The sequence below is a fragment of the Malus domestica genome, chromosome 04 (assembly GCF_042453785.1).
Source record: "Malus domestica chromosome 04, GDT2T_hap1".
Classification (NCBI taxonomy): Eukaryota; Viridiplantae; Streptophyta; class Magnoliopsida; order Rosales; family Rosaceae; genus Malus; species Malus domestica.
This window is the reverse complement of record NC_091664.1, coordinates 10,297,147-10,362,882: the sequence shown is the minus strand read 5'-3', so window position 1 is coordinate 10,362,882 and position 65,736 is coordinate 10,297,147. Positions and strand designations below refer to the sequence as shown.

The 65,736-nt window shown below is 36.3% G+C and overlaps 1 protein-coding gene across 1 annotated transcript; it reads right to left on the bottom strand.

Moving 5' to 3' along the window:
• Positions 1-21,316: 21,316 nt before the first annotated feature.
• On the bottom strand, positions 21,317-24,416 carry LOC103437194 (ACT domain-containing protein ACR8). Its single transcript, XM_008375653.4, has 7 exons — positions 24,100-24,416; positions 23,600-23,645; positions 23,354-23,468; positions 23,201-23,268; positions 22,534-23,100; positions 22,325-22,429; positions 21,317-22,212 (listed from the first exon to the last, which is right to left on the bottom strand). Exons 1-7 carry the CDS (start codon positions 24,159-24,161, stop codon positions 21,835-21,837), a joined length of 1,341 nt encoding a protein of 446 aa, XP_008373875.2. The 5' UTR covers positions 24,162-24,416; the 3' UTR covers positions 21,317-21,834.
• Positions 24,417-65,736: the final 41,320 nt, after the last annotated feature.

Here is a 65,736-nt window from a genome sequence, read left to right as displayed (position 1 = left end):
CTAGTGTAAATATTTTAAATTGAAGATCGAATTCAATCATTGTATTCATATAAGGTCAAGGAGTGTAGCTGCAAAAAATCATCAAAATCAGAGTTAAAATGACCGTTAAATCGTGATTTTTCTTTTTATAACCGTCGAAAAGTTTTGTTCCGTTAATTGATCTCTGAATGTTTGTTTTTTGTAATTTTTCACGTATGCGATCTCGAAGTATATACAAACATGTTTGACGGTTGGATTTTTGAAACTAGTTTCGTAGAATGAGTATCCCATCAAAACAATAGATTCACTAATACTTAATAGTTTATTCATACTTTTATTAAGTATAACATAAGATTTTGTGGTATCCACTAGTGTACATATTTTAAATTGAAGATCGAATTCATTACTTGTATTCATATAGGGTCAAGGAGTGTAGTTGTAAAAAATCATCAAAATCGGAGTTAAAATAACCGTTAAATCGTGATTTTTTGTTTCTAACCGTCGAAAACTTTTGTCCCATTACTTAATCTCTGAATGTTTATTTTTTGCAATTTTTGGCGTATGCGATCTCGAAGTATATACGAACATGTTTGACGGTTGGATCATTGAAACTAGTTTTGTAGAATGAGTATCCCATCAAAACAATAGATTCACTAATACTTAAGAGTTTATTCATACTTTTATTAAGTATAACATAAGATTTTGTGGTATCCACTAGTGTAAATATTTTAAATTGAAGATCGAATTCAACCATTGTATTCATATAGGGTCAAGGAGTGTGGTTGTAAAAAATCATCAAAATCGGAGTTAAAATGACCGTTAAATCGTGATTTTTCGTTTATAACCGTCGAAAAGTTTTGTCCCGTTACTTGCTATCTGAATGTTTTTGTTTTTCAATTTTTGGCGTATGCGATCTCGAAGTATATAGAAACATGTTTGACGGTTGGATCGTTGAAATTAGTTTCGTATAATTCGTATCCCATGAAGTTCAATAGTGTGTGTGTGTGTGTATATATATTTATTTATTAAGTAGATTTAAATCTATTTATTTTGTTTGTATAATTATTATAGTTTTTAGGGGTATAAAATTTAATATATATATATATATAATTATTATAGTTAAAATTTTGGGTATAATTATTATAGTATATATAATTATTATAATTATTATAGTTAATTTAATATATATATATATATATATATATAAAATTATTATAGTTTTTAGGGGTATAAAATTGTTAAATTAATATATATATAATTATTATAGTATTTTTTCAGGGTTATAAATTATTAAATTAATATTCTGCTTATCGTGTATCGTGTTACCCACGTGTATACCCGAACAAACCCGTTATCTTAACAGGTGCTTATCGGGTTACCCGATAACGACCCGTTTCGTTATCGTGTCGACCCGAACACCTGTTAATTTCGTGTCGTGTCGTGTCGGGTTATCGGGTCGTGTCAGGAATTGCCAGGCCTAGTTGGCGGCAATGCCTGGGTCTCTTTCTCTTCCCCTCTTTGCTTTTACCATCTTCTAACTATCTTCATCTACTTGTTGTGTTCACTTTTTCGCTCCATCGAAAAAAGTTTTTGTGGTTGTGACCGAGCTTCAATGAAAGGCTTATGCATGTGTGTGTTTTAATGGTTTGTGCATTTGGCTAGTGAGCATGAGGAGAAAGCTCGAATTTTGTTGGAGGTAACTCATAGCAAGGCTTCTTTGCTCACGATTAAAAAAGTATCAAAGTGCACATGATTTTTTCCTTGTGATGCTTTTATGGTAGTTCTCTAACTTGCAAGGTTCAATCGTTGTAAGTGTTATACTTCATGTTGGTTGGATGTGGATGCTCCATGATTGAGAAATTGTATTGTGTTTCTAATGAGTTTGTATTTGTGAAATTGTGGTATTTCTTTTGGCATGTATGACCTCTTGTTTTGTCTTCAAAGATTTGTATTGCGGTTTTCCTAAGTAAGATTTTCTCTTAAGGACCATGTTTAACATGTTTGTCATATATGAGCTCTTGATCATTGTTAGTGAAATTTCATTTTATCTCAAAACAGTACATTTTTGGGCTACATAAATTATGAATATCCTACTAAAGAAAAGGAGTGATGGGTTGAAATAGATGCATGCTCATTAGAAATTGACTATGTTAATGGGACTAAATTGACAAGTAAAATTTCTATTTTGTTTAAGATGTAAAGAACCAAGGAAAATACAGTTTACCGCAGTTGTGACAAGTCATATTTATGCACTCTAGTGCGGATTTGATCTCCGTCATCTCTCTCACCCCTTATAAGTAACAATTTAACTCACTAACGTTAAAAAAAAAAAAAAGTAAAAAACCAAAAGAGAAACAGTTGAAGGGTATGGTGAGTGCGGATTTGATCTCCGTCATCTCTCTCACCCCTTATAAGTAACAATTTAACTCACTAACGTTAAAAAAAAAAAAAAGTAAAAAACCAAAAGAGAAACAGTTGAAGGGTATGGTGTGTCCTTAAATAAATGGACAAGATGTTGGTGGTTGCTTGCACATGTTAGAGCCTTATCTCGTATTTTTAGTGTCTTATCGTAATCAGATAAATGGTTATTTTTAGATCACTAGTGGAATCTCAACACTTGGCATTGGAGCAAGTTTTTAACGACCATATCAATTTTGACGCCCTACAAAATCACCGTGGGACTTTTTTAAAAACTTCAAGTTTGACACGAGATAAACCCTGCTATTGGCCACTTAAAAGGTCACTTTTACATATCCCAACACTTGCATTGCCAATAAGTACACATAGTATAAAGAGGGTATCTTATCTCACATGCTTTGCATAATATTGGTCCGTCAAAAAGATTTTTCGTTTTTCATTTGTTTAAAGTTAAGAAATGTAGAATATAAAAAATAAGTCAAGAAGGAGGCAAATGAGAAATGTTAAAGAATACATATAGTTTTTACCACCTGCAAAAATATGATTAAATTGCATAAAAATATTTGCAAGTGAATAAGATAATTATAGTATAAAAAGCTCAAGTACGGTTGTTCTTCATAAAAATTGACATAAATAATTTGTATTTAAAGCCAATTTTTAGCTAACTATTTAACACAAGATTTGGAAAAGATTGGAAATTGTGGATTTAAATCAAGAAAACAGAAAATAAAATAATTAATAATTATTTTAATGAAAAATGACAGCAAGACATAAATAAAACAGTGTCACAGCCCGTCCCGGGATTTTTATATCGGGAGCGTGAAATGAAGATACTACCCTTGACGTTGCTAAGGTTTGTGTGTGTAACGTTATTTGGTTTAAATTATTATAAGTTTTGGGGATAAAAAAAAATTTGGTTTTGGAATTATGTGGTTAGGGAATTGGATGGATGGTGTGGATTAGAGTGGACCACACCTCACACTCCCTGCTCTCTCTCCCTTCCCGTAGCTCTCTCTCTCTCTCCTCCCTCACGATCCCCTGCTCTCTCTCTCACCATATACATACGGACGAAGAACAAACCACCCAAAACACAGTGGATCGAAGCAACCAAGGTAAGATTCTTCATCCTCTTGATGTTCTGAGTTGATTGGTACTAGTTTTAGGAAGGGAAACCTTCGAAATAACGTGAACCCGAACCCCCCATTTTTTGTCACTGTTCATGCACACGTGAAATGTTGTGTTTCAGGAAATTCTAAGCTTATAGTGAGCTTAGTGAGGTCCCAAGGAAGCTCGGAGTGCTTCGTTTGAAGGATTTGGACGTCGGGATCACGAGGGTTGAGTTTGGCCGGTTTTGCTTGGATTTTTCCAGATTTAGTTGTTTTTGGAGCTTAAAAATAGTGTATCGTGATTCTACATGTTTGGGGCTTCATTTTGGTATAAAATACGAAGAAAACGGTTGAGAAACGAAGGAGAACAAGAAGTTTTAAAACTCGCCGGAATCCGGCCACCGGAAAAACCAGTCCGGCGACTGGCTGGGGAAGATGACGCGCGTGGGGGCGCGTGTGTCCGTGCGTTCCCTGGCGCGTGGGGGCGCGTGCGACACCAAAAAATTAATCTAAAAATTTCTCGACTTCCGTGACGTCGAGAAGGTCGATGTGGTATATTCATATACCCAATTTGAGCATCGTATGAGAAGTTATTTCGAATTGTTGGTTATGTGTTTAAATTAAAGTTTTTATAGTTGTTTCGCATATAGGTGACACTTATCCCGAGGACGAGCGCATCCAGGGACGTCATGGGGGTTACGACCCATCAACTTATCAGTGAGTGGGCAGTTTTGTTTTCGTATTACCTATATACAACTGTTTTTCCCAGAAAATGCGTTTATATGAAAATTATGATTTAAATTGCCATGCATGCAAATGTTGAGATATTTAGTTTGATAATCGATGCATATATATGTTAATTGACGCGGTGGACGCACATGTGAGTTTTTATATTATTCAGATGAGTTATTTTATGACAATTGCATTGAAAGCTCATAACCTGCACCCTAGGTGTTAGTGCTTATATTATTATTCACCACACCGCACGCTCGTCTTGGATCCAAGTAGGTGGATGTCGTACAGACCATGTGAGGGTTCCGACATGCTAGTCGTATAGATCACTAGATGTGATTCCGACTAGTGGGTGACCTTAGTTATGCGCGCTGATGATTGATGAGAGAAGCACTAGAGCGTATTTATACACCTTTCATCGTACAGACTACTATACGTAGTTCCGAGTGATGTGCAGTGTAGTGCCGTACATGTCACAGTTGGTGACTCCGGCAGGGCCGTATAGGTCACTGTGGTGACTCTGGCTGAGTGGGATGTTGAGCTTTAGAATCAGCCGTACAAGACCACTGTAGGGTCTCCGGTTGATTTATTATTTCACCTGATTGATATTGATGCATTTCTGACTATATTTGGCATGGTGTGGCATATTATTTCTGAGATGTTATGTTGATGGATATGAGCCGAGTTTTGATGATATGTCTATATATATGTTTATATACTATTTTTCTGGGAAAGTATACAGGTTTTACGGTGAAGGGTTAGAAATGTTTTAAATGAAATGTTTCGGAAAATCTTTGATTTTACTGACCCACTCATCTTTGTTTTGCGCCCCTCCAGGTTCTAGTTAGCGGTTGGTGGCTCTCGAGGTCTTTTTCGGCATTCTGACAGACGTTCTGCATGTAGGACTCACCTGCGGGTGATGTATTTTATTTTGGTCCTACTTGACTGCACTTAAACCTATGCTCTGAATTTATGTGTTTACCTTATAACTCATCCTTTTGTTCTAGTAAGTGGTTCTACTAGAGATTGGTTTGAATTCCTTCATTTTCTGTTATATCTTGCTTCCGTGTCGCATTTTTGGTTACGTCACGCTCACGTGACGGCCAGCACGCCTTGATCCTCTGGGTCGGGGTGTGTCAAACAGGTTTGAAAAAAATAAAATGTAAAAGGCGCTAGGATTTAGCTGTCGCCATTAACAATCTTATGCAGTTCTACTAATTACTTATTAATTAACATACATGCTTTGAATATTAGGTTTTCGTAATGCATATTCTCCTTGTGATATTCAAGCAAGAACGTTTATCTAACATGCAATCGTCTGTGATATTTAGATCAAATATAAACATGCAAGACTCATTAAGCCTTGTGAAAACCTTTTGAAAAACCATGCAACTCTTAAGAGCGTGATATTCGTCTTAAGTGATATTACAATTTATGAATCACAAGAAGCCTTAATTAATTCTAAGGTGATATTCCAATAAAATTGCATCTAATTACTCGTCTAAACATTCTAATGGTAACTAAGCATTAAGACATATAGATAGTTTAAATGCATTGATTAATAATACTAAGTATTATTACCACTTAGTACCGGTCTAGTTATATTCCTCTTCATTTGTAAGTGATATGTTTTAGATTTGATTCTAACCAAAGTTGAATTTGAATCACATTATTGCTAGCCTATTGTGATGCTTAGTCCACTCCTTCATACCTTTAGTGTAGGTAATATCATTTGTTAAAAATATATAATATTATTATTATTTCTCTTGAGCACTCAAATTCATTTATATATTTTTTTTACAAAATTTATCATCTATACTTACTATTATTAAGAGAACCCTCCTTGTCAACTTTTTGTTCCATTTTTTCCTATTTTGCCCTCACTTTTAATACACAATACTTACATAATGAGGGCAAAATAGTAATTTTGTATCTTTTGAGAAAATGACAATCATATCCCTATTTTTCCTATTTTACCCTCACTTTTGATACATAATATTTACATAACGAGGACAAAACAGTAGTTATGCACTTATTAAGAGAAATTGTCTCACCATTATTTTTTCATACTCTTTTTAAAATTTTAAAAACTAATTACACTCTTTAATAAATAAAAAATGAAATTGTTTGCACACATTTTGTGTGTGCTCATCGGCGCTAGCGTGTATAATGTTCAGAAGACTGAAACGCATCCATTTTAGACTAAGAATGCGTTGGAAAAAGTAAATAAAAAACAAAACTGATTGACCGAAAAAAAAAACAAGAAAGAGAAACTGAAAAACAAACGTTATGGTGTGGAAAGACGACTCACTCACCATTTGACCACAGTTCAATTATTTTTGTAAGGATTGGCGACTTTAGTTGACCATTATGCATTTACTTTTATCACGCTTCCTGTTTACAATCTTTATTTCTCTCTCTTATTTTTACTTTATTTATTTTAATTCAACAATATTTGACATCTCTCACTTATAATTAAAAATAATAATATTCGTAGTATCTTTCTTGGGGGCCTTGGTTCAAAGTCTTGTGCACTACCATTATAGCTCTTCAAAGTGATTAGAGTATGTCAATCAATTATTTTCTACCTTTTGTCATGAATGGAATTGAACAGCCCTACTCATGCTCTTATACTTCGTAACAAAAATAATTTTATTGATCTCGACATTGTACGATTTTCTAATTAAGGTAAGTTAATTATAATAAAACCATAGTTTTGGATATGTTGTGACAACCAGTTGGACTTATGTAATATTAGACATATAAGATGTTTTATTCATGATAAAGCACAAAGGACAAAACCCTAACACTCAAATAATGGAGGAAGAGTTGGTTACAAACTCTCAAGTCTCAAGACTCAAGAACGTGGAACTACTGCTACCATAATAGGTGGAGCAGTTGTGATCTTGTGTTATTAAACTGCTGCATGGTCTCTTTTCTCGGACACCAGTTCATCACCTACAATTCCAATCAATTGTTGAACACGCACGAGTCCTAGAGAAGAGAAGAACACAGCCATAACTCACGTACTTTTGTGCAGAAATCCCACTGCTGCAAACCCTAATATTGTTAGGGTTTTCGATTACATCTTGTTGGTGCAATATGGCAAACTCTGCAAGTAAGTAATACACGTTAAACACTAATTAAATCAATATCATTATGTTATGATTTGTTGCAAGTATGTAGTCCAATTATTTGGTCGATTAAAATCATTTCCACATTAAGTTTGTTTATAGGCATTACTCCGCACTACGGCCTCCCACGTAACTTATGGTGCGTTTGATACGTGGGACGAGACGGGACGGAATAGGACGAGACGTTCCGTTCCACGTTTAGCATGCCTAAAATGGGTGGAACAAGCTATTCCGCGAGACAAATTTGGGGTCATTTTTTGTTCCACCTCCACCCCTTGGAACAAGTTGTTCCACGGATGTGGAACAGAAATTTTTAACATTTTAAGACAAAATTACCCCCCGTCTTTTTCAATATTTACACCATCTATATCCTAAAAACAAACCCTACCTTTCTCAACCACTGCTCTCTCTTCCCGTAAGACCTCCATTTTTTGCCGCTGCTCTCTCTTCCTCCTCATCTTCTTCCGCAGCCGTCGACTGCACCCAGCCAGCACGCAGCAGCTACTGTCGCAGTGCAGATCTTCTCCCGTAGCCGTCGACTGCACCCAGCCAGCACGCAGCAGCTACTATCGCACTGCAGATCGACCCAGGTTGCGATTGATAACTTGTTGAATCTCATTTTTTTACTTTAACTGATGAATCTTTTCTGATTCAATTTTTTTGTGTGGTCGTTTTGTTTCATTCTTTTGCGTTTGGTTTGAAAATTTTCTGGGTTTAATTAATTCGGGTTTGCGTTTTTATCTTTTGTTGCTGATTTGGGTTGTGTTAATTACTGGGTTTTGTTAATTATCAGATTTGTTAGCATTCTAATAGCTCACAATTTACTTAATATAGAGAAACAACAGATATTATTACAAATTGTAACAGAGAGTTCAGTGTCTTGACTCTAATCTGTGCTTTATAAAATGTTTAGTTTTTTCATGCAACAATATCGCAGAATCCAGTGCCAAATGAAATTGATACTATAATTAACCTGATGGGAGATAATTCCTCAGGGAAATGAGATAAATCCAGGGTTATCCTTTTGATGACTGGGCAGCGAACTCCATTAATAAAGCAGAAAATAGCAGTAGAATTACAACAAATCAGTCCATGGTTTAAGACATCACACACAGATACTATCAAAGAATAGATGGAACATGGGTATTTTAGTCATTTTAATCTTTTGGTTCTGTTCCGTCCATCCGATACCAAACGCAGAACGGTATAAAAGTCATGTTCCGTCCTGCGCTTACCAAACATAACACAGAACGTCCGTTCCGACCCGTCTCGTCCCGTCCGGTCCCGTCCAGTCTGCGTACCAAACGGTACCATGGTTTGCAGCTCCTCACCGCCATACACCTCATAAATAATTCCTGCTGAGCATAATTGCATAAGATTAGCATTGACCAATTGGGATGAGGATCCTTTCTGGATTCTCTTTGTGAGAATTCTAGAGAACAACACATTTTAGTTGTTCATCATATATCGTATGGTCAGTTTTCGTTAGCTACTGTTTATATTCAATTTCAAACAAAAAATTTAAAATGATTTTTTTGCCTCATAATGACTAATGAACGGACATGATAAACTGATTCCTAAGATCATTACAAAAAGAATCCGAATAGAATCATATTCTTACCAATTGTACCCTCTCAAGTATCCTTCTCATCTTTAATAACAGAATAAAGTTCTTTTTAGTTCTGATCAACACGCATATCATGATTTCTTCTTCCCCAATTTTACGTTTGCTTGTTCCTCTCACCCCTTCTTTTACTTTTACTTTTGTGTCCTCTAGTCTTGCTTACCCTTTTTTCCTAGATAGACCATTTCATTTCCCCGCCAATCTGTTTAAACGTTTTTTGGCCAGTACAAGACTATTTTCAAATGCTAAAGGAGGAGGTGTAATAGGATTTAAGGATATCATTGATTTTTCAATATGTCGGAAATATGACTCAGCACACTAAGAGTAAAAATACAATTGGTTAGAAATTTGAAGACAAAATTTCTAACCAATTATGTTATGACACTTTGTATACCGAACCGTATTCTCGACACATTGAAAATTTTCTCTAAGGATAAGAGTTCAGTTTCACTCACCGCAAACAGTCAGATAGCATAAAACACAACTATAACTGAACGATTTCATGCCAAATTTGGTACATTTGGTAATGTTGGCATGGTTGAACCAAACTGCCACATCTACTTTGGCGTCATCTCGTCAGCAAAACTGTCCATATTTAGTGAATGTTATTGATATGACATCGATATTTTGTTAATGTGATATCCGTGTTTGGCATCAATATATCAATATAATATTGTTAATATGAGATTGATATTCCACCAGTGTATTGTAGCGAATCATTTTCGATCGGCTTGTATCGTACCCATCATTTAAAGTTACATACATTTGATATAATCGGACAACAACTAACGAATCCCCGCACTGTACAAGCTCCCAGAGTCCTAACTGATTGGATGTCAATCGGTTCATCCCATTAAGAAAAAAATCTCTCTACCTTTCTCGTAGGGTAAAATATAAGCTAACCTCAGCAAGCAAAATTCTCAAAGGCGCTTAGCACTAGTCAGATGGTAAGTGGAGGCTTAAAGATTATTTTTTTATATTTTAATCAAATTTATTATATAACATATATAAATAAATGTCTATTTATAAATGATAAGTACTATAACGCATTTAAAACATGGGGATCAAATATGTAATGAGTGTTCATCCAAGTATTTAACATGTCTCTTATATTTTATTGAAAAAATAAAATGATAACTAAATAAATGAGAGTTGAGACTTAAGCACCTCCCTAGGATGATCTAGACAGACTAGGCGGGCACCTAGGCAGGTCTAAGCTGCATTTCTTATTTTTTAAACGCTTTAAAATTAATTATGATAATGATCAACCGCCTACACTTAAATAGAACCTAGAAGAAAATTTTTAGAACACTGTTGATTTCTTCAAAGATCCCAACAGGACTGCATGAAGAACAATAAGCACGTGGAGATGTGGTATACATAATACATATTATCGTACGTGACATAAGGTGACAGATATTCCGACTGGCCACTGGTTACTATTGAGCAGTTCATAATAAAGTTTGCAGCAGCAATTCAACGCACATCAAAAACTAGAATTCCACTTTTCAAATAGAACCCATTAACTTCTATTTCTTATCTTCTGTCCGTTGGAGGGCAACTTCTGATTCTTATTGACACCATAAAATTTCATCATCTCACTCTTTTTCAGTCGTTTTTTTTTTTTTTTAGTGAAACATTTGGTGGCAAGTCATGATAATCCAACGGTCTTATCTAAACACACAAATTTGACCATTATTGATACTCTCATTAAATTAGTTCTATTTTACGTCTCATATGTATTAGGGAATGTGTTAGAAATGTACTCAATTTTATATCTTTAAATAACATTACTATAAGATTTTTTTTCCCAATTTTCAAGTAATTGTATCACTTTTTTTTAGTAAAACTAATGAAAATGATTTGAAAACTTTGAATTTTAATGATAAGGACAAAATAAAGGGTAAAATGAATAGTACCAAAATTGACTTTTTAGTGTAAAAATATGGTTTTTCGTTAAAGTGAACAGTACCGGATGCTTTTCGTTAAAGATCCCTTTTTATTTTACTACAAATACAAGGATGTCAAATGAGTGCATTACTCCATAACCAATATATTGATCTAAAGGGAATTTACACAAACAATCGATTAATTAAAAATCCTACACGGCTACCACAAACAAGATGCACCAATACAAATTTGTGACAAGAATGATAGATGCAACAAACCAATGCTAGTGCACCCACTGATCCTTGCTGATGAGCGATGCCACACAAAGTCATCGTAGGAGAGAGAGACCACTAAAGCCACCGCTGAAAGATGAGACCACAAAATCAACGTTCGAAGGCGAGATCACATCAAGCAGACGCTCATAGGCAAGACCACATATTCCGCCAAACGCGGCACAAACAGAATCTACACTAATTCGAGAATAGAATCTACTGGTCCCCTAATCTCTGCGCAGGACAATGACACACAATTGAAGATCACCTGCAACTTTACCACACAAGTGAGATTTGTAGCCTCCACAAGGCAAGCAAGCAAAGCAGCCACAAATCTAGGCGCCTAAGGCAACGCGGCCACACGAGAGTGTCACCACCATGAAATCAAGCAAATGGAGGTGGATTCGACCCACCAACAACCACGAATCCAACCCTAAAACACAAACCAAGCCTCCATTCAAGGAGAAGACATCGGGAGGAGGCGAGGGACCGAATCTGGGTGGGAGGCACCAAAGCCATGCCCATGGTTGCCACAAAATGGCGGGGGGAGTACCTGTGAAAGGAAGAGAGAAAGAAGAGTGGGGAGGAGAAACAAAATCGTGGAGGGGAGGGGGGAGAGGGGAAGAGAAATGGGCTGCCCCAGGCCCCAAGCCATAGCAAGGGACCGGCGGCTATGGTGGTTGCAGGTTTAGGGTTTTGGGCAACAAGTTAAAATATTGGGCCTCTCTATTTCTTGCTTAGCCGAAGAAGTCTTTGCTTTTCTATGTCAATATAAGCCCAAATCAAGAAGAATAAGGTAATGTTCACTCCAGTCCATTTGAACTAAACTTGGTTTTATTGGGCTATGAATTTTATTCTGTTGTAAGCCTGATTTTTTTTATTAATTTTTTTTTAATTTTTTATGCAATGATATTTTCTAAGTTATACAAAGGGTTAATCATAGCTAAGTATCAAATTAAACACAAATATTATACTTCCTCACCATCTATATAAGTCGAACCTGAAACCTTTCGTATACTAGTGAAACTATCATTAAACAGTCCTAGTTAATTGTTGTTAGCCCTCCTGCCCAAAGTAAATTCACATGGAAACCTTCAATTATGATAAGGAACTGGTTTGCACACATTTTTCTTCTTCTTCTACTCGTCTATTCAGACCTTTAAATGAAATAAATCAAACGATAATAAAAAGATAGGACAAAAAAGAACAAAAGAGCGTACGAAAATTATTTCGATTTCGATAAACCTAGTAACAGACCCTAAACCGCATTGACAAATGTAGGTGAATCTACCACCGTATATAAATGCAAAGTTCATACGCTCATTTCCTAATCACTACCGGTTTACCCACTTCGGTGTGTGATAAATGGGCATGAAATTTAGCCCAATCTCAGATCTGCAATCTGCAACCTCTAATTAATCAAACCTACGACTTAATTGGGTCGGCAACTTCACATGCTCGTTGGAGCCTTGGCTATGAATGATCAGAGCCAATAATGAACTCCAAGAGATAATATAACTCTTTTTAGTGACAAAACAATATTCTGTTCTAAGCGACATTAAAGAGAGGGGGAAGTGGTTGAACTCGGGGCTCGGTTGTATAGCAAAAACTTACCATCTTTAGTTTTGACAAAATTGCACCTACAAAATAATTAAACATCTTTGGCCTTTAGGGGGAGGGGTAGGCCAATGCATCTCCGATGCATAAATCAGTTTCTATGAAAAGAGATAGAGTTTAGGGTTTAATTCCGTACCAAAAGCTTATCTGGAAATTGGTGTAGAATGGTGTATTTATAAGAGCTAGGGCCGGCCTTGGGGTGAGGGATCGCATGCCATGTGTTGACATCCAGTTGACCAAAGTGTGTCATCTGTTAGATGGAGTAGGAAATAATCTCAAAAATATTATTAATTTAATGAATAACATCTTAGAATTATCTTGTAGAATTCTTGATTGGGTTTGATGAGGACAGCTTAAAGATAGGAATTAGTTATTAATTCTACCTTTAATTTACTTGTCTTATCTCTTTGCCATGAGCAAAGGAGCTTCGAGAAAGTATAATGGTCTTCTTGGTAGTTGAACTGCGTGTAGAACAAATGTAGGACTCGCCAATTTAACGAAGGGTATTCTAGTTAATTGGGGATAAAAATTCCACATGTCTAAGTACAAGATTTTTAGAATTATTTTTTTCACCACAACAGTAATTCAAGATGAAGGTCATATCTGTTAGGGCAAAACCACCACTCACATAATTTCTTTTTAGAATAATGCAAAGTTGTCTACAAACAATGGCTAAGAATCTTGTCTCCTATATTTGTGTCAACCAGACATAATATTTAACGGTTGATGAAATTACAAGAAGAAAAAGCCAATTGCTGGCATGGATTAGATTCTGCTTAACTAGCTACAAACGGAAAAGGTCCTCTTTTAGCATCAAGATTCCAGTTAGATCAACATCAAGTCTCCTTCTTGTACTCCTTGGTAAAACTTCAGCCGACTCTGTTCTAATTAAACTTAATTAAGAAATTTGATTAATAATTACAACAAAGCCAGTTTCTGGGACTACCAATGTATTATAACTGGATTATACAGCAGAAAGATGGCCGCCCATCCAATTAGTGAGTTCCAATAAGAGAGGAGGATGACCAAGAAAATCAATCAGAAAACAACAATGTTTCCAAGAACTGTGACATTGTGTTTCTCTCCCCCTAAATATGTTGTTCCATTGGCCTATATCTTTGTTGCTTTCTGGGTATCTCAAGGGTCAAACTGTACTTTGATTTTGCCATAACAACTTCCTTGCTAAGTGGACTATATAGTCCTTGTTTAACAAAGTCTCAAGTTAATAAAAAATGCATAATTAATTCGTATTGAACTAGAAAATTAAAATCTAATTTGGGTTTTAATTGGACTTCTGATCCAATCAAATAAAACCTTGGTTCACAATGTTATTCCTTGTTCTTCACGGAGAAGATGATATAATAACTATACAAAAGAATATTATCCATGAAGTTTACTTGAATTTTCTTTACACCCAAATTATCTGGGAATCCTTCTTTACACGATGTAAATACCAGCTAAAAAGAATAATTAAAATTTTCTGAGTTCAATAGATACCTTCTTGTTTGTGTTTGAAAATATATATGTGAACAAATGAAAAAGGGAAAGTTAACTTCCAAAGTTGTATGTGCGGGGTGCTCTTTTTCTCTTCGACCGGGTTGAAATTCCCCGCAAGGTTTTTATCGAGGTCTACATATGCATCATATTCTCCTTTTATACGTTTTCCTCTCAATCAATGAATATCGTACTTGCTTTTAAAAAAAAAAATGAAACAGGGAAACGCAAAGCAAAATCTGGCCAAGGATAACAAATTATAAAGATTGCGGCTCATCACAGTAAACAAACAATTCTGATTTTGGAATAATACTGGCTTTCCCAAGATTCTCCACCTAATCTATATAATTAGCACGATGATTATTAAGGGAATTAAAACCAATGTGATCGATATTCTGAATATTTGGTTGTCTTTGGTATATTTTGTAAGCAATGCTAACCCTAATTAATAGTATATATATATATCAGGAATAATTTGTTTGAAGACAAGCTTTACTTTGTCGGTTAAGTCACCTTCATCAGTTTATTTGTTTATACGACTTTGATCTTTGAAAGCACAGTTGCATGCAAGCTCTTTTTGAAATTCATGGAACAAATTTGCTGGAAATTAAAGAGGGTTTCAGCATTGTTCCCCATTTACTATACTATATGGTGGATACAACCTAATAACTGCATCATCTACCCCATTTACTCACAAAAGAACGGCATGGGAGGCCCATACAATTATGCAAACCATATAAATATAGTAGTACGTGGTTTTTTAATTAATTACCTACTGTTTTTGTTAACAAGTTGAACTCGAGACCTGTTCATATGAAATGAAGGCTGCGTTGGCACCAAAAGAACAGAAGTGATTTCCACACACTTACTTCCTCTTCATGCACATCCTTACATAAATATATATGGTCATTGAATTGAATAAATTAAGAGATAAGAATCAAGTGTATACGGATATTTTTTCTCAAAATGAGTTATTAGCAAGACTTGCAGCAGTTCACATCAACAAAAATAATCATTCAGCAATGTCTTTGGAATTTCCAATAAAATAAGGAATCATGCATGGCCATGGGTCGATCTTATCAGAATCCGACTCATTAATCGAATTTCAACTTTCTTTGTGCCCCATTGGGCAACTATGTTTTTCATGAAAAATTCTTGCTGCAATTTGACAAGAAAGTATTATTATAAATTCATATACCATTTAATTGGCTTGATCAGTACTACCAAGCCATAATTTTTATTTTTATTTTTTGCTAAAGAATCTTATCTAAACATGACATGGTCTATTAAAATTTACTTTTTAATTATACACTATATGGCAACTATAGAAGTCAACTTATGCATTATTAGTATCAATCCAGATTTTACGACAAAAGTTGCTGTTAAATTTTGGTTTTAGTCACAAAACATTGCCTAATTAGCATCTTATTTAGACGTTTTCATCATCAGCATATGCTCTTCTAGTTGCAGCTCGCATCAGCTGGAAACGTCATTGATATATGTCTAGCTAGCTACAACCAGAAAAGGCCAAGTAAGAATTTGATAGATTCCAGCTACAAACACAAAAGGAGTTAAAACAAGCAGCCAAGGTTTCCTGTTAAACCAAGTGATCTCTTTTGTTGGATTCTCCGATCAAACTGTTTGATACGTAAAAACCACCAAAAGAATTGGATATGTAGCTGGCTGGTTTATACGATATTTGAAAATTTAGAATGAAATTACAAGCGAACAGACTGTGATATAGTTTTAAACTAATGTCTTTAATTTTGTCCTTCATTATATATGCATGCTAATAATTTCTTGGCTTATTTTCTGTTATTTCTTGGTGACTAATTTTAAAATGGTAAGTGAATGTGTTATGAGGAAAATGCCAAGACAGAGAGTTGGATGGTTTGGATGGATCTTTGTCCATGTAACAAGCAGTTGTCTGGCAAAAAACCAAAAAGGAGTCCAATTTTAATGGCGCCACCCACTTTAATTAGCGGGCCTTCTTGTAGACTAGTTGGTTAATTGGGCGACAAGGTTCATATTATTGTACTTTCGCCGAGCATCAATAAATTACAATTGACGAGACAAGATGATACTCCAAAAAATAAGGGTGATGTGTTCGATGATCAGCTAAACACATGATTAATTTCCTTAACCATTCTGCGTGCAAGCCGAATCTGATCAAGGAAACTAGGGGCAATTTGGACCCAATCTTGCATGCACTCAACCTATATACTCTAAACTTTTGGATGAGAGAAATATAAAGGATCATGATTAGTTTTCAGATAAAATAGAATTAATCGCATAATCAATCTAGATTCAGAGTCATAGTCAAAGACAACGAGGTTTGGCAATGATAGAGTTTTGGCCGAAAATAATTCCGAGTATATTCAGAGAATACGCTGAGCAAAATAACTCGACAGATTTGACCATCACAAAATTCACCCCTACAAATATGAGGTTTTGTAGCATAGAGGGCATCTTCAAATCAACACACAAACTCAAATGCTCTATGCGAAACCTTCTCATACCCTGAGAAAATATATACTAACTATCCCAACTCTTTCGTCAACACACATTCAATTTGGATTAATAGCACTATGTTGACAACCAGGGACACATTTAGTTTGAATTAACACCACTGGAGCTGTAGAACTAGGCGATCGAGGAGCATCTTCAGTTTGGATTAACAATATTGCTTATGTTTGTTTGGTTATCTATTCAAGTCTCAATCGGCGAAGAGTTTACAATTCTTTTGCAGAACGAGGTCACTTCATTAGCTTAATTTCTAGCAAAGTGAGGTGTTCTATGATTGGTTATTCCCAAGTGCACTTCAGAATTTGACATTAAGACGGTTGAAAAACATTCATCATAAAGACCCTCGTCTCCTTTGAGTGTCTTTGCCAATACAGTCTGATACTGATTCAGAGCACCTATATTTTCACAAATGTAGTCAAGATTGCTAAACCTTGGTGCAGAAGATCCTGAACTTAGTAGTGAATTGAATAAGTTTGTCTTTAGGTTCTAAATACCTATGCCGAGAGAGTTCTTTCCTTAGCCATAGTCGCTCAATGCAGAAGTCAGCAGCACGTACGACACCATACCATCACCTCTATTTTACTTGCCCAACCAAGCTTAGTCACAAGTTGGCATGCCAGTCTTCACAAGAAGAATGTAGTTAACTCAGTAGTTGCTCAACTTGCACGCCACGTAGGTGTTGTAATTTTTAGAGTCTACAACAACATACAAGACATGGAGTTCTAAAATCTAAAAGACAAAAAATTGGGTCATTCTTCATGATCATATTTATTCCCCTTCCAACTAATCGTTTTACATAGTTGAGGCGTATTTTTGTATGTCAACTATTATAATCAAATGTTAATCGAGATACCCTACTAATGTAGTAACTTAAAAATGTGACTTTTTGATCCTCTATCTAGCCTTTTTTTGTTTGTCAAGATGTTAGTGTTTAATGTGTTGATACTGCACACGCTTTTTTGGTATACGAGCAAGATGATATTACAGAACGACACTATTTTTAAAATCTTGCCCCTCGTCATTAGTCATTACATGTGCATGTTTTTCGAACTTAATTAAGGAGGCGTTGTCATTGACATTGTAGAATAACTACCTAACGATGAATATGACTGTCAATGGAAAATGCTTTGTCGATTGTAGATTCAAAAGGAGAATGACATGCAAAATATATTGAAAAGGAAGGCATGAGAATTGCCTTTTCCAAGTAATAAACAGCCTTTTTGTAATGTATAGCTCCAAGCAGCATGCGAAACAAGAGGAGGGTTGCCTTTCTTGCTTCTTGAAAAATGTTGGAAATTTCCAAAGTTGGCTCTCCAATATTTGCATGCCAACCCTTATGACATAACTAGGCACATAGCTAGGTAGCTCTAGTGGCCTTCCTAGCTAGGTCAAACAAGGAAAACTTATATTGTTTTATCAACTTTCATCCTTACGTGCAAATCTTAATTTGGCACGTACAAATAACTTATTAAAAATAGTTTACGCACGCATATATATCAAATTGTGAGGTGTCAGGAATACCAAATAGCATGAACTCAAATAGAATGTATGATATTTTCAAAACCTAATAAATTGAGAATGACTTATATGAGATGAAATAGATTCACCGTCACTTGGTGTCTCTGTTTCAATAGTGCAAAATTAAGTTTTTCAACATATGACATTACATAATTGAATCGAGACATCACATAGTGATTGATCATGTTTCATATAAGTTGTTTCCTAAAACCATAGTGTCAAGTTGTCATTTGCTAATAGTATGAACATGATGCCAGAAGAGCACGCAGAGAAAAGGGCAAGAAATTAAACAAGTCTACACGTGTAAAGCAGAGCCTCCCAAGAAAGAAAAGGAGTGAACAAATTAACTTTGGGGCATGTGATTTGAGAATTCTCAGGCTGCAGATTTACTCAGTCAAAAGCTAAACAAAAAATAAAGATAAAAAACAAGTGTAATTTTAGTCTGTCACTGCATAGTGCATGCATACAAGGGTATGCCAGCTCAGAATGTGCATTCTGCAGCTACGCGTTTCAACCGGCGCAGTCAAAGGCAGCAGGCTCTTCTGCTTTACTTACTGTTAACCACCACAACCTTCCAAACCGAATTCAGTATATGGAGGTTGGACCACTCACTACACCCCAAAATTATTTATTCATTAATTTCCATTTTTTTATGTGTTAAATTTGAAATATTTACAATAGGTGAACTAGAGTCCTTGCACATTGGCCATTGGAGGTGGCGTGGGTAGAAAATGGATAAGAACTCAATGAAAGTTGGTTGCCACTATTATGATTTCACCTTCTTTGTATGGTTGGTATGAAATGGGTGGTCTAATTATGAGAATATAATATAGAGAATGAATTTAAGCTTGTAGGGCAACATGATTTTTACAAATGATACTGAGGAACAGAAAATGATTTCGAATGTAAAGGTAAATTGTCTTCATCAACTGAGTTACATGTTGCCTAATTTGACTAACGCTACAAGGAGCATGTAGCTCATTTGATGAGAAATACCAGTTTATGTTTTGGAATGGCTAAAACATAGCCAATGATTACGTTAAGTCTTTCATGACAGAAAATGACCTTAAATTACTTCTTTAAACATAATCCAAAATCTTAATTATATTTTTTTGAAACTAGACTTGCTAAGTCTATAACCTTCTCTTGTGATTTAATATTTTGAAGATTACTTTAGGACTAAATTTTTTTCATCTCTAACCATGCAGAGTTATATTTTATTACTTTTTGAGATCAAATTTAATCTACCGTGGGGTTACATGTTGTCTACCTTATGGCCAAACTTAGCCTGATTCCCTTTAGCGTTTTAATTGGAAATTAATTTTGTCAATTTTAAAGCTAAATATGGTTTATAATCTTTGGCTGGAGATAGCCTAATTAGAACATCCATTAAGAGAGGCAAGATGGAGACAAAGCTTATAATTAGAGATTGTTCGACTAATTGTTGGGAGTCGTTTTGTTTGCCTTGGGCACATAAACCACATTAGCAAAGGCTAAAGACAACAAAGCCGTTCTTTCTCTTACACAACACCCACTTAATTAATTAATTAATTAATTAATTAATCCTTTTAATTTCTTCCCTTTTTCTTTCTTTTGACTACTTTCATATCCAATTTGTCACGACTAGTTCATAAATAATAATAATTAGTTTTTTTTTGTTCAATCCCTATTGGTCCATTGGTCCCAAAGCTCCTTGAATTTAATATATTTAATTTTAATTATCAAACAAAACGACTAATCACGTTCTTAGATTTTTGTGCTTGAAGGCTAAAGTATTAACAATTTGAAGACTTTATGTCCATCTTATCGGTTGGACAATTAGGTATCGGTTCTTCATAAAATATTTGCTATGCAACTATTTACATATGGACCAATTTTTTTTAACCATTTTGATGAATTCATAAAATACCAAATGGAAGAAGAATTTTTTTGACATGATATATACTATAAATTACTCCAATTATTATAATTGAGTTTAAATTTGAATGGAAGGGGAGGACAAACTGCCTCGACAGACTAGTTTAATCTGCGATCAACCATATTGAAGAATATTAATAAGGGAACTTTAACGAAAAACTCCCGATACTGTTCACTTTAACGAAAAATCACATTTTTACACTAAAAAGTCAATCATGGTACTATTCACTTTACCCTTTATTTTATCCTTATCGTTAAAATTCTAAGTTTTCAAACATTTTTCCTTAGTTTTCCTTATTAATAAAGGAAACAATACGGCTAGAAGATATTTATTTACAAAACCATGAGACATGGTGGTAGGCACATGTAGTTTCCCTTGGAGTAAAATTCATCACTTTATTTAGTTGTACAGATCCATTATATATATAGTGGTTTATGTGCATAAAATGTGAGAGTTTTGAAATAACTTATATCATCAATCAAAATAAATTGGCTTAAAAATTCGTCATTTATGAGAATCGAACTTATAATGATAGTTTTTGTTATCTGTTTTTGTTTCAATCATCAACTAACTTGAACTTGATGACATGGTTTCATTTCTTTTATCAATTATTTTTTTCTTTACAAAATAATATGCTAAACTACTCTAATATACAAGAACTAAGATTGAAACTTAAATACAAGAGAGAGGACGCACGGCCTGACGCACATCTGCTATTAAAAATTAGGTTAAACTTAAAATAGATAATTAAAAATACCCGGATTCTCTTAGTCATGGTAGAATGTGATTACATGTGAGACATTTCTAGAGAACATGGTTTTCCTCATAGGTTTACACACGTATTCAAAATTTCAAGCAGTCTGTCAAACCATTTACCAACTCATCATTTAATCCTGATTTTCTAACCCTACAAAATCTTTTTGATTTTTCTTGTTTGACAAGAATTCAAGAAAATGGAGCTAATTTCGTTATATTAATCAAAAAGGAGGGAGGGGGGGGGGGGGGGGGGGGTGTTAGATTCTTCTCCCTTTCCACACATTGTGAAACCAAAAAATATAAATACCCTACTAGGTTTGCCAAAAAGAGAATAAAAATAAAATAATATTGCATTAAAAAAATCCAGTCAACTATTACACATGTGTGCTGCTTTGCTGTATAAAACCCCAAATCCTAATTTTCTTTTTACCTAATATTCCCCTCTTTCTCTTCTTCCTGCGCCTTGCCGGCAACAAACCAATATCTCTAGTCTCTAATGCTGAACAACTTAAATGACACGAATGCCCGACTAGTCCAATTATCCATGTCCCACCACCACTTTTTTTTTCACATTACCATCTGTTTTTACCTCTCCAAAATTCAAACAAATGGATTTAAGAATGGTTGTCCTCACCCCTCCCCCCCCCCCCTCTCCATCTGTGCCTTTCAATTCAGCCAACTAAAAAAACCAAACCCACCTACAATATCTAACCACTATCACCAAATTCCACCTTCCTTTTCTCTCTCTCTCTCTCTCTCTCTCTCTCTCTCTCTTTATGTACAATGCCCAAACCTTAAGCATAGAATATTATCATTAAAACTTCTAACAACCAAATTGGAAACTTCCTCCTCAAGAATGAGATCTGATGAGCCCCAAATTGTAGAGATTCCTTCTGACTAGGCTCCCAAGTGAAAACAACACTGCCCCACCAACACCACCAACTCCACCAACTCCTTGCTGCTCCTCCCTTTCCTCCTTTGGATGGTATATCAATGGCAGTTCCTTCACTTTCAAGTTACTCAACCCGATTTTCTGCCTCACTGATTCGATGGTTTTCGGATCTGCCGGGTTTCCGACTGCATCCGTCACGTAGAATACGTTTAGAGCTTTGTCCATCGTTGTGGAAATCTCGGCCCTTGTCACATTAAGACCGTTCTCGCGGAATGTTCTTGTAACGTATGCTAGAAGACCTTGCCTATCCTCGGTGCATAGTTCTAGCCTCACACCCTGCAATACGATAAAACCCAATTTAACAATTAGCATTTGCAACATCACGGAACAATAACAAAATGAAATGATAAACAATTTGATTGCGGAAAAACTGAAAAATGAGCAATACCTCGGATGCTCTTCTTTGAACCGCGGCTTGTAAGCATTGGATTACACGCTGTCGTTCAGGTTCAGAGCTAATCGGGGTTCCATCAGTGTGCCTGATGTAAAATTCCTGAAACATAATTCAACCACAAAACACAAGTCAATCTCATGTTTCAATATAATAATAACAGAAGATATACAATAAACCACATTATTAGGAAACTAAGCACATACCATGTATCCTCTGTCCCCTGATGTTTTAATTGTGGCATGAAAAACCACATAGTCCATGTCCGTCAACGTGCAAACAACATCGAACAAAAGCTTTGCCCTATCCTTGCACTGAATATTCACTATGGAGTAACCCCTTTCTGCCCAATTCTGCACCGTTATGACCGGAAAATCGGTGCCAAGCTGCAAAACGGGCTTTCGATCATAATCACGATCTGCAAACATCATTTGATGCAGTCTTCTTTCGGTGTGTGTAACCGCCATGGAAACAGAGGTTTTTGCACTCCTAATATCATTGTCGCCCTTGAGAACATTCCTTAACCGCGCTTCAATTCTATCAATTTTCTGCGAGTCCTCAATAGGGCACCCGGAATCACAGTCCTTCACGTATATCAGTGAAGCAATGCGGCCGTTGTGCGTCCACACCTTGGACTCAACCACATTGCATTGCAGGTCAGCTAGCACTGCAAACACCTCGGAAAGAAGGCCTACTCGATCTGTCCCGGTAAGCTCAAGGGCCGTAAGACCCTTAATACAGTTGGATGATCCAAAATGAATTGTTCCAAGTGACTGCCAAACACAAGAAATTAAACAATTTCAGTTTCAATTTACAATAAATTTCACCAGTAAAAACTGGAATAAATTAGAATTAAATGAATGATTAGTTTACCTGCTCAATATAGTTAATAACGCTCTCGTCCGTCAATTTATTCCCGTTTTGATCAGTAACATGAAAAACTGCAGTAAAAACAAAAACCCAAATTAAGAAACAAAATTCAAGAAATAAATACCAAAAAAAGGGGGAAAATTTGAATGTCCTTACCATCCATGAACCAGCGACCATCAGAAGAAATGTAAGCTTTTTTAATGGAGAGATTAAGATCCGTGAGGACCTGCACAGCCTCCAGAAGAATTCCATGCCTTCTAGCGCTGTCAACCTGCAGCCCAGAAAGAAGAAAAAAACACAGAAACCCCGTTAGTCAACTTTGTGGAAGAATTCAAACCTTCTTTTGGGTGGTTTTTGGAAGCAATTGGAAATTGGAAAACTAGGGATTTCGTGGAAGCAAACCTTGACTAAAGTCGCAGTGGAGCAGACGGCATTGTCGATCACGACCCTGCAACGCGAAATCATGAGAACGGTCAAGTCAGAGAAGCAACAAACCACCTTTTCCATTTTATTTTATTTTTCCAAGTTTTCAAATTTCTAAGTGTGAAAAGTCTGAGAAGAAGCACGTACGGAAAATTGCAAGAAAACCCAGAAAATTCAAAAAATCAAATTTAGGTGAGAAAATAAATGTGGAGTGAAAAATGGGTAGGAAGGGAAAAATCGAGAAGAGATCTGGATCGATGAAAATTTTCTCGAGAAAGTTCACAGGAGCGGTGGAAAATTTCGAAAGCCAGAAAATCCATAAAACCAAAACGCAAACGACTAAAAAATAAAAACCCACAAACCAAAAAACCCAAATGTTGAAGGAGTGGTGAAAATTTTCTCGAGAAAGTTGCAGATCACAGCGGCGGTGGACCAAAAAACCCAGAAAAACCCAATGTTTGAAGAAATGATGGAAGTACCTGGGAGTGTTCATCCGGAAGACGAGTTTTTCATATTCGTCGAGGTAAGCAGTACACTCCATCGCTCTGATTTCGTCGACACAGAGAAAAGCAGAGGAAGCAACTCTTGTTTTACAGATTTTGTGCGCGTTTTAACGACGAAAGTATCGAAGAAACAGTAAGCGAAGAACCACAAACTTCTCCGCCGTATCAAACAAATTCAAATGCCAGATGCCTTCACACTCTCGCTCCCTCAAGCCTTTGTCCAAATCGCCATGAATTTCCTCTCTCTCTCTCTCTTTCTCTCTCTCTCTCTCGCTTACACAAACTGCTTCCACGGGGTCTCTCTATATTATATATATTTATTTACAAATTAGTCCAACACTTTTGATTTATTTATTTTTATGTCCAAAAAAACTATTTTCTATTTTTTATTATTTTATTAGTTTCCAAGTCACACCCTTACGCAAAGAGCGAAGGGAGGTGCGAGTTACTGCTCGTCACATGGCATGAGTAACGCCTGCCCGAAGTCCCTGCCCGTGCTGACCGGACTCGCTTCTCCTCGTTCCCTCCCACTCACGTGACTCGCCTTAAAACGGTCAACTAATTACGCCACCCGGCATCTGAACCCTTCTCCTTCCAATTCTTATGCGTCCAGCTCGGATGCCACGTGTGCTTCTCAAACCACCTGGGTTCGACTCAATCAAATCGCCTGGAAGGGTCATGTCCACGTCGGATAAAGTAGGTCCCAGGTTGATTGCTGAGTAAGCTAGGATGTGCCGACCGGAATTATTATGATATCGTGGGCACACCGGCTCGTACCGGCTTTTCGGCTTTTCCACTGTCATTGTTTTCGGCCGGTTTTTCTTGTGCCTCAGGTCGCTCTCGATGGCAGTTTGGTAATTTTAAGTTCGATATTTTTTTTTTTTTAATAAAAGAAAAGTGGATAGTCTTAATCTCATAATAAATTAGTAATAATGTAATTTAAAAATCAAATTTAAAACCTCTCACTTACAATAAATTTAACAAAAATCAAATTCAAAACCTCTTACTTACACGTAAAGAAGAATACCTGACACTAAATTGTTCGTTTTAAAATAAGGAAAACTAATGAAAAATGCTTAAAAATTTTTAATTTTAACGATAAGAATAAAATAAAAGATAAAATAAATAATACTAAAATTGACTTTTTAGTATAAAATTATAATTTTTCGTTAAAATAAACAAGACCAGAGCTGATAGTTAAAGTTACCTTTAAAATACCCTCCGAAGAATATTCGGATCAAAACGTACGATGGCGTCATCAGGTTGAGTTAATTAACAGAAGAATCTGTGTTAATGGTTGATCAGTTATGTTAAGTAACACCTTAAACCGGATCCGAAGAGGTTAATCTCGTAAATTTCGGAATGACGTGGCTTATTTTAAGAGGGTGGGAGGGTCGCTCGTTTGGCGCGCATGACTTTAGACGTAGTCGTGGAGGCACGCGTTGAGACTTATTATGTCTCGGCCCACTATTAGCGGGATTACTCGACACGTGTCGAGCATTGAAGTGAGTTTTAAATCCTTAAAAATCGTTTTGGGGACACGTGGGACCCAGGGGTAAGTCCTCTCTGTCTGACAATCACGTGCGAGCTCCACCACAAAACACGTTCGCTGCTTGGCAGCTGTCTCTGGGCACAGCCGTCCCACCTAACGGTGACGATCCTCGCTGGCTTGCTTCGCAGACCTCTACCAAACCTTTGATATGCTTCGCATGTAACGGAAGTATGAACGTCGTTAATTTCGAAATCGTGGAGGCAAAGCATCGGTTGTGAAGTGACAGGTGTGGCGGTTGACACTCGAAATCCCGCCGCTTTTATTCAAGTTAATTGGCGGGAATACTACCGTGTTTCCCTCCAAATCGGAGAGTCGGTGGTGGGTGCGGGGTCCACATACTAAATCACCGGTAACATACATATGGGTCCCACCTTTTCCCTTCCCCAAATGCAGATGCATACGGTGGGTGGTTTACAGCGACATCGTTCCATCACCCCAATTTGAGGAAATATCTTTTTTTGTCTTTTTTTTTTTATTTAAATTTTTTATTATGTGAATTCCCGCTCATTTTTCTTCGGTCTAAACCACGAGAAATTTTTCACTAAGTTCGGAATAGGGTGCGGTATCAATATATTGTGATCCAAGTGGAAGAAAGTTTAAATTTTAAAGTGTCTCTTCACTTATAAAATGACGTACATCACTTTATGTTTTGGACACATTAAAATCTTTTTTTAGACTGCTACATTCGCGAAATTACATCTAGTCGGGGATAATGGTGAGAGGGAGGGATACTATACAGTAACGCAACAAAATTCTCCGTAAGGCACTCCAAGCATGTCTCAAGTTCAACGTGGTTAAATAAAAAAAAAAATTTTAATTTTTTTTATAAAAAAACCTAAATCTTCTAAATAAAAATAAATAAAAAATCAAAAGCTGAAACCTTATCCCCCCTCTTCCTCCTCTCTTCTTCCCGCAACCCCCAAACCCAGAAACCTTATTCCCCCTCCTCCTCTTCTCTTCTCCCCCATCTTCATCTTCTTCCCTTTGCAACCTAGAAATAAAAAAAAAATAAAAAAAAGCCCTTCAGTTCGTCTTCCCCACCCCACCTCTTCCTCATCCTCCTGTCTTCTCCCCCATCTTCATCTTCTTCCCCTTGCAACCCAAAAAAAAAAAAAAAACCCTTCAGTTCGTTTACCCCCTCCTTTTCCCCTCTCTTCTCCCCCATTCTCATCTTCTTCCCCCGACCCCCTACCTGCAACTTAGGAAAGAAAAAAAAAACCAAATCCCGTGTACAGTGTCATCACCGGGTTCGTGAGGTGGGAGGAACGGATGTGGATTTAAGGAGTAAGGGGTGTGTAGAGGAGAGTGGGGGGTGTGTAGAGGAGAGAAAATGGTGGGTGGGTGCGGAGGGATGGATGTGGGTTTCTGGGTGAGGTGGGTCATGGGGGAGGGAGGGTCCCCCGGGGGGGTTTCTTTATGGGTTTCTAGTTCTTGGGGGGGGGGGGTTTCCTTTTTGGGTTTCTAGTTTGTTTCGCGGGGGTGGGTTTTCTCTTTTGTTTTTTTTTTTGGTTAGAAGATTTAGGTTTTTTCTAAAAAAGAAAATTATTATTTTGCCACGTGACACATATTTGGCAGTCACGTCAGCGCTTAACGGATCAATGGATGGAAAATGTAACGGAGGTATTATTTTGAAATAAAATAGTACGTGAGGTATGAATGTGAAATGTTTTAAAGATGTTGTATGGGGTTGTAATAGACCTTAAACATGAGGGGCTATTATGTAATTTACCCTGGATTTTATTAGATACGTAAGTCAATGTTGTTCATTCGTGATTGATATAGGAATAATTGTTGGAGAACAATTTAGAAATAGAAATAACAAAACTTGAAATATTTATACTTTATAACTCAAAAATACTTGCAATACAAAATGATACATAATAAATACATAAAATTAAAATGATACTAACTTGAATGAATCAAAGGTAGAGGCTAGCGCAAAAGCTATGTCCTTCAAACAATATTTCCGTCCCACTTTTGTGCTTGTGGTTCTACAACGTCTGCTCGACCAGGATACAACTACCTAATTCTACAACCCGCACTGGATTATAGAATTCTAACAAATTGCTTTGTGTGTTTACTCTCTCTGGAAAGTTTGTACGGAAGAAAAGGAAGGCTAAAAGATGATGTTTGATGGAACTGAGGACTCCAGTTATATAGGCTATTTCATACCTTTTCAAATACTTTTTGAATGTATCTGAAGCTATACAGTGTCTAATAATCAAAACGTTTTTAATTAATTTTAATTAAAAACTTAATTCAAAATTAAAACTAATTGATCAGATTAATTTTAATTCTTAGGCCTCAAGTGCCCCAAGGCCCTAAGGCCCTTGTCTTGATTATTAATATTAATGTATATTAATATTATGGTACAACATCAAGCTTAATCCACACAATTAGTGGCCCAAGCCTCAATCATCATTCCAAATAGTCCAACACCTAACTAATATTGTAGAAGACAAAACATATATAAAGGTCATTGGGAATCTTGTTTTTCCTGATGTGGGACAAAAGTCTCAAAACTTCCAACAATACCCCACATTTTTAGACGACTATTTGGTCCTAGAGAAACTAAGATACGAGAGTAAACAATAGATGTGACATACATCAGGAGAGGTGTCTTTCGGACTTGAACCTACCTTAGTATATACTTATTTGATTTACTAGATGATGCAATGATTATAAAATCTTGAACTGTTCATCTCTGCAGTAAACCAAGACAATAAGCAAAACTTATGTCACACCAACACATTGCAAATTCATACGTTTGTGTTCATTTTGGTCCTGAATAAATCCTGGATTTATGAGAGCTTTAGAGAATGTAGCCATGTAATTTTCATAAATGCGACCCCACATTTACTCTCATATAAGTGATATTGATTAAGAATAGGCTGCTACTATTCCACTTGATTTACAAGTACCAATATCATTAAACTAATGTATCATGCACCCATCAGCAGTCGCACACTTCTTCCATCATATGAATGGTATGTAAGTGTGTTTCTTCTTTGAAACTAACCAAACCAGTTTGCCTATTGAACCTAGACCATGGGATCTCCAATTAGCTAGGTTAGGTTTCCGTATGGCAGTTTCATTTTACTCTTTTGGCTTTAAACTCATTCCCATCGATGTATGCTTAACTTGCTCTCTAGATAAACCTTTAGTAAGCGGATCCGCAATATTATCCATTAACTTAACATAGTCAATAGAAATTACACCACCAGAGAGCCATTACTTTATTGTATTATGCCTTCGTCTAATTTGTCTAGACTTCCCATTGTATACACTATTTTTAGCTCGATATTGTGCAGCTAAACTATCGCAGTGTATACATATTGCCGTTACAGGTTTAGGCCATATGGGAACATCTTCCAAAAAATCTCTTAACCACTCAGCTTCTTCTCTAGCTTTATCGAGAGCTATAAATTCTGATTCCATTGTTGATCGGGCTATGCATGTTTGTTTGGAAGATTTCCAAGATATTGCTGCTCCTCCCAAAGTAAATACATATCCACTCGTGGATTTCGCATCAATACTATCGGATATCCAATTCGCATCAGTAAATCCTTAAAGCACATGAGGATACCTTGTATAATGCAACCCATAATTCATTGTACGCTTTAAGTATCTCAATACTCGAATTAAAGCTTCCCAATGATCATGCCTAGGATTGCATGTATATCTACTCAGTCTACTCACTGAGTATGCTATATCAAGCCTTGTACAGTTCATAATGTACATAAGGCTTCCAATAAATTGTGAATATTCATGTTGAGATATAGCATCACCATTATTTTTCTTTAGTTTGCTATTGGCATCAAAATGAGTAATTGCATCTTTACTTTCCAAATGACCATACTTTCTAAGTGTTGCTTCTATATAATGGGATGATGTAAGAATATAACCTTCTTGGTTTCTTTTGATTTTTATACCAAGAATCACATCATCTAGACCAAGATCTTTCATTCGAAACTTGATTTCAATATCTTCTTGGTCCAATTTATTATCTATTTGTTAGTTCCCATTATAAGCATATCATCTACATATAAACACAACATAACACAAGCATTATTTTGAGTTTTTGTGTAGACACACTTATCACACACATTTATCTTAAAACCATGTGTGATCATAATATGATCAAAATTTTCATGCCATTGCTTTGGAGCTTGTTTAAGCCCATATAGCGATTTCACAAGTTTACAAACTTTGTGTTTTTGACCTTTAACCACAAACCCCTAGGGTTGTTCCATAAATATTTCCTCATCTAAGTCTCCATTTAAGAACGCAGTCTTTACATCCATTTGATGTATTTCCATGTTATGGAGTGCAGCTATAGTAATTAACAGTCTTATTGACGTAATTCTCGTTACAAGTGAGTATGTATCAAAGAAATCCAAACCATGTTTTTGACGGTATCCTTTAGCTACCAAACGAGCCTTATATTTGTCAATTGTACCATCAGGTTTTAATTTCTTCTTAAAGATCCATTTGTACCCAATTGGCTTTTTGCCATGGGGCAAATCGACTAATTCCCATGTATGATTTTGCATGATGGAATATATTTCACTGTTAACTGCATCCTTCCAAAATGAAGCTTCAGGAGTGGACATGGCCTCCTTAAATGATTGAGGTTCTGTCTCAGTTAATAAGGTCACAAAATTAGGCCCAAAGTCCTTTCAAATTTTTGTCCTTTTACTCCTTCTAGGTTCAAGTTCTTGTTCTTCTTGAACTCTAGACGAGGATGAACCATCATCATCTTCTCTAGGCTTGTCATTAACCTCAGATACATCATCACGTAATCTCTTTTTCAATAAATTAGACTTGCCTATTTTGTATGGAAATATATCCTAAAAAAATATTGCATTTATAGATTCTATAATAGTATTGACATGTATATCACTTACTTCAGAATGAAAAACTAAGAATCCATAAGCTGAACTATTAGATGCAAAACCAATAAAAACACAATCTATAGTTTTTGGCCCTAATTTTGTTCTCTTTGGCAAAGGAACTTGTACTTTTGCAAGGCAACCCCACACTTTAAGCAATTTAAACGTTGGGGTTCTTCTTTTCCATAATTCATATGGTGACTCCCTTCTCGTTTTAGGTGGAATTCGTGTTGGAAATATCCCTGAAAGTCAATCTTTGGAAGAAACCTTTCAGGACAATGAATGGATGTATAGATGATTCTTGTACATCAAGTGGCAAAGATACTAATTAGGACTATCTCAACACACGATATATGTCCTAAATAGTGAATCCATGGACAATGGATTGATGGAAGAAGTAATCTAATGATGTTAGATTACAGAGACCTTCTTCACATAACCATAATGTCCAAAAGGTTCTTGGTCATAGGATTGTCGGAGGGATACTGACAATGCATAGACCGGTACATACTATGTCCGCTTCAATTGGAAGGATGGAAAGTCTCGTCCCATTCGTGTAGTGACACTAAGACAGGTATGTAGGTGCTCATTAAGGGAATGAGTTCATTGAACACAATCGAACGAGAGTACTTGCATGGAGGTCTACTCACATGTCAAGCAAGTAACTCTAATTGTTGGAATAATGTAAGTAGTCCTTTGACCTGAGGCATCATAGTTGTCTTGTGGTTAGGTACTTGATCTTTGATTATGTCAAAATCACTCCATCCGCGGGTGTCCACGACATAGTTGAGGTTAAGCCACTTTGTCATGGAGGCAAGTGAATGCGCAACAAGGAATCTCTAATCCTCGTTAAGAGAGGATGAATACTCTAAGATATGATTCGGGAATCTTCGGCCGAAGTATCGAGCGTAATAAAGGAAAGCGTTCCTATACGACTCAAATGAATCATATAAGAAGGAATAATCACATTAGGGGTTTGACATAATATATTCATACCCTAGTGATGTGATTGAGAGTATTGTTTTAGAGAAGGATCGAATTACATTGTAATTCCAACTGAATAGGTTCTCCGAACAAATTCTACATTAACTTGGGTAGCCATGATATATGGTTAGATGTCACTCATAACTTGTGAGTTCTTCTAGATGATTAAATGTAGTCGTCAAAGAAGAAGGTGAATTAAAAATAAGTTTTAATTCACTAAGTGATTGGATTAAAAATAATCAATTGGATTGGTGCCAATCACCTCACTGCCTTGCTAATTAGAACCCAAAATGATTGTTCACCAATACACTCTTGTAGTGAGTAACTAATGGATGATGGAAATAATTAATTGCATTAATTAAGTGTTGTGATTAATTAGAATGTCTAAAGAAATCATAAAAACGATAAAAGATCGTTTTGGGCTTAAAGAAAAGTTCGGGTCTAATTGGGCCCATTGGGCCTAAACCCATTGGGCTTTTATTCAAGCATAGGATGACTTGAAATAATAAAAGCCTAAAGCCCAAACAACACTAAAGGGGCCGGCCAAAGGAGGGAGAGAAAGAGTCAAATGTTGACTTGTTTCTTTTTGGTTATAAAAGGAACTTTATAGCACAAAGTTTCATTAGGGTTTTTGAAGTGTTAAAACAACAAAAGAGAAAAAGAAAATATCTCTCTCAACACTCAAAGGGCCGGCCACCAAAGGGGGGTTTAGCTAATCATCTTCTCACCCTTTTGGTTATTCCTTCATCTTTCTCACTACTCTAGTGGGTGAGGATCTTTAGAGGTCTTCAACTTTGGAGACTTAAGGAGAACCAAGGAGCACTCATTCTAACAAAGTGGAGTAGGCAAGGAGGGAGGCTAGGCTCAAGGAGTTCCAACAACAAAGGGCTTGAAGGTGGTCCATCCTTGGTCTAAAGTCTAGATCAAGAGGTATAAAACTACTCCTACACTTTGTTCTTCAATAAATTGTTTTTGATGCATCTTACATAAACCTATGCATCTTGAAGGGGATTTGCATGACTATAGCTTTAATAATATTTGATAACATGCTTCCGTTGCTTTCGTATATAAATTTTGAATTGTATATGCATGCTAGTCACTAGAAATCCCACATGAAATCTCACAATTTCCCTTCAAGTGGTATCAGAGCCAAAGGTTTATGTTTGATGTGTCCTTTTGGATTTTATGCATATGGGTTTTAATTTTATGTATGACATGTTATTGCTTCATTCAAAGTATGTTTATCTTTTGTTTTTCAAATGTTGAAAAATATGAATCAATAGTTGAAAAGATATGTATGCAAAAGTGTTTTGGATGCATGAATGAAGATTGAGTTTAGAACAAAATTGTGGGGTTTTGTTCCAAAAAGGGGGCACGGCAAAGGGGGTTTTTTGGCTAAGTGTTTGTGTTTTATTTTGAATCACACACACACACTTGGAAGCTAGAAAGAATAGATCTTGTCACTTTTGTTTTTGGGTTTGAAAAAATCACCAAGAAAGTACAAATCTTGAAATTGTTTTCATGGTTTTGTTCTTGGTGTTCATGGTTTGGTTTTTGGTGAAAATGGTTTCATTTGTTTTTTATACATTGTTTTGTGGTTTTGGATGGTAAACTTACCATCCATAGCTTTCCCAAAATTTAATTCAATCCTAGACTTGTCTAGATGAATTTCCATCACCTTTTACTAAAGTCCTTAAAGCAAAACCAAGTGACAAGTAAAATTTAATTTTTCTACTTTATGTTGAATTATTACATGATGGGTGGGACTTCCCATCCCCTCTTAATGTGGCCGGCCACCCTAGTGGATTTCCCACTTGTTGGGGCTATTTTGTAATTTGAAAAAGTTGTTTTACTTTTGAGTATTTACGGTTTGACCCCTAACTTTTTCATATTTGCATTTATGCCCCTACTATTTGAAAAGTTAAAATATTTGATTTTAATTTTATTGGTTGTTTAAACTCATAATATTATTATTATGCCCATATGCACTAAATCTAATTGTTTATGTTGCATTCCAATTGATTATTTAATGTGATTAAGTAGTTAAAAAAATGGTTGACTATGGACTTATGCCTTAAACGATAATTGAGCTATGAGAAAGGGCGCTAAACTCAAATTGTTTGAACCTTGGGAATGTGTTTTAATTACTGTTTCAATTGGACCTTGTCATGATGGACTTTAATCATTCTCTTCCTCTTAGTATGTGTAATTTGTACAAATCGGTTTGTAATTCTTATTACTTCTTAATCTCTTTTAATTGGTTGATTCCCTCTAGTACTAGACTAGAGTTTCTTTAACTATTGGTAAGGAGACATAATTAAAAGAGGGTTTTGACATGAGATTAAAGATTAAATGGGTCCAACGCCCTAATTAGCAATGAATGATTGTCTTTCATTTCTAATTGCTCAATGAAAAATTGTTTTAATTGGATTGAAAAGCACGTAATTAAAATGACACAACCTCCCCGAGTTCTTATTCAACAATGTTGGCTCGTTGTTGCAATAACCCAATAAGTCCATGGTCATCCAAGAGCCTAAGATAACTATAAAGTCCAATTTCAAAGGAATGCAAAAACCGTAGTAGTAGTAGTTACTTCCAATATTTGAAAAATTCGTTTTTGATATTGATTTGTTTTTCTCAAAACAAACAGTGGGAGTATCATACGCTACTAAACTATAATGAATATAATTAGTAGTTATATATGTCTCCAATATTTTGAAAAATGTTTTGATATTGATTTGTTTTATGAAAACAAATAGTGGGGATATCATATGCTACTAATTTCATTAACTTTGGACTAGTAGTTATAATAGGACACAATTTATTTGAATGTGATTAAATAAATAAAAATGATGAGACCTTAAAATCCCTCAACTAACAAACAATTTTAAGTTGAAAGCGGAGAGGTGCTATTGAACACTTCTTCGTGGCCTTCCACCATGGTAGGCTCCAATTGTTTATGACTTGTACACCGCCTTCACCCTATCATGGGGAAGTGCAAAGTGCATGCTTATACTCAGGAGGAGTCTATATAAACATTTGATGAGGTGAAGGTAGGCAACGAGTGTGGCCAACATCGTATCATCGTGAGGTCATACTTGAACCCCTATCTAAACCGGCATGGTGGGTCGAAACTTAACTAAGAGAAATGGTGCCAACATCGTATCATCGTGAGGCATTGTTCTCTAGAGGCCAAATAGATGGGTAATCACAAGAGGTTGTTGTGAATGGGTAAGTGTACCCTCTCATTATTATTTTTGCTAGCCGACATCGTATCATCGTGAGGTGGGCTTGGTAATAATGAGCCTCCCGTAACCCGCTAGGAGCTTTCTTTGAAATCTCCTGGATTCCATCTTGAGGGATATGAAATTTGCCAAAAATGGTGAGTGGTGTCATTCGGTTTAAAGACCCGAATCGTTTGACTTAATTGACAATCAAACTAATTTATTTTATTGTTTATGTATTTAGATATGGTTGGAAGCACACTCGCGAAAATACTCGACAAACATTGCCTAGAGGGGCACAATTTCCCATCATGGTATCGTAATGTCAAGATTCTCTTAACATTGGAGAAGATTGTTTACGTGCTAGACAAGGTTCCACCTCACATACCTCTCGGCCCTGAGGCCACTGAGGATGAACATGCTAAGTATGACAAGCACGTTGAGGATGACACACAAGCCAAGTGCTATCTGTTGGCTTCCATGAATGAGGAGCTACAGAGACAGCACGATGTCATGGACAGTGCAGCTTCCATCATACTCCATCTTACGGAGTTATATGGTGAAGGGACGCGCAATCGTCGCTTTAGCACTGTTAGTGAACTTATGAAGACCAAAATGGTCAAGGGGGCTCCAGTGCATCAACATGTGCTGAAGATGATATGACTCATTGAACAATTGGAGAACCTAGGTACTCCACTTGACAGGGAATTGGCCCAGGACTTCATTTTGGCTTCTCTTTCTGATTCATTCTCGCAGTTCGTTATGAACTAAAATATGAATAAGATGGATAGTATTCTCTCTGAGAGTTACTAAACATGTTAGTAACTGCCGAGAAGACTATGAAGAAAGAGAACGTTGTAAGGACTTCTGCAGTAGCCTACAACAAGCCATCCTCTTCCAAGGCTAAGCCGCAAGGCAAAGGTAAAGGGAAGGAGAAGAAGTCTCCCACTCCTAAGTCGCAAGGAGGAGTGAGGAAAAAGAAGGCAAAGGAGCCCAAGGGGACTTGCCACCACTGTGGAAAGGAGGGGCATTGGAAGAGGAATTGCAGGTTATACCTTACAACTCTTAAGGACAAGCCACAAGGTATGGTTTATGTTCTTATCTTCAATTCTAATTGTTAGATCTTCTAAAAATTTATATTTGATATAAAGGGCTAATCACTTGTATAATTGTATATAGGTGGAGGAGCCAAGTAGAAGAGGAACAAGCAAAGAAAAGTGTGGAGAAGGGTTCGGCCACCATGTTTTTTGCTTACTACTTAGGAAGTTTGTTAGGCATTTAAAGATAGTCTTTAAACTTTTTTATTTTGTTAAGAACTTATTAAGTGGCTTCATATAATGGAAGACCACTATTAGTGCCTAAATGTATGAAGGTATTTAATTAGTCTCTAAATGTATAGAGCTAATTCTTTTTGTATTAAACATTATGAATGTTTGAATTATCATATTAATGTAATGTGATGAATGCCTTCTAATATATTATTTCCTTAAAGTAGTGTTATGAATTGAATATTGTCTTGTTGTATCCTAGTAGAGATACAAGAATTATATCAATTATTGTTATGTGATAACCAAACTTTAGACTTATCAATTATGGATAGATCTCATGTGTTGGACATAGAAGGATACAATGAATCTTTAGATTTGGTTCCAATTGTCTACCTATGAGTTCTATATGAATTGACAAAGGTCTAGAAATTCCTTTCTTGAAGAAAAGGAACATCACATTATAATGATATAAGTAATAAGAAAAACGTTTCTTATATGGTTATCACTTAAAACACAATAATCAAGATCACTCTTGATTCAATTAGTAGTTTTGAACAACTAATTAGGCATTCTTAAAATTGGTTTTAAAATGTCAATTGTGTTAGTGATTAAACCAAGAAAGAAGTGTCTAAATCTATAAAATGTTTAAAGACTTTAGTCACTTAATAACGAGACATTAACTTAGTGAAGATTGAAACAAACGAGCTTGAAAGGTTTTAAAGCTACTACACAATGTCCTCTACCCGTATACTCCACGTTTATACATTTTGAATGTATGAAGTGATTTCTCATTAAAGTCATGAGAAATAGTGGGAGGTGTGAAAAAGGATATAAACTTGAATATGATTGGTTTATAGTTGTCTAAAGAATAATAGTACTTGACTATTATTAAGAGTTTGTAATTTTAATTGTTAAAGGACTCAAGCTCTTCAAAAGTTAAAATTCTATGTTGTGTAACATTCTAAAGAATAGTCTTTGAATGTTGGTTTCGTCAACCTAACATAAAATGGTTATATGTTGGGAGTTGTCCATCATTCTCTTTTATGAGAACAAGCTAATAACAAAGCGTATGGACAAATTTGATGAAACAAAAGGGAATAGTTTTAAAATGAGTCACAACATATGGTTTAACAACAAGACAATCCAAATTCAACATCTCATGTAACTATAACGCTCTATGTAGTTTTGATAAAGAATTATATCAACCACCTAGAAGGAATGGTTGAGTTTCTATATCCTTAGTAGGAGCCATGCTTCCACTAAAGACTTGGATAATTCTTATATGACTACATTAAAGGTCTTAGTATGACTAAAACTTGGAGTATGGTGTATGACACCATATGATTTAAATGAATAGACTTGATAAAGCAAGTCACACATTTCAAATGGAATTACTTGAGAAGGAATTCTTTTGTGTATGTTCATTTAAATAACTTGTGTTAGCTAGCGTTGTTGATAGTTTTAAAATTGTTAAGACATCATCAATAAGCTAATGGATCTCAATGATTGTCAATAGATCCAAGACAAGTTAGTGGAAGCAATATGCATTCAAATCAAGAAAATATAAGTGTTAAGTTTTTTAATGAATGCTAAGTTACAACAAGGCCAGTGGGAGTGATGTCATAATTTGAGCAACAAGATATGAATAAAGTCTATTTGATAGACTTGATAAAACATAGATGTTACTCGAAAAAATGACAAAACGTGACATGGTCAATTTTAAAGTATAGACTTGAAATTGGACTTATTGATATAGCAAGGCTATCTCAAGGATGTTATTTGGGGAAATTAAATCTCAAATGTTGAAGATTTGAGAAGGTGTTTTCCTATATGATAGAAAATCACTTTCATAACCCTTATAATGAATGTGTCATAAAATCACAAAAGGGACACATGTATGAACTTGTGAGATGATATCCAAAGGTGAAAAGCCACAGGGGTTGTCACTTTAAGATATTACTATAGCCCAGGATCAGAACCATAGCAACTGATAGAGTATTATTGCCTTTAAGAAAGGAACATCAGAGTGGGACTCTGGAAGCGTGCATTCACTTAGGTTATTAACCAAAGTGAAAAATAACCCATTTTAACAAATGGAACTTCATAATGGATGAAGTACTAATCATATGAATGTATTGTTAGTATTGTACTACAATGGTCTCAAGGTTGGAGCAAAGTATGTATAAAGTATACAAACGAAATATATGGCGATATATTGTTTTAGAAACTGCTTCAAAAGGTGTTTTGAATAGAAGGGGTTCTTATAGAACCAATGATTGAATCCAAACCATAAGGTCGTTAGTTGGACACTACGACGTAATGGGGCGATAGCTCAAGCCATGGAATCAAGGTCTCGTCAAAGTATTTGAACACAAGAAAGAGACATCATCAAATGTTTTAGAAACATTTGATAAGTAAATCCCTTTTATAAATTAAAAGGATTAATACATAACCAAGTTAACCTACGAGCATAAGCTCACTCAACTAGTATCTATAAGATACACAAGTGATTGACTTTAGTGCTAGTGGGAGATTGTTGGAAATATGTCCTGAAAGTCAATCTTTGGAAGAAACCTTTTAGGACAATGAATGGATGTATAGATGATTCTTGTACATCAAATGGCAAAGATACTAATTAGGACTATCTCAACACACGATATATGTCCTAAATAGTGAATCCATGGACAATGGATTGATGGAAGAAGTAATCTAATGATGTTAGACTACAGAGACCTTCTTCACATAACCATCATGTCCAAAAGGTTCCTGGTCATAGGATTGTCGGAGGGATACTGACAATGCATAGACCGGTACATACTATGTCCGCTTTAATTCGAATGATGAAAAGTCTTGTCCCATTCGTGTAGTGACACTAAGACAGGTATGTAGGTGCTCATTAAGGGAATGAGTTCACTGAACACAATCGAACGAGAGTACTTGCATGGAGGTCTACTCACATGTTAAGCAAGTAACTCTAATGGTTGGAATAATGTAAGTAGTCTTTTGACTTGAGGCATCATAGTTGTCTTGTGGTTAGGTACTTGATCTTTGATTATGTCTAAGTCACTCAATCCGCGGGTGTCCACGGCATAGTTGGGGTTAAGCCACTTAGTCATGGAGGCAAGTGAATGCGCAACAAGGAATCTTTAATCCTCGTTAAGAGATGATGAATACTCTAAGATATGATTCGGGAATCTTCGGCCGAAGTATCGAGCGTAATAAAGGAAAGCGTTCCTATACGACTCAAATGAATCATATAAGAAGGAATAATCACATTAGGGGTTTGACATAATATATCCATACCCTAGTAATGTGATTGAGAGTATTGTTTTAGAGAAGGATCGAATTACATTGTAATTCCAACTGAATAGGTTCTCCGAACAAATTCTACATTAACTTGGGTAGCCATGATATATGGTTAGATGTCACTCATGACTTGTGAGTTCTTCTAGATGATTAAATGTAGTCGTCAAAGAAGAAGGTGAATTAAAAGTAAGTTTTAATTCACTAAGTGATTGGATTAAAAATAATCAATTGGATTGGTGCCAATCACCTCACTGCCTTGCTAATTAGAACCTAAAATGATTGTTCACCAATACACTCTTGTAGTGAGTAACTAATGGATGATGGAAATAATTAATTGCATTAATTAAGTGTTGTGATTAATTAGAATGTCTAAAGAAATTATAAAAGCGATAAAAGATCGTTTTGGGCTTAAAGAAAAGTTCGGGTCTAATTGGGCCCATTGAGCCTAAACCCATTGGGCTTTTATTCAAGCATAGGATGACTTGAAATAATAAAAGCCTAAAGTCCAAACAACACTAAAGGGGCCGGCCAAAGGAGGGAGAGAGAGAGTCAAATGTTGACTTGTTTCTTTTTGGTTATAAAAGGAACTTTATAGCACAAAGTTTCATTAGGGTTTTTGAAGTGTTAAAACAACAAAAGAGAAAAAGAAAATATCTCTCTCAACACTCAAAGGGCCGGCCACCAAAGGGGGGTTTAGCTAATCATCTTCTCACCCTTTTGGTTATTCCTTCATCCTTCTCACTACTCTAGTGGGTGAGGATCTTTAGAGGTCTTCAACTTTGGAGACTTAAGGAGAACCAAGGAGCACTCATTCTAACAAAGTGGAGGAGGCAAGGCTCAAGGAGTTCCAACAACAAAGGGCTTGGAGGTGATCCATCCTTGGTCTAAAGTCTAGATCAAGAGGTCTAAAACTACTCCTACACTTTGTTCTTCAATAAATTGTTTTTGATGCATCTTACATAAACCTATGCATCTTGAAGGGGATTTGCATGACTATAGCTTTAATAATATTTGATAACATGCTTCCGTTGCTTTCATATATAAATTTTGAATTGTATATGCATGCTAGTCACTAGAAATCCCACATGAAATCTCACAATTTCCCTTCAATTCGATTCAAAATTTTATTTGTAGTAAGTAAAGCTTCGCCCCACATATTGTGTGGAAGCCCAAAGCTATTCAACATGGAATTGATCATGTCTTTAAAAATCCTATTTTTCCATTCGGCAACACCATTTTGTTGTGGTGTATAAGGGGCTGTTGTTTGATGCATTATGCTATGTGTGGCACAAAATTTGGCAAATGCATGAGACTCATATTCTCCTCCCCTATGGGATCTTAAGACTTTAATTTCTTGTTAAGTTGATTTTTAACTTCTGTCTGATATGTCTTAAACATATCCAAAGTCTCATCTTTACTATGAAGTAAATAAATATAACAATACTTACTGAAATCATCTATAAATGTTACATAATAGTTCTTTCTACCACGAGTTGGATATGATCTAAAATCACAAAAGTCATTATGAATTAAATCTAACAAATCATTGGATTTTTCATGCACTGATTTAAAGCTTTGACTTGCAAATTTGGATTCGGTACAAGTCTCACATTTAACAGATAATCAATTTTGGGTAGCAAACCTAAATTATGCATTCTAAAAAGAGAACGGAAATTTACATGTCCTAACCTAGAATGCCATAAATTAGAAGAATCAACAATATAAGCAGTAGCATTATTTATTTCATTCATAACATCAGCAAGTACATTGAGTTTGAATAATCCATCAACAAGGTAACCCTTTCCCACAAACATTCCCCATTTAGTTAATACAAACTTATTGGACTAAAAAAACTAGTTTGAATCCCTTATTACTAAGGATAGGACCATAAACAAGATTATTCCTTATATCGGGGACATGCAGCACGTCAAGGAGGGTTAATTCATTTCCAGAAGTGAATTTGAGAACACATTTCCCTATTCCAGCCACAACAGATGCGGATGCATTTCCCATAAACAGCTGCTTGTTTCCCTCGATTTTCTGGTACAAAGAGAACATATTTCTGTCACCACAAACATGGCGAGTTGCACCGGTATCTATCCACCAATCTGCATGGTCAGATACAAAGTTGATTTCAGAAATCATTGCAGCCAGGGCATCCACATTGTTTTCAATCAGGTTCGCACGATTGTTGTTGCCTTGATTTCTAGGACCTTGATCTCTTCGATGGCGACATTCTTGAGCCATATGGCCTTGCTTACCACAAACCCAGCAACTTCCCTTGATTTTCTTGAAGTCTTTTCCTTTCACACCAGGGATAAAGTGCTTTTCCTTCTTCTTAGTTTTCTGGAATTTTGGCCTTTGCTTTGATGAACTTCCTTCAATAACATTCGCTTTGGCTTCCATACTCGAAACCAGACTCTTCACATTCTTTCTGTTATCTTCCTCAATTCTCAGCCTTACAGTGAGATCCTCAAGGATCATCTTCTTACGTTTATGCTTGAGATAATTCTTGAACTCTTTCCAAGAAGGTGGCAGTTTTTCTATAAAAGACGCCACTTGGAAAGACTCATAGATCACCATCCCTTCAACATGAATGTCATGGATGATTTTTTGGAGATCTTCAGTTTGAGAGACAACGGACTTAGAATCCACCATTTTGTAGTCCAAAAATTTGCCCACGACAAATTTCTTTGAACCAGCATCCTCGGTTTTATATTTTTTCTCAAGTGATTCCCAAAGTTCCTTGGCTATTTTGCATACCACATAGACATCATACAACGAATCATCTAATGCATTGAGAATATAGTTTCTGCATAGGAAATCATTATGTTTCCAGGCATCTATAACCGTTAAAGTTTCTGCAGAAAAAATATTTTCTCCATCTGTAGTAGGCACAGTCTCGCACAAAAAATTAGCCAAATTCAGTGTTGTCAAATAATACAGAATGATACACAATAAATACAAAAAATTAAAATGATACTAACTTGAATGAATCAAAGGTAGAGGCTAGCGCAAAAACTATGTCATTCGAACAATATTTTCATCTCACTCTTGTGCTTGTGGTTCTAAAACGTCTGCTCGACCAGGATACAACCACCTAATTCTACAACCTGCACTGGATTATAGAATTCTAGCGAATTGCTTTGTGTGTTTACTCTCTCTGGAAAGTTTGTACGGAAGAAAAGGAAGGCTAAAATATGATGTTTGATGGAACTGAGGACTCTAATTATATAGGCTTTTTCATACCTCTTCAAATACCTTTTAGATGCATATGAAGAGTTGTGTCTATTAATCAAAACGTTTTTAATTAATTTTAATTAAAACTTAATTTGAAATTAAAACTAATTGATCAAATTAATTTTAATTCTTAGGCCCCAAGTGCCCAAAGGCCCAAGGCCCTTGTCTTGATTAATTAATATTAATATTATGGTACAATCATCAAGCCTAATCCACACAATTAGTGGCCTAAGCCTCAATCATCATTCTAAATGGTCCAACACCTAACTAATATTGTAGAAGACAAAACATATATAAAGGTCCCTGGGAATCTTGTTTTTCCCAATGTGGGACAAGAGTCTCAAAACTTCTAACAATAATTCCACATCTTTTTTATTTGTACAAAATTAGTACCTTCTTGAGAAGATCTTGCCCCTCAAATTAGAGTTTACAAGTTTTGGAACCATGTTTTGGTTAATATCTCAAAATATGTACTACCCACAAGCCATGTGACTCACACCGTCACATTTTATTCAACTTTCAAATAATTGCTTCCCATAATTGATAGGAGTATATTTATGATCCTTAGTTAGCTTGTTTTCGTGCATTTATGTTGTTAGTTCCTAGTTATTTTGGTCTTTTAAGCTATTTTCGTGTGTTTTCAGGTCCAAAGAGCTAAAGTGGCAAGAGAGTGCATTTTGGTGCCTTTTGGAGCAGTTTTGGGCATGGAATGGATAGCATATGCTTGGAGCAAAGTGGTTGGACAAAATTGAAGACCAAAGGAAGCTAGGAATGTGCTAAAGAAAAGAAGAAAATAAATTCAAGACAGAGGAGGACAAGGAATCCAGCAACAAAGAGGAAAGACTAGTCAAACTTGCCTTATCTTGTCCTTACCTTTCCTAATCCTAAATCACCAAGGTTCCAGCCACAAGGAAGATGTGTTAAATATTTTAGGACACTTAATTAATTGTTCTAGAAGTCTTAGGATTTCCCTAAATCCTTTGCCGCACCTTCTTAGTGTGTCCATCTTTCTTGCTGCACAAGGGAAACCATTCCCTTTCCTATTTTCTGACATAAACCACTTTCCCTTTCTCTAAAGATCCTGCCGCATATCCCTTAGCTTTTTCCTTTTGATTTCTGACTCTTAATCACCTTTCCTAATTCTTGCCGCATTTCCCTTGCCTATTTCTCTTTTATTTCTGATTTTTACTCCTGGTGGGACAAAAATAGCTATGTTCTAAACCTTTCCTATATTTTTCCGTGTACCTTAGCCCTAAATATAAGCCTTTTCCGCAGCCATACACCAACCCTTCACTCCCATACATACTCAAGCCATCTTCCACCACAATTCACCATTCAAACCTTCACCCATCCCTTGTGCCGCAACAAAGAAGAAGAATGAGGACTTTGGATGTGCTTGCCATTCAAGTTGGATTGCTGGAACGTTTTTAGGTGTTTTCAATCTTTTGTTTTCAGTGTCTAAGTTTATTTATCTTTGTTTTGCGAACATGAGGAGCTACACTCGTTTTAGCTAGGGGGAAATTCAAAGCCATGAACATATTTGCAATATGAATTGATTACTTCCAGTTGTGATTTCATAAATTGAGAATGCAATTTGCTTAACTGTTTTATTCAAAACTTATTCTTGTTTGTGGATTAAGGATGCATACTTAGTTTGCATGCATGAATTTGATGCTAGAATATAAGGGAGTTTCACATAATCGTTACAAACTTATATTCACAAGTAGTGAAGGTCGCTAGTCACGATTGTGTTAAGTTAAATTCCTAGCATGAGTATCATGATGTCATAGTTACGAATGCTTTGTCAATGCTTATGATTTTCATAGAACTTAATGATTTTTGATTGTATATCTATTATGATGTGCATGTAGGGGACTATTGAAGAATAATTTGGGTTTATGATGCGTATTACATCCAATTCAATGATTTAAGGAAAATCTTAGGGTTAATTAGTGATGGCACGGTTAATCTGGGGCATTGTCATTCATAGTGTATCGAAAAAGCAACTGGAGATTGATTTGTATGCAAGTGTGCCATGTGTGGAGAAGAACCCTCTAGCTAGCCCACATCCATTAATTCACTCAATTTCGTCCAACCTTTGTTTAAGTTTACAATCTGCTTGTCTTTACTTTAATTTCGTCCAAAACCCAATCCCCCTTTACTTTATTGTGTCAACTTAGTTAGAATATGTCAAACTTGTGTTTTTAAGTGTTTTGAGTCAAGTTCAATTCAATTTTCGTCCAAATTAAGTCTTAGTGTCTGTTTTGAGTCTTTTTGATTGTTTTGTGCTGTTTTAGGTTTGTTTACCTTATTTTGAGTCATATAAGTCTACTTAAGAGTCTTTGAGTCTAGTTTTCTGTTTTTAAGTTTAGTTTTATCTTTTGGAGTCAATTTTAATTAGATTAGTAATCCCTCCTAATTCCCGGCCTAGAACGATCCATACTTACATCTTTACTACAATGGTCAATAAGAGGGTTTAATTTGTGTGTTAGTTAATTTTCACATCAATAATTCTTATATATATTTTGCCGATTTTAGTTTTCTTTCCAATTTGGTCAGTGTGGCACATATATAGGATCTAATTACATTTGGGAATTGTTATTAGCACTTCAAAATTCTCATTCTACACTCCAAACTTTTATTATTTAGAAAAAAAAATACACTTGTGAGGAATGTAAAATGAGATTTTTGGAGTGCCAATAATACTTCCCTTACATTTTGTTGACCCTAAAAACTACCAAGCCTACGTGGCGAGCAGGCTGACTAACTAATGAGCTAACTACATCCTTCGGTTGATGCGGGCATGCCAACTCATCTGCCGAGCTCGGCCGAGGAGTATAATGTATTGATGTTACGTTGAGCACGCGGCTGACTTCTAGATCTTACGACTGCGGCCGAGGAAAGAACACGTCTTGGCCTTTGGGTTCTAGAGCCTGAAGATAAGGTTGCTAATTTTGCGAAGTTCATAAATTGTCGGCGTCATATCCGATCACAATGATTATATTTGTAAGGGTATAAGCATGCCAAATTGACACCAGAGTATAGGGACACAGATACTCAAAACAAATATATGTCTTGATGGTAAATGTGGTTCGGCCGTTAGAATGCCGAACTCTAAAGCTTACTTGTGAGTATCCAATCATAGAACAGCTCGGTGTTCAATGTGCCGAGCCTTAGTAACCTATAACACCTCACCTCGCCGAAAAGGCTAATGAGATGACCTTTGCCAATAAAGACCCGAAAGTCTTTCTCGATCGAGACTTGGATAGATAACTAGTCGGCCTCGACGCAATGCTATTTATCTAAACTGAAGGTGTTCTGCGGTCGGCTGGTTCTACGGCGATAATGTTGTTTATCCAAACTGAAGGTATCACCGGTTGCCTTCACAGTGCTATTTATCCAAACTGAAGATGTGTTGGCAGAAAAAGAAAATAAAAATCTCAAGGTTGTTGAGAGAGTTTGCGCAGGGCAATTTGTATGTTGAATTGGAGGGGACTTGAATGATGCACTCCTCCCTCTATTTATAGTAACAAACCTACTTCTGATCGAATCAAAACTATATTTGGATTAGGACTCCTTACCCTGATCCAATCTTATCTCGGCCAGTCTTACTCCTATTAGGATTTTGAATTCCACCCATTATAGGCCGCATTCATTCCCAAGTTTCAGCATCCTTATCATGCCGAGAGTCCTTCTTGTATCAGGATTCAACTACCCCATCTGTCCGTCTCGCAATGGGACTCACCCACTTCTTTTTATCTGGAGTATTCCATGTCCTGATAGGACACGGGTAGCCTTGGCTATGTGGCCTGTGAACCGAATGACCCCTAGCGAACCATGAGCAAGGCTTCCGGGCCGAGAACAATTCTAAACTTGGCCCAAACTAGTATTTTGGGCCCAAAAAGCGATCCAAATATTTTGTCCATCCAACGCCGAACCGATTATGTAAAATTGGGTCCAAACACATTTATATAAAATAAAATAAAATAAAAATCTAATTGCATTATTTTAACTAAAATAGGCATTTTCCATAGAAACAAATAAAAAAATCGCAATTAATGGCGTTTACTTCTGATAATAACTATTTAATTAATCTCTTCATAAATGTTATACCAAAAAAAGAAAAAGAAACAATCCTCTCCAAGACTCCAACACATTTTATTTCTAAAAGCATGGTTTTCACCGTTGTAACTTGTAATGCATAAAGTCATAACGCACATGGAATGAGATGTGTAAATGTTAGAAAGTGGTGCTACTTTGGATCAAGACCACAATGTAACCGTGTATTGAGAATTTGTGTCTGCGTGCATGCATGCATACAATATATTAGCAACTTCGATACAACCCAGTGTTTGGAACGACGTGAAGATTAGGTCGTGACGCATACCACTGCATACGGAGTTCGTGTTCAACGTAACTTAGATCATCTTCAACCGAAAGAGTTAAACATAGCCCCGTCTAGAATTATAGTCCTAAAAAAATTATTTTTAAATAAACAATGTCAAGTCATACTCATATCTCATATCTAACCGAAGGGGCTAAACATAGTCTCCCCAATGATTTATTAATTTTAGGGTTAAACTTAGTTTACTACCCTCAAGTTTCGTGGTTTTCAACATTTAGTACATCAAGTTTTTTTCGTCCCAAAGTCATACCTAAAATGTTAATTTTGGGACAGTCTCATACATCCGTTAGTCAAACTGTTAACTCTGCCGTTAAATGATGACGTGGCGCCCATGTGGACAATGATTGGGCACCACGTGTCATTAAAAAAAATTTAAAATTAAAATAATTAAAATTTTAATTAAATAAAGTACTTAAAAAAAAACATAAAAAAACCAAAACCCCCATTTTTTCCTTCCCCTTTCGTCTTCCCTACTGGAACCCCTTTTTTCCTTCTCGAAGACCCTCCACGGTTCCACCTCTCCACCCCTCCACCCCCTTCGTCTTCTCCATTCCCTCCACCCCCTTCATCTTCTCCATTCCCTCCACCCCCTTCGTCTTCTCCATCCTCTCCACAGACAGAACCAAAACTGAAACCATGGGCTGTGAGAAGAGTGAGAGTTTCAATGGTGACACCATGGCCTGTGAGAGTCGAGCTCCCCAAAGGTCCTGATCTGTGCGCTGACCGCTCCATTCTGCAAAATGGGTCTTCCTCCGCTCGCCACCGCGACCTCGTTTTCGTCGTCAATCCCAGCGGTCTCTCTCTTTCTCTATCTCTCTATTTCTCTGTTTTTATAAGTTTTGTGGGTGTGTTTTTATGATTTTTGTGGGTTATTGAAATGGGAAATTGGAGCAGGTGTAAATGGGAAGACAGGGAAGGAGTGGAAGAAGCTGCTTCCATAGATCTGTGGTCTTTGAGGCGGCGCGTTGGGATAGGGTGGTAGGGGGTGTGGAAGTGTAGAGGGAGAAGGGAGGGGGGTCGGGGTGGGGAAGACAAAGGATTGATTAGCTAATTAGTGTTGTTAATTGCGCTCTGTAGCAGCCGGCGAAGAAGATCCCGTAGACGATTGAGAACACCAGGGAAATCGATAAGACTGTTTGCAAGCCCGACGATGAAGAGGTTCGTTTTTGCCCTCTTCGATTGTGTTTTATTGGCTTACAATGTAGCAAATGTGGAAAGATTTGTTTTTATGCGTGGAAAATTGAATGATGGTTTGGTTAATTTTGGCTTTGTGTTGTGTGTTGGTTTGCAGCTGTTTGCTGAAATGCCGATGAATTCAGGGGATCTGGGGAGAAGGGGGAAGGATGGATGTGCAGAGGGAGAAGGGAGGGGGGTCGGGGTGGGGAAGACAAAGGGGATCTGCGGATTCTTTTTTTTTTTTACTTTATTTAATTAATTATTTTAATAGTTTTTTTAATGACATGTGGCGCCCAGTCATTGTCCACGTGGGTGCCACATCATCATTTAACGGCAGAGTTAACAGATTGACTAACGGATGTATGAGACTGTCCCAAAATTAACACTTTAGGTATGACTATGGGACGAAAAAAACTTGATGTACTAAATGTTGAAAACCATGAAACCTGAGGGTAGTAAACTGAGTTTAACCCTTAATTTTATGTTTATATTTTAAATTATTTGTTAATTTAATTAAACTACTGTTGGATGTTTTCAAATCTAACCATTTAATTTGAATTAATTATTGCAACCGAGGAGCTGGTTCGCCAAAACGGGCTAAGAGGGTGGCCTTAGGACCTCCGAAAACTGTGAGGGCCTCTCTTGTAAAGCCCAAGTATCTCGACTTCGATGATTTAGAGTCATTTGAAGATCAAGAGTGACGCATACATCTAAACCGTGATAACTCCAGAGATAATTCAAAAAATTTAATAAATAGAATTCAAGATAAAAATATATTTAGTAAATTTGATTGCAAATCAGGATTCTCGCAAATTAAACTAGATAAAGAAAGTATTCCTTGGACAACTTTCAGCTATAGTGAAGGACACTTTGAATGGATAGTTTTACCCTTCGATTAAAGAATGCTCTTTCTATTTCTCAAAGGAAAATGGACAACATTTTTAATACTAAACCATTTTCAGAATTTTGCATAGTATACATTGATGATATTTTAGTTTTTAACAAAGATTTAGAAGAACATTATGATCTTCTTTATCAAGTTTTTACAAAATTCTTAGAACAAGGTCTAATTATAAGCAAGAGAAAAATGATTTTAGCTCAAGAATATAAGGGTCTGTTTTGTATTTTACTTGAATCCAACTTTTTAAATTCAAAAATAATTTTCAAGTTTTAGGCCTTAAAAACTTGTTTTGTAGAACTATTTAAAAAAACTGAACTCAAGACTAACTAAAAAAATATAGTCTATTCTCTAAGAACACAAAAAGTGAGTTTTTAGAGTTTTTAAACTTAAACTCACTTTTTTTTTTCTCTCCCTCCTCCCTTCTCAATCCAAATCTATCTCTCGCTTTTCTTCTTTCTCTCTCCCCCTTCTCTTATTTTTACCTTTTTCATCTCTCCTCCAATCCGCTCTCTTCATTCTCTTGGTTATTTCTCTCACTCCTCTTCCTCTCTAACTCCTCCGCTCCTCTCTATTCTTCTCTTTCATCCAATCATCTCTTACTCTCTTTCCTCCTCTCTCCTCTTTCGCCCTTGACCCTCTTTTTGGATCTCTTTGTTCAGTTTGAGTTGTAAGATTTAAAATTTTTAAATCGTATACTAAACAAGTTTTTGAGTCTTAAAGAAAATTGTTTTCGAGAAAAGTTCTTAAGAAATGTTTTGAGAAATGATAAAAAATTTCAAATAAGATACCAAACAAGCCCTAAAGAATTCTTAGGTTTAAAAATAGGAAAAGGGAAAGTAAAATTACAACCACACATTAGTAGAAGTTGAGAGGACAAAATTGTCAACGACATAACAAGTTGGGACGACAAAGCCTGAAAAAAGAGTTCTAATTCGGATCAGAATAAGAAGCTTGAGAGGAACATGGATGATCACGATACTCCATTGCCCCCTTCAATACGTAAGAGTAACAAAAGAGAACCAAGGACAAGTCAACTTCGTCCAACCAAAGCAGTTCACGGCTTTTAAATAACTCAATCAATAATTTTTTTTCACAGCATCAAGGATAAACCATATCTCAAAAGGTCGAAGCCCCTTTCGGAACACTTAGCTAGGATGTTTAACAAATATTGCTCATTCCACAAGAGAATCGGCCACACTACACAGAATTGCCGTATGTTTCGAGAGCTCATTGAAGAATTGGTTGACCAAGGATATTACTGGGAGTATGTAAAGGATAAAACCAAGAAAGATCCAAGAAAGTAGAACCCGCTGATAAGAAATGCAACGGCAAGCCCAATCTGTACAAGCTCACTCATGAGGAAGAAGACAAATGATCATCAAAGAAGCCAACATTAAACACAATTGCATCTATGGCGAGAAAGAATACTAAGGGACCACCAAAAAGGAAATGATGGTCACATGCAAGAAGGCAAGGATGGTTCCTTCCATCAACAAACCTCTTCCAATCGACTCTAATATCTTGATATCATGTGATTGAGATTTGAAAGATGTTGGAAATTTTGAGTAGAAATTTTTTATGTGGGGTTTGTCCCACATTGACCATTCCTACAAGGTCTCCACACTTTATAAGGCTTTTTATAGAAAGTGATTGGAAGATAGGCCTTGGAGAAGCAAATTGGGCTCACCCTTGGGGTTGGGCTTTGGGGTGTGTTAATTAATTGGTAATTAATATATAATTAATTATAATTAATATATAATTAATTATAAATAATATATAATTAATTATAAATAATATATAATTAATATATAATTAATTATCAAAAGATGAGCCTTGGCCCTTGGGGCTCTTGGGCTCGGGCTATAATAATTAATTTATTTAATTAATTATTTTTCAGATTTAATTAATTATTTTTAATTAAATTCGAATTTAATGAATTATTTATTTTTTATGAAAAGACTCATTATTTTAGATGAAGTCTGAGAGTTCTTTCTGAACACAGAGCAAAGCACCTCTCTAAAGAGATGTCTCCCAACAGTCACACCCCATTCTCATACCTGTTGCAAACAGGCATCCATCTGCTATATATACATCCATCTGCATGACATTTAGAATACAGAAAATAATCAACTTCATCTTCTACATTCCTAAACCTTCTTACTGAGAGAACCACACTAAATTCGTCAGAAGTTAAATTTTTCGGTGCTGAAATTTTAACTTGATCGTTGAATCCTGGTGAAGCAGACATCCATAGAACTACAAACACAGAGTAGGGACAAAATTTCTGTTTCAAGGACATTGCGGTACGCAAGCCTCGATCTTCAAGTTGTCTGTTTTTATAATTCGTATTCTAGTTTATATTCTGTTAATTCCTATTGCATTTATTATTTATTAGCATATATAAATTATCACAGATTGTTGACATATATCCAACAATCTTGAAACAGAAAGAAATGGATCAACAATATGTAAATGTGAATGGCGCTGTGCCAAAATACTCTGAAAAACCTGAGAAGTTCAAAGGGTTGGACTTCAAGAGATGGCAATAGAAGATGTTGTTCTTCCTGACAACAATGAATCTCGCTCATGTTGTCAAGGAAGAAGCTCCGAAGTCTAATGAAAATCCAATGACGAAAGAGACTGTTATGGCAATTGAAGCTCGGAATCATTCCGAGTTTTGTTGCAGGAATTATATTCTGAATAGTTTTGATGACAATCTCTACGACATTTATTCTCTGTGCAAGACAACAAAGGAGTTGTGGGAATCCCTAGAGCAAAACTATAAGATTAATGATGCCGGTTCAAAGAAATTTGTTATCGGTAAGTTTCTCAAATATACAATGGTGGATTCCAAATCTGTTGTTTCTCAGGTTGAAGAAATCCAGAAATTGATCTATGAATTGCATTCTGAGGGATGCGAGATCAATGAGCATTTCCAAGTTGGGGAGATAATCAAGAAATTGCCAACTTCCTGGAATGACTTCAAAATTTATCTCAAGCACAAGCATCGTGAGATGAATATAGAGGATTTGATTCTGAGGCTACGTGTGGAAGAAGACCACAAAAGGCTAAGCCGAAAAAGAATAAGGCTCCTGCTCCAAAAACCAAGCAATTTGTGCAATCTGCCCTTGCTCCTAAAGGCAAGAATCTGAAGAAGATTAAGGGCGCTTGCTATGTGTGTGGCAAATCTGGTCACAAGGCACAAGATTGTTATCATTGCAATGATGGAAATCATGGCCACAAAAACAACAACAACCATGCCAACATGGTAACCACCGATGAAGAATTGGCTGCTGTTGTGTCCGAGGTTAACATGGTCTCAAATGTGAGTGAATGGTTGATGGATACTGGTGCTACAAAGCGCATCTGCGCTGACAGAAATCTGTTCACAGAATATCACCTTGCTGCCCTTGGAGAAAAGCTGTATATGGGCAATTCTGCCTCATCTGCTGTGGAGGGATATGGCAAGGTGGTACTCAAATTCACATCTGGGAAAAGTTTGACCTTGCTGAATGTCCTGCATGTTCCTGAAATGAGGAGGAACTTGGTTTCTGGACCAATTCTAATTGCTAAGGGCTTTAAACTTGTAATGGAATCCAACAAATTTGTACTTACCAAGGGTGGGATGTTTGTTGGAAAGGATTATGTGGCTGATGGCCTTGTGAAACTCAATGTAATTGCCATTGATGATGCTAATAAAATAAATGCTTCTACTTATATTGTTGAGTCTTCTAATATTTGACATGCTAGATTAGGACATGTTAATTTTCGTTCCATGTATAGAATGGTTAAATTAGACTTATTACCTAAATTTGAAATTGATTTTAATCATAAATGTGAAACATGTACTGAATCGAAATTTACTAAGCAAACGAGAAAATCAATTCTGGAAAGATCAAATGAATTACTTGGATTAATTCATAGTGATCTTTGTGACTTTAAATCCACACCAACTCGTGGAGGAAAGATTATTATGTCACTTTTATTGATGATTGCAATAAGTATTGCTATGTTTATTTGATTCATAGCAAGGACGAAGCTTTGAATATGTTTAAAACATATAAAGCCGAAGTTGAAAATCAACTTGAGAGAAAAATCAAAGCACTTATATCTGATAGAGGAGGAGAGTATGAGTCTACTGCCTTCTCAGATTTTTGTGCACAACATGGAATTATACATCAAACAACGGCTCCATACACACCATAACAAAATGGTGTTGCCGAAAGAAAAAAATAGAACATTCAAAGATATGATTAATTCCATGTTAAATAGTTCAGGGCTTCCACACAGTTTGTTGGGTGAAGCTTTACTTACTGCAAATACCATATTGAATAAGGTTCCTCTAAAGAAGATTGATGACTCACCTTATGAACTATGGAAAGGACAAAGACCCACTTATAAAACCCTCAAAGTGTGGGGTTGCTTAGCAAAGGTGCAAGTTCCGTTACCAAAAAGAACGAAACTAGGACCTAAAACTATTGATTGTGTATTCATTGGATATGCAAATAATAGTGCTGCCTATAGGTTCGTTGTTGTAAAATCTTCGATTTCTGACATACATGTCAACACTATATTAGAATCAGCGGGTGCGGAATTCTTTGAGGATATATTTCCTTACAAAGAAAAAGAATCTGGTTCTAATACAAAGAGGGTTCATGATCATAATCATGATGAAGCCTCTTCTTCTGGTGTCCAAGGAAATGATGTGGAACCAAGAAGAGGAAAAAGAATCAAAGTTTCTAAAAACTTTGGACCAGATTTCATTGCTTTCTTGTCGGAGAATGAACCTAGCACTTTTAAAGAAGCAATGTCTTCTTCTGAGGCTCATTTATGGAAGGAAGCAATTAAAAGTGAAATGGAAACCATTATGGAAAATAACACATGAGAATTGGTTGATTTACCTCCCGGTAATAAACCAATTGTCCATAAATGGATTTTCAAGAAGAAACTTAAGGCGGATGGAACCATTGATAAGTTCAAGGCACGTTTAGTAGCCAAAGATTATCGCCAAAAAGAAGGGTTGGATTATTTCGACACCTATTCTCCGGTTTCTCGCATAACGTCAATTAGGATGTTAATAGCGATTGCGGCTGTATACAACTTTGATATACATCAAATGGATGTAAAAACAACATTTTTAAATGGAGAAATAGATGAAGAAATATACATGGAACAACTTGAAGGGTTTGTGCTTAAAGAACAAGAAAGCAAAGTGTGCAAATTAATTAAGTCATTATATGGACTTAAACAAGCACCAAAACAATGGCACGAAAAGTTTGATCATACTTTGTTGATACATGGGTTCAAAATAAATGAATCTGATAAATGTGTCTACATTAAGAGTAATGATAAAACTTGTGTTATTGTCTGCTTGTATGTGGATGATATGCTCATAATGGGAAGCAATAAAGATGTCATAAACAAAACAAAGAAAATGTTGAATTCTAGTTTTGACATGAAAGACTTAGGTCAAGCCGATGTCATTTTAGGAATTCAAATTAAGAGAAATAGTGAAGGATATGTCCTTACACAATCCCATTATGCAGAAACAATATTACGAAGGTTTAGTCAATTTGGCTGCAAACCTGCTACAACTCCTTTTGATGCTGGATGCAAGTTGGAGAAAAATAAAGGCGATACTATATCTCAACTTGAATATTCTCAAGTAATTGGAAGTCTAATGTACTTGATGAATTCAACTAGGCCCGACTTAGCTTATGCAGTAAGTAGGCTTAGTAGATATACAAGTAATCCGGCACAAGAGCATTGGGATGCTTTAGTACGAGTGTTAAGGTATTTGAAAAATACACTTGACTACGGATTACACTACACAAAATATCCACCTGTTGTAGAAGGCTTCAGTGATGCCAATTGGATTTCTGACACTACAGAATCCAAGTCGACAAGTGGATATGTTTTTACCTTGGAAGGTGCAGCAATATCTTGGAAATCCTCTAAACAAAAATGTATAGCTCAGTCCACCATGGAGTCTGAGTTTATAGCTTTAGACTTGGCTGGCGAAGAAGCCAAATGGCTCAAAAATTTTCTGGAGGATATTCCATTGTGGCCAAAGCCGGTAACGGCTATATGTATACATTGTGATAATATGGCCGCGCAATCAAGGGCCAAAAGTCATGTGTACAATGGGAAGTCACGTCACATCAGGCGTCCACATAATACTCTTAAGAAGTTGCTCTCCAATGGAATAATATCCATTGATTATGTAAAGTCAAAGGAAAATATAGCTGATCATTTGACAAAAGGCCTACCAAGAGAGCAAATATTATTTACATTGAGGGGAATGGGTCTTAAGCCAATTTAATGAATCGAACTGGGCAGAAACCTAACCTAGCTGATTGGAGATCCCATGGTCTAGGTTCAATAGGCAAACTGGTTTAGTTTGATTCAAAAGTTGAACACACAACTTACCCATTCTTATGATAAAATGTGTATTGTCTGTCGACGTTTGAGGGGTTATGTTTTATACATTTAATGACATTAATATCTTGTTATCAAGAGGAATATGGCAGACTATTCTTAATTAATGTCACCTATATAGGTGTAAATGGGGCCATATTTATGAGAATTAACATGGCTAAATTCTCTAAAGCTCCTACGAAATTCGGGATCTGTTCAGGGCCGAAATGAACACAACCGAATGAATTGACGTGTGGCAGACATGATATGTGTGTAGCATATTGTCTCGGTTTACTACTGCGGTGAACAGTTTAAGATCTTCCACATCCACTGCGTCACCAAGTAAACCCGATATGTTGTCACTAGGGTAAGTTCAAGTCCAAAAGACACTTCACCCGATGCATATCATGCCTATTCTCTCTCAGTTTTAGGCAGCCTAGTCATCCATTTGCATTACCATTTGCATTCAAATGTGAGGTCATTGTTGGAGTTTGAATGAAATTTCAACTCAAATGTGGGGTATTATTGGAAATTTTGAGTAGAAATTTCTTATGTGGGGTTTGTCCCACATTGATCATTCCCACAAGGTCTCCACACTTTATAAGGCTTTATCTCTTATAGAAAGTGATTGGAAGATAGGCCTTGGAGAAGCAAATTGGGTTCACCCTTGGGGTTGGGCTTTGGGGTGTGTTAATTAATTGGTAATTATATATAATTAATTATAAATAATATATAATTAATATATAATTAATTATCAAAAGATGGGCCTTGACCCTTGGGGCTCTTGGGCTCGGGGTCTAATAATTAAATTATTTAATTAATTATTTTTCAGATTTAATTAATTATTTTTAATTAAATTCGAATTTAATGAATTATTTATTTTTTATGAAAAGACTCATCCTTTCAGATGAAGTCTGAGAGTTCTTTCTGAACACAGAGCAAAGCACCCCTCTGAAGAGATGTCTCCCAACAGTCACACCCCATTCTCATACTTGTTGCAAACAGGCATCCATCTGCTATATATACATCCATCTGCATGGCATTTAGAATACAAAAAATAATCAACTTCATCTTCTACATTCCTAAACCTTCTTACTGAGAGAACCACACTAAATTCGTCAGAAGTTAAATTTTTCGGTGCTGGAATTTTAACTTGATCGTTGAATCCTGGTGAAGCAGACGTCCGTAGAACTACAAGCACAGAGTAGGGACGAAATTTCTGTTTCAAGGACATTGCGGTAAGCAAGCTTCGATCTTCAAGTTGTCTGTTTTTATAATTCGTATTCTAGTTTATATTCTGTTAATTCCTATTGCATTTATTATTTATTAGCATATATAAATTATCATAGATTGTTGACATGTATCCAACAAAAGATGTGCACTCTTTCATATGACGATGATTTGGTGATAAAGATCCATATTTCTAAAGTTATGGTTAGCCGATATTGATGGATAACGGATCTGGAGACAACCTTCTCTTTATAAACACAAAGAGAATATGAGAATTGTGGACAATGTTAATCGGAGCAAGACGACTCTGCACACTTTTGAGGGCACCCCAATTTGATCTATCAGAGCGGTGAAGCTATCGGTTTAGGAAAAACCCTACAATATGTTGGTACTCTTCCATGTCATGGACTGCCTTATTATGCCTAATGTCATCTCGGGTCGGAATTGGCTCCATTGGATGAGGGATGTCTGTTCATCATATCAATAGGTGCTATGATCTGCCTGTTGTTGTGCTGTTGAGAGCATGAATATATTCCACAAGGCAAGTAATCACAATCCTAAAAGGAAGCAATATCTTATGCTAGATATTAATTAGAATTCTCTTAATTAGTTTATGGATTCTATATTCTAAAGGGACTCTTTCTCAACTAGTATAAATACATCCATCTAGGGTTCATCTATGGTAACACTTTCATAATGCATACTTTGCTTTCTTACCCACTGCTTGAGTTTTAAAATCTTTAACTAACTTGACTGTTGGAGAACCTTTGGCTAGTACCACACCAAAACCTTAGGTTAATCACTGTTGTTTGTTCTCTTGTGTATGTGGACGTTCTTACATACTCTACCATCCATCCACGGTCATAGTTCTAAAAATTCTCATCTAACTTCGCCTAGGCGATAGGCGGCAGGTCATCGCCCTGATTAATCCTTAGGCGTTTGAAAATTAATAAAGGGCACCTAGACCTATTTAGGCGTCCGCCTAGAACCCCCCAAAACCCTCCTAGGCATCTGCCTAAGTCGCGACTCACTTAGACAGAAAATAAATCATTTTGCATTTTGCATTTTATTTTTTTCCATAAATTGTAAGAGACTTGTTAAATACTTGGACGAACATACATTATATGCTTGTTCCTCATGTTTTCATTATGTTCTAATAATTTATAATCTATATGCTGCAGTTTATGTATCCCAATGAAATTATGTATTTTTTAAGTACAAGGGGACACTTATTCATACGATATATAATAAATTTACTTAAATCCGCCTAGTTTGCCTAGGCGTTAGGCTCTAACCCACCGCTCGACTAGCGCTTAGCGTCTTTTAGAACCTTGTCCACAGTGGTGTAGAAATTTGGTTCCAACAATGCGTCATTTGATGTTATGTTCATGTTTAATGTATCAAATAAAGGATCACATTGAACCACATTATTGCTAGCCTATTATAAGGCTTTGCCCACACCATTCTATTAGTGTAGATAATATCGTTTGTTCAACAAAAAAAATTGTGAAAGCATACTGGTATACTCTCATCCACGTTAGGACAATCCCTTTAGAATCGTATATATTTGTATGCTATTTGTATGTAAGAAAGAGAACACAAACACTAATGTGAAGAAGATCTTATGGTTATAAAAGCTCACACGTACCCATGTAACCATGTTGCCATGTTTTGCTAAATTTAGGTAAATACGACATTATGTGGTCATCTTGACGACTCCTTATAAAGTTAAGATGTGGTTACAAAATATGATTTTGACATGAGTCATCGTCTTCAAAAATACTCACCTCGGCGATATCCAAACTCCCTTAGTTTTTAGTTTCCATAAAATAAAAAAAAAAGAAGCTCCCTTAGTTTTTTTTGTTTTTTGTTTTTAGTACAACAATATTTTACAATAAGGAGAGGGGGAGTTCGGCTAAGTTACACATTGCGCAATCTAATTTGGTATCAAATTCACCATCCATGATTTTCGAACCTAAGACCTCTTACTTACAAGTGAAGAGGAATATCACCATACCGTAGTACTGAGTGGTAACTCTCCTAATTCGTTAACACAACAAATGCTTAATCTTATTCATTTAATGTGAAATGATATTTATTTAATTAAAATAACCTTTAAACAAACATCAAAGACGCCAAACGTTAAAACTACACGCTAACTACAAATACTTAATCTTTGATTTTATGGTTTATCTCCTTGATGTTTGGGGTCAAATCTTGTTTTCTTATATTAGTGTAGATGAATGTAGAATACCATTTTTAATAAAAATAATAATAAAAAGATATTTGTTGTAGGCCTATTTAACTGAGCTATCTAAGGGATTAGAGAGAGAGGGGGCCAGCGGTAGCAAGAGGGAGCAAAAAGGAGCAAGAGGGAGCAAGAGGGAGAAGACATAGATTTAATTGTGCGATGTGTGTTGTATCACCCTCATTGTGCCTTTATTTCTAGTAGTAGGATAGGTAAAATCCTTACCCTTTTAGGATTACAACTCTTAATAGGTAATCAACTCCTAATAGGAATATAAGAGATATTCCTACATCTACTAAGATTTACACAATCACATTCTTATTCTAAATATGACTGCAACAATCCCCCTTGAGTGTGTAAATACTCAACAAACGATCGCTTGAGATCTTCAGCAGATAAGGTAGAATAATTGATGAAGTCATCGACACAATGGGTGAACACGAGTCTCAAATTTAAATAAAGTATATATTGGTAGTAAAACTCACAAAACCTCGCTATGGTAAAACCCAAGGCATGGGGAAAAAACTCATAAACTAAGGAGAAAAGTGAGAAGTATGCATAATGTCTAAAACAAACGTCAAACAGGACGAAAGTAGTGAATTCAACGAAGTATGATCATCCTAGGATGGGTGCCTCATCAAAACCTCGTTAGGTAGCAAAAACCTAGTGGGAAAAATGCTCCTAATCGTAGGAAAAAGAGTACATTAAGATCAAGTGAGTATGTTTCAGGATACTCCCCTTGAGTTACATAACTTCCAAATAAGAGAACTACAAGCGATTCAACTCAGATAATTTACGCATACTGATTCCTTGGGCGAGCTTCTAAAAAGTAGGCTTGGGTAATGACTTGGTGAAGAGATCGGCCAGGTTGTCCTGGGAATGGACTTGCTTAACTTCAATGTTCTGATGCTGTTGTTTAGTGTTGTTTTCTTTGATGTATCCCTTCTTTAACTATTCGATACATATTGCATTGTCTTCAAAGATCGTTGTAGGAAGGTCAATGATGAAAGTAAGACCACTAATGCTTCAAATCTGTTCCATGGCTACTCTCAACCAAAAGCACTCACACGATGCTTCATGCATGGCAAAAATCTCAGCATGGTTCAAAGAAGTTGCAACTAGCGTTTGCTTGGTAAACCTCCAAGATATAATGGTGTCTCCAACGGTAAAGACATAGCCCATTTGAGAATGTGCCCTATGTGGGTTAGACAGATATCCAACATTTGCATAACCAACAAGGCAAGAATCAATTCGAGAACCATAGGGGGCAGCAACACTCGAAGATTCATGGGTATAGAACAAGCCCAAATCCGTCGTACCCTTGAGGTAGCAAAAAATGTCTTTAACTCCATTCCAGTGCTTGCGTGTGGGAGCATTGTTGTATCTAGCCAAAAGATTAACATCGAAGGAGATGTCGGGTTTAGTGCATTGAGCCAAGTACAATAAAGCCCTAATTGCACTTAGGTATGGAACTTCGAGTTCCAAAATCTCTTCCTTATCCTCATTTGGATGGAAGAGATCTCATTTAGCATCTAGAGTCCGAACTCGAAGGCTTTGCTTTATCCTCATTAAAACGTCGTAATACCTTTTGGGTGTAGTTCGATTGATGTACTAAGATTCCATCCAAACAATGCTCGATCTCCAGGCCGAGGCAATATCGAGTTTTCTTAAGATCTTGCATCTCAAATTCCGATTTCAAGTGAGTAGCAATTTCCTCAAGCTCTGTAGGAATTCCAATGAGGTTCATGTCATCGACATAAACTGCAACGATTGAAAATCTGGAATGTGACTTCTTTATGAACACACATGGGCATAATTCATTGTTCACATAGCCTTAACTTGTCAAATATTCACTCAGACGGTTATACCACATCTACCTGAATTGTTTCAATCCTTAGAGTGACTTCCTCAACCTAATTGAAAGATTGTTCCGTGGTCTAGAACTATTTGAACCAGTCAATGGAAGTCATTCTGGAACTTTCATGTATATTTCCTTATCTAAATCCCTATAGAGATACGCGGCTACCACGTCCATAAGTTGCATATTCAGTCTTTCGAAAACTACCAAACTGATTAGGTAGCGGAACGTTATAACGTCCATTATAGGGAAATACGTCTCCTCGTAATCAATCCCAGGGTGCTGAGAGAAGCCTTGCACTACGAGGCATGCTTTGTATTGCACTATTTCATTTTTCTCATTACGCTTCCTCATAAAAACCCACTTATAGCCAACGGGCTTCACATGTGGTGGTGTAGGAACAATAGGTCCAAACACTCTACATTTCGCAAGTGAATTGAGTTCGACCTAGATTGCTTGTTTCCAGTTTGACAAATTTGTTCTACGTTGACATTCATCAATGGAACATGGTTCAATGTCATCGCTAATCATGATGTCAGTATCTACTATGTACGGTGAATAAGGTTAGGTAGCAGTGGGCCTCAGGTAGACCAGCATAGCTGCGTGCAATATTGCATAACCTTAGGCAGATACCAGCAGTTTGGTTCTCATAACCAAAGTTCGAGCTCTCAATTGAAGGTGCTTTATGAAAGCTTCTGCTAGGTCGTTTTAGGTGTAAACATGGGGTACAGGATGTTCCACATCAATCCATACTAACATGCAATAATCGTCAAAAGTATGTGACGTAAACTCTCCAGTAGTATCCAGTCAAATCAACATAATCGGATAATCAGGGTGGTGAACCCTTAGCTTAATAATTTGTGCTAAGAGTTTAGCAAATACAACGTTGCATGTAGACAATAGGCAAACATGTAACCATTGTGTCGATGCATCAACCAACATCATAAAGTATCTAAATGGTCCGCAGGTTGGTTGGATAGGTCCATAAATATCCCCTTGAATCATTTGAAGAAACTTAGGAGGTTGTGAATAATCTTTGTAATCGAGGGTTGAGTATTCAACTTCCTTAAAGAACACGCTTTGCATGGCAGGAATTCAACACAGGGAGGTAACCGATGCCCACAAGATGTTTTAAGGATACGGCGCATCATGTTATGTCCAGGATGTCCTAAACGATCATGCCAAGGCAGCAAAGTGCTCTGGAACTTAGGCATAGGGCTAGCCACATGATAGGCTTCTATGTCGCGAATGGTTGTGATGTACAACCTGCTCGGGAGACATTCCAACTTCTCGTGAATATGCTTCTGGCCATATTCGTACGAAATGACACAAAGAAATTTAAAACCATTATCTTCAGTGGTTTCAACATGTTATTGATTATCTCAAATATCTCTAAAACTTAGCAACGTTCTTACGGAATGTAGAGAATAGAATGCCTATTTAATGGTTACGACTGTACCATTGGACAACATGATACATGCCTTTCTGTATCCTTTAATCAGGTTGGATGAGCTTAAAATAGTGTCGCTCATGCAAGATGGTGTGCGTGGTAGCACTATCAGCCAGACAACTAACTTCCCCACTAGACATACCTAGAAATAAATTTATTGAATTGGTCACATGCATAAATATAATTCCATTCATTCAATTAAGCAATTCGAGAAATAATATCCATCAAATAACAATCCATAATTCAAAACAAACCAAAACCAAATAAATTATTCCAAAGACTTAGAAAAATTGTTCAAAATTAAACCATAAACCTAAAAAATAGGGGAGAGGGACCGGCCACTCTTAGTGGGTTCGACCACTAGAGGTAGACACCCTAAAAACATGTCTAATTTATTCGTCCACAGGAGCTGACGCTTCTTGAAAATCTGATAACTACATGGATGTAGTAGCATCTTCTGGATGATCCACATGTACAAAGTTAGACTCACGACAAGAATAATACTTGGCAATAGTCTCAGGGCTAGCTCGGCATACGCGTGGATAATCCATAGCGGTAGCACATGTCCATGTCAACGAAAACCAGTTGAACGGTAGCTTTTCCCTTGGGTGGACCTTGATTATGTGGATTGTGGACCCATGGTAGGGCTTGCCGCCCATTACCACGGTCAAGACAATTCTTTCGTCGTTTATGGCTGTTAGAATTAGTCGCGTGTGCTTCAGGTGTAGCATTCGAGCCAGTCGGTCGAGCTTAATGATTCTTCATCAAAAGCTGGTTCTGCTTTTCAGCGAGAAGTAGTACAAAGATCAAATCTGAAAATTTGGTAAATTTTTGTGCCCTATATTGTTGTTACAAGACAATATTGGTGACATGAAAGGTCGAATAGGTATTCTCTAGGAGATCTATGATAGGAGCATATTTATGTGCCTTAGTTAGTTAGTTCTTATGCATTTATGTTGTGTTTTCTTAGTTAAGTTAGTCTTTTAAGCTATTTTCATGTGTTTTCAGGTTTTAAGGACAAAGTAAGCAAAAAGATGCAATTTGGAGCATTTTGGAGCAAAATTGAGCTAGAATGGAGCTCATGCATGTGGAGCACAATGTATGGACGAATTTGAAGGATTGAAGAGCTAGGAATGTGTTTCAAAGTTGAAGAATTGAAGATACAAAGTTTCCTAATTGAAGTAGGAAAGTGCTTAATTGAAGATGAAATCCTAGTCAAACATGGATTCCTAGTTGAAGATGGATTCCTAGTTGAAGAATGATTCCTAAGTGAAGTTGGATTCCTAGAAGATTGAAGTTTCCTACTCAAACAAGGTTTCCTACTTGAAAAAGGGAAGTTGAAGCCAAAGAATCAGCTCAAGTGAAGAAACCTTATTCAAAACATTATCCAAACCCTATCATATCCAATCCTATCCTATCTTATCCTAATCCTAATCCACCTATATTTCAGCGACTTGGGAGGATTCCTAGCTATATTAGGATGCTTAAAATCAGATTTCTAGAAAACCTAATCCTTTCCTACGAAAATGGAGCCTAGAACCTTTCTAGAAGACCTTTGCCTTGCATTGCAAATCAGCCACTTTCCCTCCACTTTGTGCCGTGAGTTTTTTACCCAATTCCCTTGGGATTTTGGTTTCTAGAAGCCCTTATCCCTTCCTAGATAAGTGCCGCACCTTATCCTCCCATTCCCTTTAGATTTCTGATTTGTTTTCCTTCAAGGATTGTGTTTTATTTTCCTATGCAACTTAGGCCTTTAAATCTTTTTCCTTTGCTACCTAGGGGCTGTGATTTTCAGCCTATAAATACAACCCTTTGCCGCACCAATTGAACACCACCCTCTACCAGATTTTCACTACACCATTCACCCAATCATCCCTCTTTGTGCCGTGAGTTTGCAAAGGAGAAGGAAGGAGACTCTTGGAGCCGTGCATGCCATTCAAGGAGCTTGGATTGTTGGAGCGTTTCTAGGTGTTTTCTATCTTTATGTCAATGTTTAGATTTATTTATCTTTGTTTATTTGCGAACATGAGGAACTAATTTCTTTATAGTTAGAGGGGAATTCAAAGCCATGATCATATGTTTTATATGAATTGATTTCCTCCAGTTATGATTTCATGAATTGTGAATGTGGTTTACTTATCTATTTGATTGATAACATGTTTATGTATGTTAATTAAGGATGCATACTTAGTTCACATGCATGAATTTGACGCTAGAGTAAAAGGAGGTTTCACCTAATCGTTATTAACTTATATTCATAAGTAGTAAAAGTCGCTAGTCACGATTGTGTTAAGTAAATTCTTGGCAAGAGTAACATGCGTATTCCATAGTTATGAATGCCTCGTCAATGTTTATGATTTCCATTGAACTTAATGATCTTTGATATGTGTCTCTATCATGCGTATTCCATAGTTAGGGTCCTTGATAAGAATAATTTGGTTGTAATGCGTATTCCATTCAATTCAATGAATCTAGGGAAATCTGAGAATTAATTGGTGCAATCTAGTTGATTTGGGACATTGTCATTCATGGTTTGTTGAAAGAGTAACTGGAAATCGAGTCGTATGCATATGTTTCATGTGTGGAGAAGGAACCCTCTAACTAGCCTTTCACCATTCTTTTTCATCCAAAATCGTTTTTGTTAAGTTTGTTTTTAAAGTTTATGTTTTAAAGTCCAATTTCGTCAAAACCAAACCCCTTACTTTTAAGTCTTGTTTTTAGAGTCAAAACTTGTTTCTTTTAAGTCTTTTGAGTCTTTGAAGTTCTATTTTCGTCCAAATCCCTTCCTAGGTCTAGAATTGAGTCTTTTTTATTATTATTTGCTGTTTTGAGTGTTTTGAGTTAGTTTTGAGTCTATAGAGTCTAGTTTAGTGTTTTTGAGTCTTATTTGTGTTGATTAGCATCCCTAGTTAATCCCCGGTCTAGAACGATCCCTACTTGCATCATTACTACAATTGTCATCAATAGGGTTTAATTTGTGTGTCAACTTAATTTTCACATCAATCTAATTCGGTTAATTCCACTTTATAGAACTTCAACAACGATTGGATTCTACAAACTTCAGAGTTGTATTCATTCACGAACTTAAAGTCTTGGAAGCGAAGATGCTGCCAGTTGTGTCTTGCTTTAGGCAAGTATATGTCTTTCTGGTTTCTCTGCAAGGGTTCTCGGATCCACAACAAAAGAAGGGCACCAATAACCAATCTTCATAGATCCATAGCTAATAATCCAAAACTCATCCATCAGCCGGTAGAAACTCAATCTCCTTTACACTTTTGGTTCTGATTGTAGTTTATAAGTAACATTTCTCTATGATGTGAATGACCAAAAGACGGAAAAAAATATAACACCCATCCGTGTAGTAGCTTTCAGAGCTTCGTCGACAGGTTTGTCGTCAGTAGGTGCCTCGATGGTGGCTCTAATACCCTTTGTAGTAAGATGGAGCTTCATGTCTTGAACCCA

What these genes read in the sequence shown, in the direction of transcription:
- LOC103437194 (XM_008375653.4), bottom strand. Translation starts at nt 24,161, where the DNA reads ATGGAGTGTACTGCTTACCTCGACGAATATGAAAAACTCGTCTTCCGG. An exon ending in TTATTAACTATATTGAGCAG is followed by an intron (nt 23,101 to 23,200) that starts GTAAACTAATCA and finishes TGTGTTTGGCAG; the next exon opens with TCACTTGGAACAATTCATTT. An exon ending in CAGGGGACAGAGGATACATG is followed by an intron (nt 22,430 to 22,533) that starts GTATGTGCTTAG and finishes ATTATGTTTCAG; the next exon opens with GAATTTTACATCAGGCACAC.